The sequence below is a fragment of the Stegodyphus dumicola genome, chromosome 11, assembly GCF_044657685.1.
Source record: "Stegodyphus dumicola isolate Sdum_Otavi_A_Nest chromosome 11, ASM4465768v1".
NCBI lineage: Eukaryota > Metazoa > Arthropoda > Arachnida > Araneae > Eresidae > Stegodyphus > Stegodyphus dumicola.
Window position 1 is genome coordinate 46,757,841 of NC_140778.1, and position 72,089 is coordinate 46,829,929.

The 72,089-nt window shown below is 33.6% G+C and overlaps 1 protein-coding gene and 1 long non-coding RNA gene across 3 annotated transcripts; both read right to left on the bottom strand.

Annotated features, from left to right (window-relative positions):
• Nucleotides 1–23,509: 23,509 nt before the first annotated feature.
• LOC146993932 (uncharacterized) lies at nt 23,510–44,354 on the bottom strand. 2 transcript variants are annotated; one of them, XM_085826647.1, is made up of 2 exons: nt 41,146–44,354; nt 23,510–23,711 (listed from the first exon to the last, which is right to left on the bottom strand). In XM_085826647.1, exon 1 carries the CDS (start codon nt 43,281–43,283, stop codon nt 41,217–41,219), a length of 2,067 nt encoding a protein of 688 aa, XP_085682773.1. In that variant the 5' UTR covers nt 43,284–44,354; the 3' UTR covers nt 23,510–23,711; nt 41,146–41,216. The 2 variants fall into 2 exon arrangements, with proteins under 2 accessions (XP_085682773.1, XP_085682772.1); XM_085826646.1 differs by having other exon boundaries at nt 40,700–44,353.
• Nucleotides 44,355–63,663: 19,309 nt separating this feature from the next.
• On the bottom strand, nt 63,664–69,441 carry LOC146993933 (uncharacterized). Its single transcript, XR_015043830.1, has 4 exons — nt 69,312–69,441; nt 68,106–68,216; nt 65,980–66,022; nt 63,664–63,872 (listed from the first exon to the last, which is right to left on the bottom strand). It is a non-coding gene; the product is annotated as an uncharacterized LOC146993933 (long non-coding RNA).
• Nucleotides 69,442–72,089: the final 2,648 nt, after the last annotated feature.

A 72,089-nucleotide genomic window follows, 5' to 3' on the forward strand; every position in this document is an offset into this window, starting at 1 on the left:
GTACGTAATTTTTCGCGGCGTCTGTACGAACGTACCTACAACATGGACCTTAAAAGAAATAGACTAACGCAAACGGGTTTTCTCCCTCGTCTGAGGCGTTGTCGGCTGTCACCTTGATCACATCCGGAGGAGTAGGGACGACTTGCAGAAATTTAATATTGATTGCCTATTGCAGCGTGTATAGTTATCGAGAAAAAGCTGTATGTAGCGCATCATTTCACAAATTAGAATTTCTATATATTTTTATTTTTTAAATTGAGATTGATTTTTAAAACTTTAGCATATTTATCAAGCATAATTAACGTTTCAAATAATTATAAATCTATTGCATGCTTTCAGGGCTGGATATTTTTTTAGCTTTTCCTATGCTGTAAGGAAATTGTAACTACTTCTTTTAGAAAATAATATTTTAAATCTGAACTAATAGAAAATTTCAAACAAGCAATTTTTCTCTTGCAATTTTTATGCTTTTTATTGGTGTAAATAAGTGAAAAATACTAAAATATTTAAAAACGAATTTTTGAAAGTTTTGTTTAAAATTCTAAATTGTGCTGCTTTTTAAAATTATAGATGAGTATTATAGCACAATTTCTATAAAGGAATTTTATTTCAATTATCTTTCATAATACATCATAGTGATAAACACTTTTGATGCCTTAAAATTTTTATACATTTAATCCTAATATTAAAATTGTATTTAACCGTAATAATTAATTTTGCTTGTATTTTATAGTGACTATTTTTTTAAATTTATTTTTAGCTCGGCATAAGATTTTTTTATTTACTGTTAATTTAATTTATTAACCCAAAGCGGCGGTCGCCTAGAAAGGCTGTTAGTTTCGAAGCTGCATTTTGCGTTGTTTTACAATAAGTGTCCGTGTCTCCTTGCAAATTGTTGTTACCAAATATTATCGCCCTGTATTATATGTAAAGAAATTAAATAATGAAGAAATCTGCATGAATACACGTATTTTTCTTGCACTGTGACAGAAACGACAGATCTAGAGCCATCAAATTTTGAATAATGTAATTCTCCAACCGAACACAGGGCATCTGGACGGCCGAATTTCGAATTCATTTTAATCTATTTCATATTTTGTAAAACTTTAACGAATTTTTGATTAACAAACTCAACGAGTTCAGAGCGAGCACTGTACTGAAAATAACAGTTGTATCTCCAGTGCGGAAATTCTAAAGATATGCTGTTTTCAAATGTATTTGGTTTACGGAAGAAGAACATGATATTCAATAAATATAGGTAACACACAAAACTTTAAAAAATGGTTCCTTTTGGGCGTAATATAAAATTTGAGTTCTTCTAGATTTTAGTTTATCTTTTTTTTTTCTCTTTATTACGCTTCGCAAAGTTTATGCTCCGAATTTTATGAATTATTAAAATAACTAAGCCACTTTAATGTTAATAATTTAACAATCCTATAATCAAATAAATATGATCGTTTTGTAATGTTATTATTGTTTGGAAAATCACTGCCTGAAAATTTTCATTAATTATTTTTAAAAAAATTATCAGATCTTGTTTAATTTTACTTATTTATTTCAAAGCATCACGTATTATCAATCTTATTTAATTTTACTTTATTTTTACGCAAAATTAAGTTCATAAGTTTTGTGCTTAGAGTTTTTACTGTTTTACCAAAGTAAAGATGTTTGTACAAGAATTACGCGTGAAAAAAATGCGCGAAATGCTGTAAAAAGTGCTTTAATGAGATATATTAAATCCTATTTGGAAAAAAACTGTGGCTTTCATAATCTCATCACTATACAGCGTATCACATTTAATAATTAAAAAGAGTTTTGTGATACAAACGCCATAGGTTTCAATGTTAAAGTAAACCATATCGTCCCTACTCTTTCTTGCCGACATGTCGATGACGCAGGCCCCGCCCACTGGGTTAGTCTATTTCTTATAAGGTCCATGACCTACAAACGTTCGTACAGACGCCACGAAATATTCTCTTCAGAATTAATTTTAAAGCAGTTTTATATTTTTTTGGAGGAAAGGTGTCTTTTATTCTGTCCTTACGCACAGATATCACGCAAAAACATCGTTAAATGGCATTCGGTAGCGGTGAAAATGGATATTTTCGTTGAAATATGCTGCCTGAAACTCTTCGCAATTACAATACTTCCTTTTTACTTTTTACTTTTTATTTTGTACAAGGAAGTAAAAATGAGCATAAAACTTTTAATAAAAACATTGTGCATGATTTTTTTAACACATGTGAGCTTCTTGTTTGAAAAATATGATAATGATGTAAATGGTATTTACAAGATATGTGCTTGAAATTTTGCTCATTTTATATTTTAATTGCATCATATAATAAAATTTTTACTCAAATGCACCTAATTTCAGCTTGCAATAAAAAACTGTCATTTTTTCTGTAATTTCTGATTTATGTATTTGTTGGATTTGCGAAGTCAGAGAATAGAAACTGTCTACTTTTTTTTGTAACTTTATTGAATTGGCAAGGAAACTATTTAAAATTAGGTAAAAAAAATAGGAGCCTAGATTTTGGATAAAACTAAATTGATTTTGAAACGAGGAAACACAAATCCCAGTTTGCCTGGAGGAAAGATATTCAGTTTCTAATTGTGTTGATATTATTATAAACTGTTATATGAGAATCAGATATTTATCCACAAGTATGAATAGTGGCATGACAAATATCTGTTATTATGCAAGCATCATAAATCCAATAAAATACACAGATGTTTTAGTAGCAACTATATAAATTTTATTCACAAGTTTGCCCATGATGATGAATGATGTGACAGGAGAAAAAAATAGCAAGTATATGGAAATGCAATTGATTGGCATTTTAAAAACTTAGAATCTATTTTTAAGATCTGATTACAAAATAACAGATAACCCTGTTTATTTATATTTTTTTTTATTCAAACACAGTTCCATTGTATATAAAATTATTAATCTTAGTGTGAGGTTACCATAATCCCAGTTTTATTGTGAATATTCTTTGAAAGTCAAATTTATAGACTAAATTTGGCTAAGTTTGGCTTAATCAGTGAACTTGACAAAGCAATCGTATCATGTAAAAATAAGATTAAAAATATCTGATACTAGAATATCTTACTGAAGATTTTTTTTACGTGCATTACATTTTCTATATAAGACCAATCAAAAAAATTATCACTATTTATTCTTTCGCTTTCTTATACGAAGAAACACAACCAAGATAGTATAATGATCGAAATCGTTCAAACATGCTGTTGCGTCCGTACGGGTTCGTTATGAAATGAATGCACAAGTCCGATGAAAAAAAATGAACAAAAATTTATTATTATCACAACAAAAATGCTTAAATTTTCTCAAATTATCATGCAATATTATAATATCTCACAGTAGTTATCTTTTAACTACTCAAATATCCAATAGAACGTAATTCAAAACAGCTAAAGAACGCTAATTCGCGAATTCACTATAATGACAAGAGCAGTTTTCTAAACAACAACAAACTAAGCAACTACTACGAACTGAGATGTTTTCCTCCTTTTATAAGATTTTAATATCACGCGCTAGAATTTTCTAGTACTTTCTCGAAATTAAAAAAAAGATATTTATTTATTTAATGCACGCGGTCTTGTATTTTCAATTTTCCGGCTTAGCTTTCTTTTAATATTCGTCACGTGCTGCACTGCGCGAGAAATAAAACCATTTAATTTATAATTGAACTAACATTAGCTTTTTACATACCAAACTCGTAACAATATATATTCACAAAGACTTATTTCAGATTTCCGAATCAAAGTTGCGAACCATGTTTACATCGACCGAAGTTGTTGTTGATGCTGGGAGGACCTTCGCTGTGACGTCGGCTTACGCGTGAAGTGACGATCACGTGACCTCTCTGCGCGTTCGGGGATTTAGCGCCGACATCGAAGGAAAGGTATATAGAAAGGGGGTCAATTTCGTATTTCAGAGGAGAATAAAAAAGAACTTGGTATATTTTTATACGAGCTCGAAAGGCCAGGAAGGAAAGATGGTACAAAATAAAATTAAAAAATAAATGGCCCAAAAGTAATCGAGAGGGAAAAAATTAAATAAATAAAACATTAAAAAAAAGGAAGGGCCTATAGAAAGAAAAGAAGTAAGAGAAGTTTCTTAAAAAAAAGATTGTGGCCATGAGTTAAGTCGAAAGGGGTGGATGCTCTTGTCAATCACATTAAATAGTGTCTTCCTAGATTCTAGGTGTGTGTTGTGAGTGTGTTTGGTAAAGTTGAATAGATGTGAAGATGGGGGAAAATTAAATATAAAATTATAAATTTTTGGGGGTGTGGTGGTCAGGTCACTTAACAGTTAAGTCTAATTTAGAAGCTAACTCTTGCTATGAGGGGATAATAAAATATAAAAAAATATAAAGTAATTTTTTTAACATGGTAAACAAGGCTGTATGTTTGCCTCTACCTTGAGACACAGCAACGAAAGACACGTAACATTAGACAAAATTATATATTAACTAAAGTAACATCATCCATTGCGGTATTCAACATATTAATGCATTTTAACAGTATCAGACCAAACCATAAATTCTTACAGTGCGAGACATGTAAGCAAAAATAAATAAGAAAATAAACTACAGAGTTTATTTCAATTTTAATATTAATTAATATTTTTTAATTAAACATTTTATATATTTATTAATTTAACTGTCCCAAATCGCCTTTTTTCTCCTCTCTAGAAACTCCTCAGAGGGGCCCCGATAGGTAGTGCTAATAGGCGACGCTACTGATAAGGATAGCGGCCCTAGTTACCAAAAAAGGAGCCACATGATTTAAAGCAATTACTAAGTATTTAATACCAGAATATAATAAATTGAGCATAATAATAATGAACATAATAAATAAATGAATTTAAATGTACTTTAGTGACAGATATTTGATTTAGTTTAAAGAAAAGAAGTTCTACGTATCTGAATGTTCCGTCTTTGTGTTTCCTGGAAGGATATGAGGCAAAATTCCTGTGTCAATCCGTGGAACAGGGTAAAATTAAGCCAAGTGCAATGTAACACGTCGGTTGCGGTATTTATATTGTCGTGGCATTCTGAAACACACTCGCTGTTACATGACAGAGGGCATGAAACGGAGTTTTCACACAAAGCCGGAACTTCTTGGCATTCGATTAATAAGTTCGAAAACGTAACTTAATTTCTTCAGTCGGTTCTAGCCACTGCTCATAAAGTAAAGTGACTGGCGTTCGTAGGTTTTTGCCATGAACCAGTTCTGCTGGTGTAAAACCAGTGCTTTTGTGTGTGACTGTTCTGAGAGCAAAAATAACTGATGGTAGATAGTTCTCCCAAACAGAAGTCGCTCCTATACATACTACTCTTTAACACCCTTTTTAGCGTTCTACGGAATCGTTCAACGGGATTATTCTGCGGATGATACACAGAGCTTCTTACATGTTTAATGCTGAAACACGCTCCAAAAATTCCACTGTCAAAGCACTGACGAAAGAAGTCCCCCGATTTGTTTGGATGACTTTTGGGAAACCCATACGACTGAAAATCCGTAAGAAAGCATCAATCACAGATGGCGAAGAAATGTATGTCACCGTAACAGCATACGACATACACAGAGCTGTCTGTAATAATACATTTTTCCAGTCTTTGAAATAGGTAGCAGACCAACAGCATCGACATATAGTTTAGTGAATATTTCGGAAATGACTGGTACTAACGTCATTGGAGCCTTCTCTTTTTCATATCGTTTTCCAGCGCGCTCGCAAGTATCACAGGTTTTTACAAAATCTTCGGTTTCTTTGTGACACCTCGTCCAATAAAAATATCTAGCAAGTCTGTGTCTTTGGTCTTTTCGACACCCAAATGACCAGAAGTTCCTTCGTGACACATATTTATAATTGACGGCTTGAATTTTTCAGGTATAACTACAAGCTGTCTTTCAAAGTCCATTTTATCCGTCCTTTTTTTAACCAAAAGCTCTTTTCTTGTCAAAATATAGTTTTCATTTTTGCATGTACCTTCTTTAACTTCTTGGGTGATTTTAGACAGTTCCTTATCAGTAAGCTGAAGTTGTGCAACTTCTTTTGAGTCAATGTTTACCCATTTAATGAGAATTTCATCTTCCGTATTTAGTTCCGGTAATTTAACTTCTTCTTCAAAGACATCTCTGGATGCTTTATTTTCTTCCTTCATCGGTTCCAAGATCTTCTCTTCAGCTATTTCTATTTTTCTTTGAGCTCTAGTAGGGACAGCATTAACCTGGTTAGGACAACTATCAGGCTCCTTTCCTTGTTTATTCAACAGTGCAAACGTTCGATTGCCTAATAAATATCTTCTTTGTCGAGTTCATTTCTAATAATGGTAGCCTTAGTTATTACTCGCCAAAGAGCTCAATTTAGTTCTATCTTAGCCGATGGTAAACAGGTTGGATTCAAATCTAATGGTTGTTGCACCCACACATTTTCATCTGTCAGCATTTCCGGCGTGGCGTGATGTATTTGCAACAAACTATATCAATACTAGCACCTGAATACCCTCAATATAGGAATTTTATGACCATTTACGTAACCCAAACTAGTATAAGATAATAGAAATTTATCCTCTGTTTTTTCACTAATTCTGTTAAGATTAGCAGGAGATTCAGTATTCTTCTTCTTAAGTTTTGGACATTGGGGTCTTAATTTTGGATAGGATCCACACTGATAACATTGTAGCGTCTTTCGTGTTTCATATTTATCATCTGGACGTGGACTTCTAGATCTATGGAACCAGCTCTGCGAATTAAACCCTGATGACAATTTTTTTTTCAGTTTTATTTTTATTATCTGAACTCACTTTACTTTGAGTTAGTACATTATATCTTTCTTTCTGTCGATTCACTACAGGCCTTTTTTGAAAGTTTCTGCGAACGTTTTCATAGGCATCAAGTTTTTCAGCTAACTTTTTAGATGAAATCATCTTTACCCACTCATCAAGAAAATGATCTCGAATTTCAGGAGGAACTCGACGTTTAAGTTGGTCAAGCACCATCAAATCTAGCAACTGATCAAAAGCCGCAACTCCTAGACCAGTTACCCATTCTTTGCAATAATTTTCTATTTCACAGTTGAAATCCACCCATGTGGATTCGATACTCTTTTGATGTTTAATAAATTTCTGCCTAAACTTTTCCGGGCTTAGCTTAAACCGTATTAACAATAAATTCTTCACGTGTTCATAGTCATTAGCTTTATCGGAGGGTTCTCTAGCTATTAACTGTGTTACTTCTTAAGGAAGTAGTCCTAATAAATGAGCTAAAAATTCTTCTTTATCAATTTGAGCCCATTCTGCTTGCCTTTCAAACAATAGCAAATATAGACTGATATCTCCTTTCTTGTCATCGAATTTCTGCATAAGGTGAAGCAGTTCCGTTTTCGGCCGGCACTGTCCGACGGTTTGAGACCTTTATCTCTACTTCAAGTCTTAATCTCTCTAATTCATACTGTTATTTCCTTCTTCGATCTTCTTCTTCTTCCTGTCTCCTCCGTTCTTCTATTATTATGTCTAAGACTCCTTTGACAAATATTTCATCATAATCTCTGCTTTCAACAATTTTCTGATTTAAATCGACTATTTTCAAATCTGCAGTGACATAAACTCCCAGTTCAGCCGCAAGATTTTGAAAATCTTCCTTATGAACTCTTCCTAAATAAGACATTATTTCAAAGTTTAAAATTAATGAACACTGTGTTCTTTATACTTCTTCAAAAAAAGCTCAAATCAAATACTTTAATTAATTTAGACAACTAAAATGAATATTAAAAGTAATATCCAATACGGTAATAAAATAAGACAATTCATTATCAACAGAAAGTAATAATCTGGTATCACTAATTTTAGAAACAGATAGCTCATTGATGAACTAATAACATAAGGCAATTCAATATTAACAAGAAGTAACAATCCGGTATCACTAATATTATGCTCAGTGATGAACTAATAAAATAAAAATACGCACGATTATTCGATCTCGGCCGGGGGCTCCAAAATAATTAAGGCTGTGATACTTCTTTATAACAATTTGAAGTAAAGTCCAATGATGGAACACAGCAATAACTTTTATTTTTTACTCAAGAAAGAAAAAAAAAAGGCGACATACAAACAAGAAAAAGAAAAAGTATATCAACGTATTAAAAAAATAATTATATGCTTCGTGCGAGAATGCATGCGGCTCTCGAACCTGCGTTTCAATACTGCCAGTAACCTGTACATTATTTATTATTCATCTATTTCAAATGCACGAGAGATTAATAACGATATTAAAGTAGTTACAGTGTAAGTATTTAACATAAATAGCCAATAGGTTGTGCAAATGGCAAAATATATATCTTTTTAATATTTCTATTGAGAAATTGAATAATAATTGCTGTAATATGTAGTGGAGGTACTAAAAGTTTTTTAATTTTTGTTTAGGTGGTACCCGTTAGTTAAATGGATGAAAACCTCTGATCTAATTTACATATTCCTAAAAAAAAAAAAAAAAAAAAAAAAAAAAAAAACCACTTTAGGGGACTTACGGGAATGAAAAACTTAAGGCAGAAAAATGCCTAAAGGAAGCACCAAACATTAAATTTAAAAACCTCACAGAATTTTACTCTGCAGAATAACTTTATCAAATAATAATAATAATAATAATAATGAAAATGCATTACACATAAAATATTGTTGCGTGCGTACGGATTCGTTACTAAATGAATGCACAAGTCCGATGAAAAATGAACAAAAATTTATTATTATCACTACAAAAATGCTTAAATTTTCTCAAATTATCATGCAGTATTACAATATCTCACAGTAGTTATCTTTTAACTACTCAAATGTCCATTAGAACGTAATTCAAAACAGCTAAAGAACGCTAATCCGCGAATTCGCTACAATCAACAAAAGCAGTTTTCTAAACAACAATAAATTAAGCAACTACTACAAACTGAGATGTTTTCCTCCTTTTATAAGATTTTAAAATCACGCGCTAGAATTTTCCAGCACTTTCTCGAAATCAAAAAGAGATATTTATTTATTTAACGCACGCGCTCTTGTATTTTTAATTTTTCCGGCTTAGCTTTCTTTTAATATTCGTCACGCGCTGCACTGCGCGAGAAATAAAACCATTTAATTTCTAATTGAACTAACATTAGCTTTTTAAATACCAAATTCGTAACACTGCCCCCTTCCCAAGGACTGCACGTCCCGGGCAGTACAATCCCTGGACAGGAAGCTAAACTTACAACTGTGGCATAAACATTACATTACAATATCAAACAATATAAACAATAAATGCAATAACTAACTTAAACAAATCAAATGCTATCAAATACTAAATACAAAACAAATACTAAATACAAATCAAATACTAAATGCAAATCAAATACTAAATACAAATCAAATACTAAATGCAAATCAAACACTAAATACAAATCAAATCAAATACACATTTATAAACAAAAAGGACCATGGTCTGATACTATTTACAATTATTTACATTACGTACTATGGCCATAGTAATGAGCTAACCTGTCGTAATGAACGACTTTAGGTTTAGAGTTCGAAGACTTACGAATCTGAACCACGACGTAATTTAGCATTTTTAGGACTGTATACGGGCCATCCCAAGGTGACTGTAATTTCGGACAAAGTAATTTCCGTCGAGTCGGATTCCACAACCACACCTTGTCTCCTTCGTGGAACTGATGTTCAGTAGCTCTTGTTTGGTAGCAGGTCTTCATCTTCTCCATCGCCAAGTTGACTCGCTCTCGTGCAAAGTTGTGCATCACTTCAAACCGGGCCTTGAGATCTTGAATATATCCCTCAGACGATGAAGGAGCATCCGGAGGGCGGCCAAACAATAGATCACAAGGCAGACGAAGGTCACGACTGAAGAGCATCTGTGATGGAGAATAGCCGGTAGTCTCGTGGCCAGCACTGCGGTAAGCCAGTAAAAAGAGTGGTAATTTTATGTCCCAGTCCTGTTGGTTTCTGGAAACCACTAATGAGAGGTTATTAAGGATGGTTCGATTGAACCTCTCTACCATGCCGTCCGACTGGGGATGTAATGGCGTCGTTTGAGTTTTGTCAATGCCGAGTAGTTTGCATAGTTCTTTGATTACTGCCGAGGCAAAATTCCTTCCCTGATCGGAATGTAACTGAAGAGGCACTCCGAACCTGGAAATCCAGTGCTGTATCATTACCTCAGTTACTGTGACAGCCTCTTGATCAGGAATAGGATAAGCTTCAGGCCACTTGGTGAAGTAATCAACGACAACGAGTATGTATTTGTTGCCATCAGCAGTTCGCGGCAGAGGTCCCAGGATGTCAAAAGCGATACGTTCAAAAGGCGCCCCTACGTTGTAACGTTGTAGCTTGCCTCGGCTGCGTTTTCTCGGTCCTTTACGACCTGTACAGGCACCACTTTTGCACGTCATCCTTTGCATTATTCCAGGAAAAGCGCTCACGAACTCTCTGTAAGGTCTTCATAATTCCAAAGTGACCTCCTGTAGGGCTGTTATGTAGTTCTTTAAGGACATCAGGAATCCGGGATCTTGGAAGTATAAGTTGCCATCGGAAAGTCTTCCCATCATCCGATTTGAATTTCCGGTATAAGACGCCGTTTCGAATGTGAAGTGAATCCCAGAGTGCCCAATATTGTTTGGTTGTAGGACTACAGATAGAAATGTCCTGCCAGGTAGGTTTTCTGTTTGATGACTCCATTAAATCAATTATGGGTTTAATGTCGCGGTCTTCCAGCTGGTCTTTCCTGACTTCATCATCACTCCACGGTTCTCGATCAGCCGATGTTGATGTTGTAATTTGTCTTGCGACCGGAGTCAGCAGCTCGTATTTCGCTTCCACCCTGGAACAATATCGGCAGCTTTCTTGGCAAGGTCTTCTAGACAGGGCGTCGGCGTTTCCGTGTGATGATCCCTTACGATGACGGATAGTGATGTCATATTCTTGGAGTCTCTGTATCCACCTGGCTATTTGACCCTCAGGATTCTTGAAATTTAAAAGCCAGGTCAATGATGCATGATCGGTGCCGAGCAGGAATTTTCTGCCGTATAGATAGAGTGATGGAACTGTTCTACAGCTTTGACTATGGCGAGCAATTCTTTCCTGGTGACACAATAATTCCTCTCCGGGTTAGACAGGCACTTGCTCCAGTATGCCACTACACGTTCTTGGCCGTCTATTTCTTGGGACAAAACAGCACCAACACTTTCATTACTCGCGTCGGTGTCGAGAATAAATGGTCGGTCAAGCTGAGGATACGTCAGGATTGGAGCAGATGTGAAAGCCTCCTTTAACTTGTTAAATGCATCCTCGCATTCTTTTGTCCACAAGAACTTTTGGTTGCTCTCTGTCAGCTTGTGTAGGGGTGTGGCGATGGAAGAAAAGTCCTTCACGAATTTCCTATAGTAGGTGCAAAGCCCTAGGAAGCTTCTCAGCTGATGGACATTTTCGGGACGTTTCCAGGATTTAACGGCTGATACCTTTTCAGGATCCGTGCGGACACCTTCTGCAGAGATGACATGTCCCAGGTAAGTCACTTCCTTTCGGAACAATTTGCATTTAGCGGGACTCAGCTTCAGATTGGCTTCTTTCAGTTTCTGAAGCACCTTCCTAAGATTTTCTAAATGTTCTTCAAAATTCTTTCCGACGATTATGATGTCGTCCAGGTATATGAGGCAGGCTTCGTAGGAAAGGCCATTCAAAGCAGTTTCCATAAGACGTTCGAATGTTGCCGGCGCATTACACAATCCAAACGGCATCACCTTGAAATGCCAAAGTACTTGTCCCGTAGTAAATGCCGTCTTTTCTCGGTCTTCAGGCTGTATTTCTACCTGCCAATACCCACTCTTTAAATCAAGTGTTGAGAACCACTTGCTGCCAGAAAGAGTGTCTAAAATGTCGTCAATTCTAGGAAGAGGTGTCTTTCTTCGTAACCTCATTCAACCGGCGATAGTCGACGCAAAATCTTGTTGAGCCGTCTTTCTTTCTGACTAGGACGATGGAAGATGCCCATGGACTTACTGAAAGCTCGATGACATCGCTTTCTTCCATATCTTTTAACAGTGTTCGCACCTCTTCCTGTTTAGCAAACGGTAGACGTCTTGGATGTTGCTTGATCGGGGGATGATCGCCGGTATCTATTCTATGTTGTGTCAAACTAGTTCGACCCACGTCAGAAGACGAGCGGGAGAAAACAACTTGAAGATCTTTAATGACGCGATCGGCAGCATTCCTCTCTTTATCGTTTAATTGCGCATTCTGCAATAACTCCCATGTAATTCTCTCTGAGGACACGGATTCTTGGATGTTACTCTTTCTTTCAACGGTGGTTACTGGAGTACATGCTGCAACCACTTCACCTTTCTTAATAATTCTCCCCTTCTCAGTTACATTGGCGACTCTCACCGGGATAACCGTTCTGGATAGGTCGACGAGTGTTGAGGCTACTAGTACTCCTTTTGGGCTATTACAGTTACTGGGATATTCTATGATGCCGTATCGGAAATTTCTGTTTTCGGCTATGGATCCAGGAAGTAAAATTTCTGTTCTTGCCGGTATTGTGATATTGTCTTGTGCTATGATTTTATGGACAGATTTAACTTCATCATTGACTCCAAATAACGCTATGTCCTCAGATGCAAAATGCAATTCGTTATTTTTAAAGTCCAAGGAAAAATTGTATTTTCTTAGAAAGTCCAATCCGAGTATGCAAGAGTCAGTGATCTCTGCTACATATGCCGTGTGATGGTAAGCGGCACTTCCAAACGTGATGTTAGCATTTACTTTTCCATCGATGTTGATCTTCTCACCGGACACAGTCTGTAGGGTAACGCAGGGCGGCGTCCAGATAAGTTTGCTTCCCAGTTGTTGAGCCAAATCTTTTCGGATGATGGTAACGTTGGCTCCTGTATCTATCGCCATATTGCAGGGAACTCCATTAATATGTCCTATTATGAAAAGTCCATTACTGCCGCCTCTCACTGCAGAAATCTGAAGCGCTTTAAACTGGGGCTTTTCATGATTTGGCAAACTCTGCCCCGCGAGATGGCCACTAATTAGTTTCCCTGCTGTTTGTTAGGAGCGGTCTTAGCATCCGTGTCCTGGGGTGTTCTGCAGTTTCGTCGGATGTGTCCTTCAGCACCGCAGTTCCAGCACTTTACGGTCGGTTTCTTGTCACCAATATTCTGTCTCAAGGCGTTCAGTTGTCTAGTTAAATCGTCTAGACGAACAGTGACTTGATCCCCTGGCTCCTGGACTTGAGCAGCTCTGACTGGATGGCGGTCTCGACGGGTGGCTTGCTGGGCTGCCTCAAATTTCATGGCATACACTAAAGCGCTTTTCAGATCTTTAACATCCGCCATTCGCAGTGCTTTCTGTATTTCAGGGTCCCAGATGCCATCGATGAAATATTGCAGGGACAGGATTTCTCTTGTTTCTGTCGGGCACTCCTAAAAGGCGTGATGTGACAGCCTTTCAACATCCGTGGCGAGCTCCTGAAGCGTTTCGGTGAGCTTCTGTTGACGAGATTTTAATTGGAGCCTGCTGTAGTCTTTTAAACATTTCTCGCCGAAGCGCAGCTCCAAAGCGCCGGATAGAGCTTCGAAATCTAGCCTTTGATTTTCGGGAAGCGTCTGCAGGATATCCGCTGCGTCTGCTCTCGGGGAAGCAGCGAGATGACAGGCCTTAGCTTGGGAATCCCATCCATTCGTATCCGCAACGATAGAAAATTGTGTCCTATACACCTGCCAGGAGGTCTTCCAATCATATGTAGATAGTTTCAAAACGGAACGAGCAGGCATCGATAAAAATTTGAAACCTTCAGAATTGTTTCCTACCGTCGCTATGCACTTCTTTAGGCTGTCAACTTCTTTGGCGACGGCAGGAGAAACCCTATCATCAATTTGTTGTTCGACGGCAGAAACTCTCTCTTCTATATGTTCTTTTACAGAAGAAATTCTTTCTTCTACTTGTTTTTTACCGAAGAAACTCTTTCTTCTATTTGTCCAACTTTAGTTTCAACCGCGTCTATTCTGCCTTCCATAGCCTCAAATTTATTTTCTATTACGCAGGTAATTTCTCTTTTCATTTCGTCCTGACCTGCTTTCATCTCATTTTTAAGAGATTTCATCTCTTCCTTAACGGATTCCTGGCCCAATTTCATTTCTTCCTTAACGGAGTTGACGGCCCCTTCCATCTTTCCTTCGCTTGATTTCATCTCTGCTTTAAACGAGGCAAAGGCTGTTATCAATTGCCTTAACTGCTCTTCCATCGATCTTGTTATTGGCATTCAAATCCCACTTCTGACACCAAAAATTGTTGCGTGCGTACGGATTCGTTACTAAATAAATGCACAAGTACGATCAAAAATGAACAAAAATTTATTATTATCACAACAAAAATGCTTAAATTTTCTCAAATTATCATGCAGTATTACAATATCTCACAGTAGTTATCTTTTAACTACTCAAATGTCCATTAGAACGTAATTCAAAACAGCTAAAGAACGCTAATCCGCGAATTCGCTACAATCAACAAAAGCAGTTTTCTAAACAACAATAAATTAAGCAACTACTACAAATTGAGATGTTTTCCTCCTTTTATAAGATTTTAAAATCACGCGCTAGAATTTTCCAGCACTTTCTCGAAATCAAAAAGAGATATTTATTTATTTAACGCACGCGCTCTTGTATTTTTAATTTTTCCGGCTTAGCTTTCTTTTAATATTCGTCACGCGCTGCTTTGCGCGAGAAATAAAACCATTTAATTTATAATTGAACTAACATTAGCTTTTTAAATACCAAATTCGTAACAATATGATAATGAAATAAGCAATAGCCGTTTACACAAATATTGATTATCCTAATAAATAAATTAACCAAGTTTCCGTCGCCTTCTCTCGGCAAATGCCTAACATCCAAGAGAAACATTAAATTTAAAACTGCACAGAATTACCGCTCTTATTTTTCCGAGTAGCAACAGTGCTGATATCAGTAACAATGACTGCATACCATTGATGCCAATATAATGAGAGAGATTTATCGATTTGACAGAATTTCATCAAAAAACATAAAATAAAATAAAAAAAGATCATTCGAATTTTGAAGAAATCACTTAATCAAAATGATTTGTGCAAAGGTGTCTGCTAATTCAAGCTGAATTACCCAGGGAAGGCGGCAAGGACGCCCCTTTGTTTACTACCCCACGGGGTTTTCCCCTTCTACTTGCTTAATTGCTTAAAGTAGAGTGCAATGAAGGAAACCACTGGCGGTATATTTTCGCCACCACTAGCTCAATAAATAAAGGTGATTTAAATAATAAAATGTTAATTCACATGTCAAAGATCTCTTTGTTCGCAACATTTCTTGTGTAGATCTTTCCATCATTTTTAAGCGCGCCTTACAGAGAGCCATCTACTATTTTTAATTTTACGTCCGTTCTTTCACGAACTCTTGGACAGGCAACATAAAGTTGACCGTGTCCAAATGCAAGCTCAGGTGAAAAAATGCCAACACGCTTAAGCGGAGACTTATCGATGGTCATAGCAAAGGCAAGTTTTACAGGAAATTATCTACGTCTCAATTGAAACGGCAACCCTGTGCCATGGCAACTTCACCCCATTGGCCAGTACAGTTCCGCAAGCAACCAATAAATTATCGTCGACAAATACTTAAGCCGCATATATAATAATACAAAGTAAATCACATTTTCAATTTTCAGATCATAGACTTTACTATGACTCCTTGTTAGAAAATTCTCCAGATATTAAGAAACTACGGACTATACAGGACATTGACAATGCTATAAGACGCCATCAATAATAGTATTCTTAGCGCCTATAATAGGGCAACTCACAAAGTTCCCATGGATAGGAACTTGGATAGACTTTCACTCACTATCTGAGAAATGATCAAGCAATGAAATAGATTACGCAAACGCTGGAACGTCTCCTGAGACCCTAGAATTAAAAAAGAAATGAACAAACTTAACAGAAAAATTAAAGAGAGTATTAAAAATCATAAAGAGGAATGTTGGAACGACAAAATTCCTAGTTTTAGTGAACCTAATAATGAGTTCTGGTCTTACTACCGAAACAGGGCAAGTCATCTTACTACCGAAACAGGGCAAAGATGTTACAAAATATGATGGCTGCAGGCCAATAAGCCTCCTCCAAGATTGTGAAAAATATTTGAAAAGGTTATTTTGAATAGGATCGAGCCTTAAATGAGTAAACTATAGCCGAAACAGTTTGACTTTAGGAAAAATTTCTCCACGACTAGACAGCTGGTCATGCTGTGAGTTTTATAATAATCAAACTGTCGCCTAACTCATGCTAGACGGGGCAAAAGCTTTTGACCGCGTCTGGCATGAGGGGCTAATACAAAAGCTCATTAATCTCGACGTTGACAGGGACCTGATTCTTTAAATATACTCTTTTATAAAAGACAGAAAATTCTTCGTCAACATTAGTAATGGTAATTCTGATTCTAGACGCCTAAATGCAGGAGTTGCACAGGGTTCGATTTTTAGGGCTAATACTTTACCTTTTTTACGTGTCGGACTTCCCCAAGGTTTGCGCTGTTCATCTTGGATGCTATGCCGATGACAAGGTTCTGGCTGTAAAGGCCATCAACCGAGGGTTTGCAATTAAACAGTTACAAGACATGATACCTATTATAGAACAGTGGTGTACCCAATGGAGGATTTCCATTAACGGACAGAAGTCGCAGCTCATTGTGATGAAAAAGAAACAGTCAACAACCCCACTTAATATGACTATAAAAATATTCAACGATGACGATCCAATTGTCAGAAAGGCTACCTATTTGGGGGTCACACTCAACACAAGATTCACCTGGAGCGATCATTTTAATAATACAAGAAGAAAAGCTTTTACGGCAATTAATTGTCTTGTTCCTTTAATAGGCAAAACTTTAAAGCTGAATTTAACTCGGAAAGGGCACATCTACACGGCAATAGTACGCCCGATATTCACGTACGCTTCCCCTGCTTGGGCTACTTTGACAAAAAAGGATTTAAAGAGACTGCTGGTCATCGAGAACAAGTTATTGCGACTTATTACCAACGCGCACTATTATGTGTCGAATGACACACTGCATAGGGATTTAAAGATTGAAAATGTGGAGGAGTTCCTTCACAAGACAAACAGTTACTTCTATGATAAGGCTCTAAACTGATCTCACCTCCAAATATTCAAGGTGTTTGATTATTTAATTCTTCCTGAGGATTACAAGCTCCGACCATTCGCGGCCCACCTCACCCGTGACTCAAATTTCTTTACGTAATTTTGCACATTTCCTAGGCAACATCGCTGTACATATGTAAATAGTTTGCTTACTTCCGTATTTATCTCATGTTTTGTATTGTAATGATGTATTCTTATGTACCTTATCCAGATCAAATAAACATGTCATGTGCGTACTGTGATTTTTCCACCACTCATCATGATCACACATGCACCTCTCTCGTAACGCCTCTCCTGCTCTTTGAGCTAATCTGAGTTTATCCCTGCTTGTGATGTCTGGAATTCGACCCTTCTTTTTTTAAGTCCGAATCGCCTCCTACCACGTCTTGTACAAGCACTCTTATGCGCCCCTGCGGCATAACTGTCATTGAGTTGAGTTGAATCACATTTTCCATATAATTATACATACATAAGATAACACCATTTTTGCTACATTTGTATTTTCACAACCATCTTATTAGACGTCACAAATTATAAGAATGTGCCAAATTCTGGCAATCGTGTTGAGCAACGTCAGTTGAAACCAATTACGTTAAGATTACATCGAAATCTTTGAAACATTTGCTATACAAAGACACATTTCATTTATTACAAACAGTTATCATTTGACTATCATGGCGTTTGCATTTTTTCTTCTGGTTGTTTAATTTGCCTTTTATAACGTGATTTGTAGGGTTCTTGTTTTGCTTCAGGCTCAATTGTGAAAGAAAAGTGGTCAGCAAACACAATGAGCATATGAAGTTGAAGGCTGTTGACTTTCAGAATATTCTTTCCTAGTTTCCACCAATGCCAGAGCAACACTTCTTTCGAAATCTGAGAAGTTTTAAGGTCTATGGCAATTTTATCAAGTTTCCAAGCATTTAATTTAATTATGTGAATATGTTAAACTACTCCACCACCATTCCTTACCTTTTGCTTGAGCTTTATACATTGTTGTCAAGCGCATCTCAATTTTCCATAAGCCCAAAGACAACCATATATTTCTTGTAGTTTGCTTTAAAAGGCACTTTTCTTCCTCTGAATATCTCTTAGCCACTGAAAGCAGATCAATTGTATCAAAGTCAGTTGGCGTAGTTACTGCACAACTGCCGTTCTGTCAAACAACTGGAAATGCCATGCTCCATATCACATATGGCGTTATATGTCCCATGTTCTTTTATCATTTTGCTTACAGGCACAACGAGACAATTTCCTAACTTGTTCTCATGAATTATTTGAATGGCATAAAATCCATCCATTTCCAACAATAACGTCTGTAACATAAAATAGTTGTTGAAATATACATAATGATTCGAAGGAACTTTCACCACATTTAAAAGATGTGATCAGCATCTCCGTCCGCAATCAATCGGATTCTTCACAGATTTTCCTGAGTAAATAGGTATATGAAAATGAAATATGTAATTTTCTATAGAACACAAGCACCAAATTTCCCAACTGATCGAAGGGGTTTTCTTTTAAAAAAACAGTTTGCACTAATGTCTACCAAAATAAAGTATCATTTGCTTGTCGATAAAAAGATGCGTTGAAAAAAATCTCGTGCTGCATGAAAGTGACATATAAATATTTAAATAAGGACGAGTATTTGAAGAATTTTTCAGTTTTATCTAATGCATTATTTTCAGCTGAATTCAAATTCCGTTTGATATTAGTTATGCAGAATTTGTCATTGGTGCACATACTAATGGACAGCAGATAGCTTCATCTAGTGACTAGTTAGGTCTTTCTTAATGAAAACCTACATTGCCACTGTAAAGTAGAAACTCAGTACAAGGCTTCAACATGGGAACAGAAATGTAACAATTTTGCCGATTTTTCTGGTTAATACATTTTATACTTTCTTAGACAATATGTTCCAAAAGCTTCTAATAAAACAGTTGGAAAAATCCTTCTACCGCCTCCAAATGATTTATTTTTTCTAAAATTATTTCCATTTTCTATTTTTTTTTGACAAGCAGTGTTGCTGGAAAACAATTACTCCAAGCAATTTCTTTTCTTAAGATGGTTCAGAAATTTTTGTAAAACCTTTTTTTTTTTTTTTTTTAATGAATTCAATACATTTTGCCATTTGTTAGCTAAAAATAACCATGATTTATTATTATGCATCTTTTGGTATTGTCAAACTATAAACTAACATGACATTATGAATGGATTCCTGATCACGCACGACTGGGTTTCATGGAACCATTACTATACCTGTTTTATTTTGATGACTGTTTCCTAATACGAAGGATCAAAAACATCATTTTCATCTAACTCGTTCATATATTCTAATTTATATTACATTCAATGTTTAAAACCACTGTCTTGAAAATTCGTTAACTATTATTTTGTGAAATCTCTTACAGAAAATACTACTTTCTATGAAAATCTCTATATGTTCATAAAAACACTGCTTTGGCAGACATGATTTCATGAAATTTTAAAAACTGCATATTTACAACAACAAAGACAAAATAATAACCTTACCTTTCGACGCCATTTTACTAACTGTTGTTGCTAGAATATTTGGCTGTCTTTGTAATATCATTTGATTCCTTGCACTTTCAATCGGATCAACTCAAACTTAAAACAAGAAGAACAAATGAGAATAACTTGAGAGAACAAATTTTGCAAAAATAGCACTCGTACATTTACCTATTTTTATGAAAATTTTTAATGTCAGAGAAACTACTCCCCCCCCCCTCAGTAAAATTGAAGCTTTACTTAGAATTTACAAAAACGTTAAAGAAAAAATACTTTACAGAAGAAACAAAGTTTCAAAACTGCAGTGCCAGTCATTAAAGCATTAAGAGTAAAAACATTCATTTCCCCAGGTTTACACTAACTCATTCAAATTCCCATTCAGCTTATATTAATAGAGCCCTCAAATTCATACCTATTTCTTGGCTTCAGAAATTTGCTAATGCAAACAAGCAGTTTGTATAAGTTAAATGTTTTACGGTAAGATAAACAACTGCTGTTGAAAGAATAGCATTAAAAATTCATTCTAATGCATTATATGTATAATTTCCTAGCTGTATAAAATTTGTAGCTAATATTTCTTGGAGTATAAATATTGATAAATAATTATACATGATTAGGTATTATAACTGTGATACCATATACATAATTTAAATTAAGATAAACTGAATATGTTTATGTATAAGGCAAACCAAAATAAGCATGAGATTTCAAAACAATTTGTTTATTTTTCTTGTCGGATGTGGAACTTTTAAATAGATATCCATTTCCTAGAGAGTATATATTTAAAGCAATGACACTTCATTTATAATTAGAAATGAAGACTATATTCATTAAACAACTATTAAAGTAATGAAAAAAGATATAATTTTTTCTAAAATTCTGGAGTATTTTATAAACATGAGGGGAAATTTTCAGTTACTCAAACCTGTGTTAACTTACTTATAGTTCAGTTAAAGCTTTCCCTTTTAAAAGTCAAAGAATGCTGGATAAATGATTGCGGTTTTGTGGGTGCTAATTTAACATTTAAATTAGCTTTCAATGGGCATTTACTTACTTGATGGAGTTTTAATTACTACTCGTATATTAAAGAAGTAACATTCAAATTAAGCCATTATTAGTATCACAGCTCTAATTTGCATACAAAGTGGCCAGTTTATTATGATACATTGTCAATAATACCACCCACAATTTAGATTTTCTGAGAGCAGTTCTTCTGAATTTCTAGGTCATAACCCTATATTAGGCCACTAAGCAAAACCTTGAGGTTGTGAATATTTATTTCAAATACATGAATCACAATTGCAATCCTTTCAATATATTACATATTCTCAGCTGTATAACTATAAAATTGTAATACTGTATAACGTATAAGATGAGCAGTATATTAATGTTACATATTGAAAAATACCACGTTAGGGCATAATAATACCACATTATAGCTTTAACACAAAGTCATTCCAGAAAAAAATCTGCTACACACATACAGTATATTGCATTTTGTGCCACACAGGCATGCCAAGGTGGACGGTATGAAATCATCAAAATTGAAAACGGACCTTGAATGCAAGCATCACTCATAGCTCAATAAACAAAAGCATATTTCAAACAACTCTTAAAATCTTCGAAGAAAGAAACAATACTTTGAAAACATTGATTGTTAGGAAAAAAAAAAAAAAAATATTTACTTGCATCAAAGAATGTCTTATATCTGTGTGCTAAAAATAATATGTCACAGACCACTAGAAGGCAAGGTTATTTTGAATATAGCAAAGGTACGAGATCTATCTGCCTTTGTGAAGGTCGAGAGAAAATGGCTTGTTTTCGTGTTACACATGGCAGAAACCCCGAAAAAAAAAAACATGCAGCAAGCTCGTTTCCTTGGGATCAAACATAAACCAGGTTCAGAAGTTTATTACTAAAAGAAAGCCCAAATTTGCAATTAATCTGGAAGAAACTTCTGATACTTCAAAAATAGTTCAGCTGATATTATATGTAAGACATATTTGCACAGAACAGTTCAATGAAGAATTGTTATTTTCTAGTTCTTACGAAAAACACACAAACGAGGAAGACATATATAGCAAAGTTGATGATTTTTTTTAAATTAAAGGTTTAGCATGGAAAAGTTGCTCTCAAAAATGCACAAATTAGGCAAAAGTGATGAAGGGCATAAGCAATGGCTTTAAAAACATGTTAAAGCTGCTGTTAATATACATGAAACTTTTACACATCACCTGATCTATCGTGAGACACAACATTATCAACTTTATTAAGCAGTGCCCTTAACAACTGTTCCTATTCAAATCTATGTAAAGACATTCAAATATAACTTAAAATTATTGTAATAATAATCTGATCTTGCTCCTGTTTTTAAAAATGAATTACCACTATAAAACTTATGCATTTTGTCAGATAATTTTTGATAACACATGATTTTAACTTGCTCTTTAAGGAAAAGTTAGCGATATATTTAAATTGAATGATAAATTTTAAGGTTTTATTAAATTGATCAATATTTGGAAAAACAGTATGGAAAATGATTCATTTATATTTTTTTAAACAGTTGACAATTTTATTACCAAAAAAAAGTAATTGCAAAAATTATTGCAGATCACTTAAAAACACTAGGAACACAAATTTGCAAATATTTTTGATCAAATTTTAATTTCAAACTGATACCTTGTATTAAAAAAGAATATTTTGACCAACATTAATAAAATTAAACATTTCCAATATAAGAAGACCAAAAGGAACTTACTGAGTTCTTTAGTGATTAGAATTTAAAACATGAGTGTCCGCAAAAATCCATGACGATATTCGGGATTAGAGCTAGAACTGAACTTTTTATGATTTCTGAATGATCTGCAATTCAGCACCACATTCTTATGAGGAATAATTTTTCAGCTTTAATGCATACTAAACGCAAATATTATTAAATACTAAAAAATGCTGTAGATCCTTCATGTCCAGCAGTATCAAATACAGCACCAGGACTTTATTTGTAATGCAGGATCTGGCTAAGACACGATTTTCTTTCACATATTTTTGTATATTTGAAGCAAATCCTAAAACTGCTTCATTTTGTATATTGTTTCGCAAAGAAATAAACATTTAATGAAAACGTATTAATGTTTATACCTTTATTTTATATTTAATACCTGGATACCGAAAAAGGGTCATACTAGTTTAAAAAGTGCCATTTGAGAGCATTGCACCAATCCTAGAAGCTGTTCTAAATTCTTTTAGAAGAATGAGATTTTTAATTGATCTTTTTTAGTAGGGCCATATTTTCTGAATAATTTTCTACAGAAAGAAATATTCATGGCTCAAGGATATATAAGGTTAAAGCATATTAAGTAAGGTTCCTTACTTGTTTTAAGAAAGTTCATATTTTCAATGAAAAAATTTCAATAAAAGGATTTTAAAGTAGGCCATACTGCTAATTTTTTGTTTACTGAAATAACTGGGTACATTTCTTTCTGAGGCTTCTTATTATAAAACAACAGATGTTATAGTTTTCTACAGAAATATGCATAAGAAAATGTTGGCTATTGGCTACTGGTTTTTTTTTTTTTTTTTTTTTCCTTTTTACAAAAGACAACAGATTTTGTTTTTTCAGAGTAAATACCATTAATAAAATTTTGCAGCCTCTCATTTTATTTCATTCTTTCTGTACTGGAGGAAATAAACTCAAGGATATAGTTCTTACATTTTAGAAAGTTTTATAAGACAAAATAAGCTGATGACAAAATATATTTATTTCATTGGAAGCATAGGTTTGATACATATATCTTTGGAAAGAAAATTGGTCATGCAGTGGAAAAGATAGTACTTTTTTCTTCTTAGTGAAAGTTCACCAGCAGCCAAGCAGAAGGATCCTGAAGTTGGGTTGTCCAGTATAATTTGTCAAATATTTGATCATGTGTAAGCAACTATCAAGACTGAAAAAAATTGGAATTTGTTATTGAGTAGGTAATTTTAATTTAGAAGCAATTCAGTGTTTATGCAAGCTTCTAATTCTCTTGTACATGTTAAAGCCTGTTGTTTGTCAGAGAGAAAAATTTTCATATATACCAGACAAAAAATAAATAAAAATTTTATGTAATGCAATATGTAATATAAACGAAGAGAACATGAAAACATTTCTACATGCATGCATCATTGCAATAAATACCTTGAAATCTGAAAATATTCATATCAAAATTTTATTTTAATTATATACATTTTAAAGTTTTAAAAAAATCTTACTGCATAACCATAAAAATATCAATGTGGTCACTACATTTACTAGAATTTGTAACTGAGTTGAACTACAGGTATTCAGTGATATTACATTTATGGCCAATAAAGTGCAAAATTTCCTACAAAAAGACACTGCTTGAGTGAGAAACAACCGACTGATACGAATTTTCATTCCTTACCGATTATGCAATAACAGTAACAATAAGTGCAGAGGATGTTGTACGAAATTACCACTTTCTTAAGTCCCTATCCCATATGCTTCCACTACGTGAGACGGGACTTCAAAAGAGACATTTCTCAGAACCCGCATTTCACGATACCTACATAGTTAGGTTATCATTTTCACTTACCAAACAGACTTGAATGTCCGATTATTGCTCAGATTAGGATCATGTGATCCTTCAGAAGCAGAACTTTCGTCTGATTGGTTGATCTTTAAGCGGAACAGAGCTGCACACGGAACATTTTCAGAGAAATTTCAAAACATCCCACGCAGCCAGGACTTCAGTTCCAGCGAAGTTGCTTCTTCCAGGAAAGCTCCCAAATAAATGCTACTAGAATCTCGTTTCTCAGAAAACTCCCGTCTAGTGGGGACCGTCTCTAGATGTGATAACCACTTTACTTGTAACAAAGGCAGTGCAAACCTGTTGTGTAGAGTCAGAAAGGTGCTTGCTAGGCGATCATCAAAACAAGCAGTCCGTCTCGCTGCCTGTCTGAACAGGAAAATTTTTGTCTTATTTGAACTTGTTTTTGTGTTGTCTTATTGATACTCAAGGCATCAAAAAGGAACATATGAACTTTTAACTCTCTTAAATACACTACATACTTTTAACTCTCTAAATACAACATTAAAATTGCAACACCATGAAGTAAAGCAAATATAAAAAAGATATTTATTGCATGTAAACAGAATGGCATGAAGACAAATTGATTAAATTTGTATGCATTTTGGAGGTTTACAGGGGTGTGAAATTAGTAGAAACATGTGCCACCCCTGGCAGGTAAAACGGCCCTTACCCCATCAGGCATAAAATGAAACTGTCATTGGATGACAGAAATGGGCAACTCATTCCATGCTACTTCAAGTCTATGCCACAATTCATCAACCCTATTAGCTGGACAGAGGTGGCGGGCTAGTCTCTCAATGACCCATGACCAGATGTTTTCAATTGGTGAGAGAACTGGACACCGTGCAGGCCAGGGCAGGGCAGCGATCGAATACCCTGCATACCTAGGAAGGTCAAAACACGACGTGCAACATGTAGTGTTGCATTATCTTGTTGGGACATGGCTTTGGGGAGTGTTGAAGATAAGGCACAACCATTGGATGTAACATGTCAGAAATGTACCCATCTGCATTCAAATTACTGTCGATCCGAACTAGAGACGTGTATGTCATGTACCCAATGGCTGCCCAAACCATCACACCATGTGCAGGGCTCCTATGCAGATATCGAATGTAAGCAGGCGACGTGCAGTCTCCTACGACACTCCACACACGTATATGGCCATCAAAATATGCATGTAGAACAAGGACTCATTTGAAAAGGCGACATTGTACCATTCCTGTACCCAGCTTTGTCGTCTGGCGCATCAGAGTCACCGTCTCTCTCTATGCTGCATTGTCAAGGGAAGCTGAAGTAATGGTCACCCTGCTGCAAACGTCGACGCACCTTGTGAGCTGATACTGGGCATGCTGCAAGCATGCCCACTTCCTGACTAATGCTCTGTGATGTGGTCATACAGTTTTGTAGGGCTGACATCACTATATGTCTGTCCTCTCTCGCTTTAGTCATGGGAGGGCGTTGAGATCCTGCATGCCATTCAGTATGACCCTCAGCAATCCATTGATTCCATATTTGCATGACAATGGTTGGATGCCGACCAGTGCGACTGGCGATATCACAGAACGATAATCTACACTTTTGATTAGCAACGACCCTGCCTCTATTGAATTTCGGAACTTCCTGGTAAGCATTTGCTCTTCTTATTTGAGGCATAACACAATATTATGAGCAAACTTCAACCTTGCAAAGCACCTTCCAAATGAGAAATCCACTACGTAATTTTTCTTTTATGCAGTACTACAGATGTCGTTCCTCCCTCCTGTGTCATCTAAATGCTCTGAAATACTAATTACTGTAATTTCCGGAAGAAAGGCCGCACTCGAGAAAAATGGCGGGAAAAAAAATTAAAATTACACAGAAACGCCGCAATAGATTAAATTGCGCGTGACATCGTCGTGGGCCGTATAGATGCAAAAACTCAACCTAAGTCCTGATATATGACATACCAGTTAAGAAAAATGCATGAAATGAAACCATAACTCAAAAATAAATTAAAGGTAAGAAACGTATAGCTTCTGTGCCATTTAGAGACATTTTCAAAAATTTTTCCGCTCCCTTCTTACTTAAAAACTATCCAACAAGTACTTGTACTCAAACTGATGGGATCTGTATTTGGCAGAATGCCAAGAAAAATCCATTCATGCTGAAGGGGAAATACGTCAGAGTTCGTTATTGCGAGGCAGGTGGAGTCGTGTCCGCCTTTGAAAAAAATTGCAGAAAAGGCAGGGGTGGGGAGAGGATGGGTCCTGGAAGATTCATCGAATGGCAGAGGAGAGAGACTATTCAAACTGATGAGAATGTTGATTTGAAAGGGGGAAGAATGTTATTGTTCTGAGATCTCGTTTAGGGTGAATAAGGCATGTAGGTCCGCTCAAGGGAAAGAATGTAAACAAAATAACGTTCGCAAAAATCAACTGAGTGGTCTTTTGTGTGGGAACAGCACCAGTCTATGCACAATGACAAGGCCATCCAAACTATGTACAATGATCATCATAGGAAATATTTTATTTTTAGTGCACCTAAACGCCGCATGGGTAGAAACGGCACACCCGCTGAAAATTTAAGTTTTAAACACATAAACGCCGTGGCGTTTCTTCCGGAAATTACGGTATTTGCATATGCCAACCTCTTCTTCCTTTCATGTGACTTTGACGTTCATCAGATCATTCCTTCCTGGTGTTGCAATTTTAATGGCCAGCACTGTATCTCAATAAACTCCTAAGAACTCTAATTCCAATGTATTAATTGAGCTTATGTACTTAATATCTTTATGAATTCAAATTCCTATGAACTGTTAATAAACACTTATGAACTCAAAAAATTCATCTCTGCAGCTAGTATTACATTAATTTTCACGTATATATATATATATATATATATATATATATCAAAATTTTCTAACTTTATTTAATGTATATATTTATGCATAATATTTTAATGTATATATCCAAATTTAATATATTGTACAGATTATGAAATTTAAATAAACATGGTCCCACTGAGTGAGAAATAAAGCTGAAAGTTTTCATGATGGCACAGCTGCTCACCCAGTGGTCACCTGCCTCCTGTCTTATTTGAATGCCCTTCCGGGGGGGGGTTGACTCAGGTAAAACTTGAGAAGCTATTGATTAGGATCTGTACCTAGGCAGTCACGGCCACAGGTGTTTAAAATCAGTCTCCACAGGACTGGTGTCATCGCTGGCAATGGCTGTTTCAGGCTTAGCAGGGACCATATGGTATTGTTTTGTCCGTTCCGTTGGTTGTCATGGAGCTGTATTGTCAGATATTGATGGTTGCCGGGGTGAAACATCCCCTTTGGTGGAGTTGACAAATTCAGCGTGTCTTTAAACTGAGGTTTCCAGTGAGCGCTTGGAGCCTCAAAACTATATATATATTCATTTCCTTCCTTGGTCTCTCCCTGGGGGCGTCTAAAGCTGACATCTTTATACCATGATGTAGTGTTAGCAGGCTGGATTGGTGGTCTGGTCTGCCTGACAGTGTTTAAATGACTTTGTTCTGCTGTCTGGGGTTGGGGCTTCTGTTGATAGCAGATGTTTTACCATCCTTTCAGGTCGGGGACATGGAATGTGAGTTGCTCAGTATTTCTGTCAACTCAGCTTGTCTCTTAGCTTGTCGGCTCGACCGATAGGTTAGTGGCCTTTTGAATTGCCTTTAGGGGTTGGAGTGTTTAACTGTGTTAAGTCAGCCTTGAGCCTGCCAGGTCTGAGTGCCCCTTCCTCTTAGCACGCTGTCTTATTTGACCGCAAGTTATAACCAGAGCAGGAGTTCATCTCTGGTGGTCTCTTCTGTCTTATTTGAATGTGAAAATATGTGATGCCGATGAGTGTGTAAGTGTAGATGCATTTGACAAATGGCTTAATCCTTATTTTGTGTTTACTGGGTCAATCGTAGTAATTTGTTAAATATTTATCTTTTTTGTGATTGCCTATTGTTATTCTACATAAAAAAAAGTTACATATTATGTTAAATTTAGGTTAACTTTTTTAATTGGAAAACAACGATTTGAGTATAATTACTCGAAAACTGTTTACCTCCCATGTTTGGACCATTGTCGTATTCCTGGCCTCATTAATTACTAATATCTAAACCATTTCCCTCTCAAGTCCTTCATCAGTCATATCTGTCTTAACACAAAACACTAAAAACCTTTCTTCAGTACTCATGTCTGTATTTTCTAAATTAAAATTTCTCCTACAAATTGATATCTGCTCTTGATAGCTGGCATCAGGGGTACAATCAAGTAAATTCGAAAAATACTTTGCCTGTTTAACCTTATTTAAAATAATTTGCTTTATATTATCCCCTGATAAGCTAATTGTTTCATTTTGAATTTTATCTCCAAGGTAATGAGGCATATTTTTCAAGTTTTATTAATATGTAGACATGATAGAGTCAGATTTTTTGATCATTTCTATATAATTTAAAAATTATCATTTCTTTCGAATAATTTGTTACTGGAACCAAGGAAGGCTAAGTTTTGTTTGGCTACTTAAAATTGGCTAAAAACTGAATGGTATAGATAATTCTTTCAATAACATCGTGCCAATGCTTAATCTCTTTTCTTAATACACTCTTAAATTTCGAATTAACAGGCTTATTCTTTCTTAATTGTTCTAAGAAATCTGACCAAAGATGCAGATTCCGGAAATGCGTTTTATTTTTTTCATTAAATTTTAAGTGCTCATTTAAGTGGTTCCAGTTATTAAATTCAGAAGTACACAATTTTACGTTGCTGAAACTGTTAGAAATTTTGCAACAAAAACAATAAATAGAATTTTTTTCAGCAGAATTTAGGAACCAATCCTTTTTAACTATTCTGTTGTTTACCAAGATTAAAAAAATATACGTCTAAAAAAATTATGTCGATTTTTGTATTTTGGGAAACTGAAACTGGAAACCAGGTTTTCATAATATCCAGGACCATTTTCTAATAAGGCTTGAACTTGGCATTTCAATAATGGACTTGGAGATAATCCGGAATCATCAGGCACAGGCTGATGCATATCTGTTGCAGACATTGTAGAGTTTACTAGTATTTCTTCTGTTTTTTCGGACGGCTGCATTGAAGTTAAAGGTAATTTCTTGGGTGAAAACACTTTCTAATTCCTTCTGATTATTAGATTCTTCTGGTAATTTCAGTGGAAACTGACACGTTGATGGACAACTAGTGCTAGTAGCATTAACTTGGATATTCTCTGGGTTTTTCAAAAACTGAGTAATTTTTAAGTTCTGGTTCATTAAGTCTTCCTCACATTTTCTTTTTCTTTATTAAATTCTGATAGCCAGACAATTTTTTCTGACATCTGGGGAAAAATGAAAACAGAAAAAGTGGAAGTAAAAATAAAAGTAGAAAATAAGTATTGCATAAAACACTTCTTCAAAACACTCAGAAAGACACCGTTTGACATATCTTACCTTATTTCTGAAAAACTGAGTATATCTTAAACCATTTTTTGGAAAATATATGATATATTAGATCAATACCAAATAATTCAAGGAAGTGGTGGTAATCTTTTGTTTGTTAAAGTAAACAAATCAAATTTAAAGTATCTATTTAGGACTTAATGAAATACCAAAACTTTTTCCTTCGGGTTTCCGTATCACTAAAAATCGTAAAGTGCCAATTTTTGATTTTAGAATAACTTGTATATTTTTACTTCACTTTAAATCTCAAATAGGTATATTTAAAATTCAGTGGTACTCCATAAATATGCCAATCCTTTCTTCTTGAAAGATAATAACTTTTAGTTAATAAACAAACAGTTCATGTATAAAATGTTATTTTTCAAATAATCATGCTCAAATTGTCATTTTTCTGAATTAAAAAGCAAACCTAAATTTAACATAATATGTAACTGCACTTGCATTTTTTTCTATGTAGCAATTCAAGCAATCATGGGAAAAAAAAAAAAAAAAGATAAATGGTGCACAAATTACTGCGATTGCAATAGTAGACACAAAATAAGAACTAAGCAATTTGTCGAACATGTCTATGGCACAGGCCCTCTAGCCTTACATATGCACTGGCATCGCGTATTTTGTTCACATACATTTACAAGATCCCCTCAACTTATATCAAAAACTGCTATTAACTGATAAAAATCAAACCGATAATAAATTGCCGGTTGAAACTCTAAGCTACACCACTGTCAACAAAATAGCGGTGTGCAGAAAATAATTTTGGATGTATCCCTAGATACCAGCCCTACAGCATCTTTTGTGCCCTGTCGTAATCACAGTTTGAACTTTGTCTCAAACTGCGCTGCAAACAATTTATTTAGTGCAAACTTATTAGATATGTAAATTAATTTGTTTTTAATTTTAAGGTAATAAATCGGTTTCAGCAATAAATTTGGTATCCAATGCACTTAGTATATGATTTCGCTTCGCTTGCAGCATTACTTTTGTGTAACATGTTGTTGTTGAGCTTGTCTGAGCTACAGATTTAGCTCGGTTTCACCCTCAATTTTGAGGAGAGCACCACGGGGGCAGGAGACGTGTTCGAGCATCTCGTACCCCTCTTCCCCTTCCATCAACCCCTCGAGAGGACTTTCGGCTCACTGCATATTTAGAGTGCCTCTGTGTCGCATAGACACTATAAATTCACAAACATCCTTGCCTTGTCCAGGATTTGAACCCGGGCTCTTTGGAACAGCAGGCTGCAACGATAACCATTATACCCCTTAGTCAGCTTTTTATAACTTAATTATATGTATAATTGTTCAATACATATGTTTCATTGTGGGTTTTAACAAAGCACAAAATGTTTGCATAATTAGATAAATTAAAAGATAAAATGTAATTTTTGGGGTATTTAATATTAGTATGTTAATGATGCTTCATTTTAAGTGTTAACCATAAGCAATTTGCCTTTAATATTGTCACTGCATAAAGATGCTCGCTAGACATTTGCACAACGGCGCCAATTAAGCTTGGCACGGGCCTGCTAAAAGCAGTAATGTTTAAGACAAAATTATCATAAGTTTCTGAAAACATTACCATTAATTTAAATTTTTTATATCAATAAATGATTGCAAAATAACAGTTGACATAATCTGAGAGTGTATGATTGTTATTGAACTACTGGAGACTTTGGGAGGGAAGACAAAGTGTCAGTCAATTTTCAGCAGCCAAATTCCGTGCACCAAGAATATTAACAGTTAACCCTTTAACGCTTGGTGTTCGCTCCCTGAAACCACCAATTTTCGAATTTTTTTTCTGCTCTTCTTTCCTAAATTTTTGAGTGAAAATCAATTGATTACTGATCTTTTACCTCTAAATAACACAAAATGACTGCAGAATCACACGTTTTAGGTCTTAGTACTTCAAATCGGATGCCTTTTAAAATTTGTTTTCAATGAGACAAAATATCTTCCTTTTATTAATATAAAAATTTTTAAATTTCAAAAGTTATTTATTGTACATCATGATTTCTATCATAAACTATAAAAAATAGCAATAATTAAACTGCATATATAAAAAAAATACCTCTATATGTATGGCATTTGCATTGTGGTTTCAGAGCACGACCATTGCGCCACTTCGGTGATCGCACTTTGAAACTACTGCTCTCCACAATGGCGTTTTTGCTTGCTTCTCAAATAGGAATGTTTATTTTTACCCGGATATAGATAAGGGATTTTGGGTACTATTTGGTTTTGAGGGCCGTAAAAAATTGCAGCGAAAATGTATGCGCAGAAGCGGCAAATCTAGCAATCGCATCCATTTAACAGCGCACCAAATCTAGCATACACGCTGATTTCAGATTGCATAAGTTTATATAGTTCTATATTTCTTAAGATGCCATTGAAATACTAGTTTAATTTTTAAATCCTTTTTTTTTATCCTATGGATTTAACAATTTGGGAATTGCCCACGATGAAAAGTCGGCAATAGAATTTTGAGTAAAGTGCAGAATCACACACTGCTTGACGCGTTTTTAAGAATTGCACATACTCGGTATCCATGTGCACATCGACCTATTTTCACTTAAAAAAAAAAATCCTAGAATTGCACAAAAATGGCACTGTGCACCCCCTTGATTTTACCTAAGTGCATATCGACCTATTTTCACTTAAAAAGTAAAAGAAAATTGACAAAAATCCAATTGTTTTTACCCTTGTAAAAAGTGGCAAACAAATGCATGAGCGATTCATTACCGAGAATATTTTCAAAGGAAAGGCATCATTCATTATAGAAAATTACATTTGAACAACCAACGAGATGAAATTATGATTTACCGATAAGTTGGTAGCGAAATAGCGATGCAGGCATCCATTCAGTTACGTTTAGCAATTTTTATATAAATTATAATAATGATCTGAAATAGTTATTTACTCTTATGCTTCCACTCAGTCATGTTTAGCCTTTTTCATATAAATTATAATAATAAAAAAGTATTATATGAAATTAACTTCCATCTAAATTGAAACATCAGCCTACAAATTAAATCTACAATCAAAACATCAATAGTTATTTTACTATTATACTTCCTTTCTTGCGGCAATTATTTTTGGCAGCATTGGCGATTTTTTACGGCCCTCGAAACCAAATAGTATCGGATTTTGAAACCACAGTTATTTTATTACTAAACAATACATACACCTGCCCAGTAAAAAGGTCTTTCTTTTCCAGAGACTTTTCTCTGACCTCAGCGCACTTGCTCCCCAAGCTAGTATTATGATTTTATAAATTACTTCCTGTGACTTAAATTTAATGTAAGTATACTTTGCTATAATTAAAAATAGAAATCGCAAAGTTTTATTTAAATTAAAAATATTTTCTGAATATTTTGGGACAAAATATGAATAAAATAAGTATGAATGAGAAATGAATGATCCGTACCAAAGCCAAAAAGACCAAGCTCCCCCCCACATTAACATAAAAAAACATAAATTTCATGTGCTAGATGAAAGGAAACTAAATAAGGCTGGACATATACCAGTGAAATTTAGATTCAGGCAGTGTACATTTTGTAGCACAAGGAAGAAACCCCATAGAAGATACATGTGCGAAATGTGCAATGTGGGTCTATGCGTGTACCAAAAAGACAAAACATGCTTTGAACACAGTCACAAAAAAAATTCGTTCTTTGAAATTTTTTTTATTCCTTTTTAATCTTTATTTTACTGAGTTTTTTTTTATCCACTTAGACAAACACTCTTAATATGTAGGCACTTATATTTTTACTGCTTTAGAAAAATTACATAAAAGTTAAAATTTTTTTTGATGATTTGTAAAATTATGTAAAAAACATTATATATAATGCAATTGTTACATTACTTTTTGTTTAAATTCGTAAATTTTGTCATTTATTGGAACGCGCACGGAGAAAGGTAAGTTTTTTTTTTATCCTACTACCTCAGTAAGTTTCAAAGTCCTAGACACGCAGTGGTTTCACAGTGCAACCACTACCCACAGAACAATGGGCAAGAGTAGATTTTTTTAAATTCATATATTATTTGTCTCTAGGATCATAATATTGAATTTCTAGAGTTCTTAGTTAAAAAAATTATATGAAAATAATACAGCACGTGGCCTTAGGAGTGCCAGCACACTTGCAAAGCATAAATATGTCAGCCTATTATCATCAGAGATGATTATGCTGGTGTAAGGGGTATATTTGTCATGGAAAGCAACCACAGTCATATCCTCTGAAGAAATTTAGCTTTACAGTGAACAGCAACCACGGGCAGCAAGTAAAGCGGAGAGACAGAGGAATGCATTATTATCACTTATTATAATTTATTTTAGAATTTAATAAAGCACCGAGCAAGAAAATTTTTTAATTTAGGGCAGGCGCTGGACAACAGAATTTAGAGGGTGCCAAAAATTTTACATGTTGGGGAAACACTGGGCAGCAGAATTTTTCACCCATCTGAGTTGTGTTAGATAGCAAACTGCCTCGAGTCGACACTCTGTATGGTGCATTGAGACATTTTAAAAGACATATCTTAATCTTATCTTTATCAACAGCAAAATTCTTTTGTACAGATAACTGTCCATAATCAGATTAGAGCCATTTTCACAATATCCCATGCTTGTACCCAAGGAAAAGAAGAGAATATAAAGCAAAGATAAGTATGTTATGAGAACCACTTTGAGAATCAAAAGTAGAAAATTGGGTAAAGTGCAGAATCGCCCACTTATTTGTTTGGTGCTGCTGAGAAGAATTGGATTTTTGTCAATTTTCTTTGACTTTTTAAGTGAAAAAAGTCACAGGAGTGCGCAATGCCATTTTTGTGGATTTCTGGGATGTTTTTTAAGTGAAAATAGGGCGATATGTAGAAGGTCACCGAGTATGTGCAGTTCTTAAAAACGTGTCCAGCAGTGGGTGATTCTGCACTTTTCCCGAAAATTTAAGTAATTTTGTTTTCAATGTTTTTTGAAACATTCTCCAAAAAATGAGATAGTCAGCACAGATTTCCTCCAAGATATGTCCATTATATAATACTATGAAGAAATTTTAATTTTGTCACGTTTTTATGGAATGGTATGTCTATAAATAATGCCTTCAAATCCTTCTAAGGATTCAAGTTGGGTTTTCATCCGCAAAGAACCCGTTGGCGCCGTTGCAGTTCGCCAAGTTCACCAACGGTTGATCAACGGCGAGGATGATCGGGGAACGATTATGAGATATTTAAACGGATGAAAGTAAGCCGCGTAAACGTGGTAGAATAAGTAACAAATTCAAGTTAGCTGAGCAAACAATATTAACATAAGTGAAAATTCAAAATTAACCGGTTAAACGCGATACATGAAAATGAATTTGTATTGAATTAAAGTTAGCACAGAAAACAAAATATAAAGCCTAATGGAAGTAAAATAATCATGTAATAATGACCCTTTTTCTTGGCAAAGTTATCTATTTAATGGAAAAAAATAGTAAAATTCAGATCTATCTTTGAATATCTTTCTGTATTATAAAATTCCAAAATTCCAGTTTTTAACAGTGCAGTTTCTAAAGCAATTGTGAAAGTATAAAATCAAAAAACAAAAGAGAAAACAGCTTTAGTATTGGTCCTTTCGGCGATTTTTTGATTTGGCGACAAACTTCGGTCGCCAAGGTAGACCCGGCTTTGAAAATCGAAAAAAAATGGCGGATTGTCAACAAAACCCGAACTAGACTAAATAACAATCTTAAAAAATGAGCTCTTGATTAGAATAAGCAGTCTTTCTCTAATTTTCAACATTTCTAGTACTGCTATGATAAATTCTTGAAACACTACCGTAAATGGATTTATGGCAGTGATTATGTTATGAGTAATGAAAAAGGTTAATATTTTAAATTACTAAATATTCATTTTAATGAATTAGTTAATATTTATATTATATTATATTAGTATTTAGCTAATATTGTAAATTTACAAAAGGTTAATTTTTATGTTATGAATAATGAAATTTACAAAAGGTTAATAAATGCATTTCAAACTTGTATATGTTACTTTAGTTTCTTAGATTCTGTTATTAAAAGAAAGTAAAAAAAAAAAATATTTCAAAGTGAAGGAAATCAAATTAAATTATAACAAGTAAATTTTGTACCAGTGTTAAAAATACTTTTTATGATTAAATATTGTAAATGGTAAAAATATTAAGAAGTGTGTATTAAGAAATGCACAAAAATGGCATTGGGCACACTCTTGACTATATCCATGTACACTGCTAAAGTCCTAGCTAGTAACCTTTATCGCCTTACCAAAATGTCGCCAAACTCCCTGTTACCATATTTCAAAGATTAGCGAAAAAGCATTCCTACAACCTCTGTGTGAGCCAAAAAAAAAAAGAAAATTTTTAAATTTTAAAAAGGAAAAAAAAAAAAAAAAAAAAAAAACCCAGAAAAGTGTACACTGAATTTTACAGAGAAACCAGATACACATTTAAATACTCAGAAATAATTACCTGGGATAAAGCACTTACCATGAAAAAATATTAAAGAAGAGAGATGAAGGTGCTACTTTGATAAACAGTTGCACGGACTTTTGGCGATTTACATTGGTGCAATTGTTGGCGCGGTTTTTACAGTCGTCAGCCATCTTGAAAAATGCTGTTTTTACGTATTTTACGCATGTAGTAAAGTATTCGAAACTTAAAAAAAAAATAAAGGTACAATTCAGTTTCGGGAACCGTAAAAAATTGCAGCGAAAATGCATGTGCAAAAGCGTCAAATCTAGCAAACTCGCCCATTATACAGCACGCCAAATCTTGCGAACGCGCTGATTTCAAATTGCATAAGTTTTAGATAGTTCTATATTTGTAAGTCGCCATTGAAATACTAGTTTAATTTTTTAATTCTCTTTTTGATAAAGCTATGGATTTTACAATTTGGGAATTGCTGAGTGAAGAAAAGTCTGCAATAGAATTTTTTCAAAAAAAAGGCATCATTCATGATAGAAAATTATGTTTGAACAATCATGAGATGAAATTATGCGTTATCGATAACTCGGTAGCAAAATGGCGGTGCAGGAAAGAAAACTGTAATGAGAAGAAAGGATTGAGAATTCAAAATTGGTATGAAGGATCGAAAATTCCCTTCCTTACAGCCGTTAGGTTCATCTATTTTTGGTGTCAGGAAATGACATCTGTTGAATTTTGTGAACTTCAGCTCAAGATGAACCACAGTACAGTTGTAGACTGGAACAGTTACATGCATGAGGTGTGTGCTTCAGCTTTAATTGCTCGGCCCAAGTCTAAAATTAGCGGATGTGGCAAAATTATTGAAGTAGACGAAAGCCTTTTCAGTAAAAGAAAGAACAATGTTGGACGTGTTCTTCCGCCACAATGAGTTTTTGGCGGATTATGCAGAGAATCAAATGAATGTTTCTTAGTCACTGTTCCAGATTGATCGGCGAAAACCTTATTGAGCATCATGAAGGATAATATCGCAGAAGGAAGCGTTATTTATACTGACTGCTGGAAATCATACAAGTCAGATGAACTGCAAGATGCCAGTTTTGAACACTTTACTGTCAACCACAACTACAATTTTGTGGACCCGGAAAGTGGGTGTCATACACAAACAGTAGAATGGCTGTGGGGCAGTGCTAAATGGTGTAATAAACGCCATCGGGGCACTGCTCGACAGCATTTTGATTCTTACTTGTCCGAGTTTATGTACAGACGTTTGCACAAAAAAACTGAAATTTTTTCTGCTATGTTGGAAGACATAAAAAATTTTATGCCACCCGTTTAATTGCAAGTATATTTAGCCTTTTTTTCATAAAAGTAATACAAAATTGTATTATATGAAATTAATGTCTCATCTAAATTAAAATAAAAATCTGAAATAGGTATTTACTATTATGTTTCCATTCAGTTATTTTAGCCTTTTTTATATAAATAATAATAATAAAAATTTTATGATGTGAAATTAACCTTTCATCTAAATTAAAATAATAATCTGAAACAGTTATTTACTTGTATGCTTCCATGCAGTCATGTTTAGCTTTTTGATATAAATTATAATAATAAAAAGTACTATATGAAATTAACCTTTCATCTAAATTAAGACATCAATCTTACATAGCTATTTACTATTATACTTCCTTTCTTGCGTTAGGGTTGCCACAATTATTTTTGGCAGCACTGGAAACAAACAACAGTTTGGCGATTTTTTACGGTCCTCAAAACCGAATAGTACCAAAATAAATATCGTTAAAAATAATGGATTAATTTTTGTTGAAAATGTTTTTTAAGATGGCGGAACAGCTTTAGTACTATTGGTCCTTCTGGCGATTTTTTGATTTGGCGACAAACTTCGGTCGCCAATGTATACCGGCTTTCAAGATCGGAAAAAAATGGCGGATTGTCAACAAAATCCGATCTAGACTAAATACTAACTGTACATCTAAACATTATAAGAGAATAAAAGTATATCTTAACTTAATATGAATATATCTAAACTTTATAATAATAACATTTAAAGACATTGAAATCAGTACCTAAGTGCTTGCCATATAGTCAAATTTTTATATATAAATTGTACTCTTACTTTTATTATAGAGTTTTTATTACAAAAAATTCAGATTTCTGTTAGATAAAATGTTTAAGTAATGTAGAAAATTGGCATAAAATTTAAAATAAAAAGTCGACTGTTATGTCAACATACTATTAATAAAAGTAATAATACTCAGTGAAGGTTATTCATACACAGCTACTATTAGGTTGTAAGATTTGCAAAATTTTAGAACTGTAAATTATAAGCAATATATTCCATAATCTAAGCAACATTATATTTTTTATAGTCAGTCAAATTATAAAAATGTTATAAAAGCAATAATTTTGGTCCTTATTTGAACCTATGAATTCATGCAATTACACATCCTTATAGTTCCAATATGAGGCAAAAAAGTATTTTTAGACCATGGTAATTTTGATCTCCTTAGCAAAGGAAACACAAAGAGTTTACCTTATGCTACTTAAAATGTGTTTTTTTTTTTCCCTTGGGGAATGGAGTTTATAATAATATGCAGAGTTGACATATGAAAAAATGTCAAGACTCATGTGATGTAATATTAAAAGCATCAGTTTTAACTATCAAATTTTAGCTTTTTTAAAAATATTTTAAATGTTGTGCTTTCCTAACACAAACGTAACTTTAAGAAAAACATGCAATTTATCCCTCCTGCCATCAAAGCTCTGATACCTACCAAATTCAATAAAGTTACGTGGACAGAAATGGCGGCATGTTTTTGAGCTCAGTATTTAGGGTTACCAAGGTTATCATAATTTTACGTATATTGCTCCAAAATGTCGCCAAACAAATTTCTCGCCAAAAAGGACTAATACTAAAGCTGTGCCAAGATGGCTGGCAAATGTAAATAAATACATTTACCAAGACTATAAAATGCTAAAGTAAGGTTAAATTATTACTTTCATATAATAGAATAAAAACACCGCTATAAAAACATTGCGCAACATTTAATTGGATTAAAATATCACTTAAATTGAACATCGAATTAAAAACATCATACCGACGTTTAAAAGAATTAAAATATTACTTAAATACTTTAAAATAAGTTTTTTAGGATTTAATTATTTAACATTAAAACATATGCGGCAATAAATATCTCAGGAATTTTTGAAAACATTGTATTAATTTTTTAATAAAAATTGAAGTATACAATTATGAAGTAAAAGAAAATTATGTACTTACATTTTTTAACCTGTTGTATATTAATAAGTACCACACAAAAAAAAAAAAAAAAAAGAAAAAAACGGTCCACTAATGATCTTTACCTGTGTGATCTACATCTCTCACACTTCATTGAAGAAGCAATTAGCCAGGTTTTCTCCAAAAATTTAAAATAAATTTCCTCTGATGCTGTTAACAATTTATAAATAAATCTTTGATTAGGAAAGCAAGGTTGGCCAAAATAAGGTCTCAAACAGCAATTTTTTTATTCCGATACTAATAATTCTTTGGAATTACCTATAACAACATTCATATTCGAAATGGACATATCCATTCGCCTTGAAATGTGAGGAATTCGAAGAGATGAATAATAAAATTTTAAATTGCGCGGTAATGCACAAATATTCAATAACCAATCAGGGAGCTGATTACATCACACATTGAATTAAAATTATTTGAATAATCATTCATAATAAAATCATATTTAAAAAAATGCAAAATTAAATTGTATTTTAATATTTAACAGCCATAAATAATGTTTAAAACATTAGATTAAATTTATAGATATTAAAACCAATTACTTTTAAAATATTTTGTGAAATCATTCACAACATAAAATTCCATAAAATATAATAAACAATGAAAATTTTATTTCAAATAAAAATGCAAAATTAAATTCATTTTTATTATTTGGAAGTCATAGATAATATTTAAAACACGTAATTTATGCATAATAAAACGCATTATTTTAAAAATAAAATGGCAACAAAGTATCGGTTACCATAAACAAATTGCCTAGCAATGGGTTTACCATAAGTCATATCACTCGCCAATATCCCTGCAACCATCTACCAAAGTAACACCGTAATGAAATTAATTCAAAAAGAAATACAGTAACTTTTTTGCTTTTGCTCAGCACTTCTGGAACATCCATAGCACCCAAACAAAAATGCTACGAATTAATGCTTTTATTATCTGGTTTATCTTTCAGAACATCTGCTTTAAAGCATTTATTATTTTATTTTATGGAACAAAAATATTCCCAAGTTGCCAAAATGGAAAATAACTTCACCTTAAGATATGAAAGCGGAAAATAAAAATTTATTATTTTAGTTTTCTTTCACTATTACATCAAGAAAAAACATAAAAACAGTTTTTAAATAAATATTCAATATAATGGATTTCTTACCCGCACAGAATTAATGTTTCCTTCTTTTGTATATGCATTACATACATAGGAATGCTCTACTTTGTATGCTCAAGATTTAACTGAAAATACTTGAATCATAATTTCACCATTTTAACATTGCTGTGGAACCCTGCACTGGATTTGTGAATGTTTATATACTCATACATTTGATATTGGAGCCAGATCGGCATGGGGGGTAAGTACTTGTTCACCATGAGTGGAAATACATGATACATTTTTCATGACAGGAGTAAGAAAAGCATTTCTGTCAGTAATGCAGAATTGTAATTCACATCTGCATTAAATTCAGAAACAGACAAGTTTAACATAAAACACATATAATTAATTCAAAGTATGCACAGATGCTAAAAAGAGAGGTTTTTCTTGTGTGTAAATAAAGCAATATTTCTTAAAACTCTTCATTGTGGAAATGACAAGTTACTTACATAACTCATAACATTTGCCTTTTGTTATATCCATACTTAAATCCTCTTTATGAAGATGAATAAATCAATTTTTATGCACCTTTCACAAAAGTTTTCTTTCCAGTGTGAATGAGCATATGCTGGTTTAAATCAGCCTTATCAGTAAACATCTTCTTACATACTTCACACATATAAGGTTTCTCTCCTGTGTGAATGCGCAGATGCTTGATAAAATTACGCCTATCGCTAAATGTCTTCTTACATACTTCACACATATGAGGTTTCTCTCCTGTGTGAATAAGCATATGGTTGATTAAAATACTCTTTTGAGTAAATCTCTTCTTACATACTTCACACATATGAGGTTTCTCTCCTGTGTGAATAAGCATATGGTTGATTAGAGTACTCTTTTGAGTAAATCTCTTCTTACATACTTCACACATATGAGGTTTCTTTCCTGTGTGAATCAGCATATGCATGTTTAAAGCACACTTTTGAGTAAACATTTTCTTACATACTTCACATGTATGAGGTTTCTCTCCTGTGTGAATACGAATATGATTCATTAAACTACTCTTTTCACTAAATGTTTTCTTACATATTTCACACATATGAGGTTTCTCTCCTGTGTGAATACGAATATGATTCATTAAACTACTCTTTTCACTAAATGTTTTCTTACATATTTCACACATATGAGGTTTCTCTCCTGTGTGAATAAGCATATGGTTGGTTACAGTACTCTTTTCAGTAAATCTCTTCTTACATACTTCACACATATGAGGTTTCTCTCCTGTGTGAATACGAATATGTTTCATTAAACTACTCTTTTCACTAAATGTTTTCTTACATATTTCACACATATGAGGTTTCTCTCCTGTGTGAATAAGCATATGGCTGGTTAAAGTACTTTTTTCAGTAAATGTCTTCTCACATACTTCACACTTATGAGGTTTCTCTCCTGTGTGAATACGCATGTGCCTGTTTAAATAACCCTTATCAATAAATGCCTTCTTACATACTTCACACATATGAGGTCTCTCTCCTGTGTGAATACGCATATGCATGTTTAAAGTACACTTTTGAGTAAAAATCTTCTTACATACTTCACATGTATGAGGTTTCTCTGCTGTGTGAATACGCATGTGCTTGTTTAAACAATCCTTTCCACTAAATGCTTTCTTACATACTTCACACACATGCGGCTCCTCTCTCATGTGAATATGCTTAATATGGATGTTTAATTTTTGCTTTCGATTAAATGATTTCTTACATACTTTACACATATGAGGCTTCTCTCCTGTGTGAATATGCATATGGCTATTTAATTGATCCTTTACTTTAAATGATTTCTTACATACTTCACACACATGAGGCTTCTCTCCCGTGTGATCACGCAAATGAATCCTTAAATTACCTTTTTGATTAAACGATTTCTTACATAATTCACACATATAAGGCTTCTCTCCTGTGTGAATACGCATATGCCTGTTTAAATTACTCTTTCCAGTAAACATCTGATTACATATTTCACAAATATGAGCTTTCTGTCCTGTGTGAATAACATTATGGTTGTTTAAATCAGCCTTCTGAGTAAACATCTTCTTACATACTTTACACATATAAGGCTTTGCTCCTGTGTGAATACACACATGCATGTTTAATCTACTCTTTCGAGTAAACATCCTCTGACATACTTCACACATATGAGGTTTCTTTGCTGCATGAATAAGCATATGGCTGTTTAAAATAGCCTTTAAACTAAACGTCTTCTTACATACTTCACACACATATGGCTTCTCTCTAATGTGAATACTCATAATATGTATATTTAAATTACGTTTGCGATTAAATGATTTTTGACATACTTCACACACATAAGGCTTCTCTCCCGTGTGAACACGCAAATGCATCTTTAAATTACCTTTTTGACTAAACGATTTCTTACATACTTCACACATATAAGGCTTCTCTCCTGTGTGAATAAGCATATGCATGTTTAAATTACCCTTTGAAGTAAACATCTTATTACATACTTCACAAATGTGAGCTTTCTGTCCTGTGTGAATAACATTATGGTTGTTTAAATCAGCCTTCTGAGTAAACATCTTCTTACGTACTTCACATATATGACATTTCTCTCCTGTGTGAAAAAGCATATGCTAATTTATATGACCCTTCTGAACAAACACCTTTTTACATCCTTCACACGTATGAGGTTTCTTTCCTGCACAAATATGCATCAGCATCTTTAAATCAGCTTTTCTCAAACGATTTCTTACATACTTCACACACGAGACAAGGATATACTTCTTTAAACTGGACTTTTGTCTGAATGACCGAACTGTAAGCTTTGATTTCATACAATGTGCTACACAGATCATGAAGATTTTAAGCTCTGCATGGATGTAAAATGGGATGGGTAACTGAATTTTGTCCAAAACTTCTCACTATTCTCCACTAGTGCTCAATGTCACATGTAATTATGTTGATAAAATTGGGACATGGGACATATCTACTGTATTGGGTAAAATCCGTACTGCATTAGCTCCATCTGACTAACAGGAATGCTTCAGAAAAAAATCAATTTATTACATTTCACAGAAATACGATTTCTTCTTCAACGACATTTACATACTTAGTGAATTTAAGGGATAGATATCATATACCCTTTATTATTAAGATATAAAGTTTCGATTCTTATAGATCTGTTAGTTAGTGTTTAACAGTTGTTTATTCAAAAGTGCTTTACAGAAACAAACTTCATTTCAATGTGCTTCTCAATTTCGCACACACAACATTTATCACGATCAAACAAAACACTCAGTTTCTTCCCTCATTACGCAATTCAATTCAAGAACAAACACAAACAACACCCCCTTAATTATGCCGTCAGAGGTTGTTAGCTATATGGAGAAGAGGAAAAACAGAAAAAGCTCTGGATTTGACAATGTCAGCAATAAGATGATTAAGGCGACGGATCCTGTTTGAAATTAATCAATTTCTTGACTAACTTCGGAGGAATGGTAATATAATTCGCAGATAAAACCTTTTTAATTAACAAAGAACTTAACTCATTTAGCATTCTAAACATATCAGAAAGGTTACATTCCGCGCGTTATCACACTCAAAGCAATATATAAAAAAAATCACTGTTGCCATAAAAAATCTACACTATAACGAACATATTAAATTATTGTGTATTAACTGAGTTCGTGCACGTTCCTGAAGGTCGGCGCTAAATCCCCAAACGCGCAGGGAGGTCACGTGACATCCGGACTACGTGTAACATGATGTCACATCAAAGATACGCCCCAAAACGCTCAGTAAATTTCTGCGTTCATTCCGAGGTGGGACAGCATTCGAGATAAACGTCTTATCGCTTCGCTCTCCGTTTCCTTGCGTTGCTACCACCCCCGCTACTGTACCGAGTTCATCGACCTCGCCTCACGGGCTCTAGGTTGTTTCTTCGGCTTTCGCCTCGCAAAAGCGTCGCCTTTACTCCACTGCTGCACCCTTCGCTGGATAAAACAGGTCGTATTTTATTCTTTCTTCTGATTTTCTTTATTTACCGTGCTGATAAGGGTACCTTCGGGTACGGCCTCTAGTTAGGCCTTTTTCCAACTTATTTACCTCACATGATTAATCAATATGACACAACAAACATAACTGTAACTAATAATAACATAAACATGGATAACTCACCTCCAAACTCAGAAGATCCTCACATGAGACATCTCGATGAACCCAACCCTCTCCAAATATTAAGTCACAAAATTACTTTATCCAATGACGTCGAAACTACCAGATCCTTGGTGGAAGATATCCGTAACGACACAAATGTGATTTTGTCCGCTAGTGATCAAAAAGAACTAAATTTTCTCCTTGCTAAAGCCATTAATCAACTGCGTATGCAGGAAAACGAGATGGCCAATGCAAAAATAAACGAATTACAAACCTCTAACGAAAAGCTCGCTAAGCAGTTTGAAGAGATTAAAAACTTCTGCGACATACTTCAATCCACTAGTGGTTTCAAAGAACAAAGAAAAAGAAAATTGCGCCATAGACAAACGGATTGTGACTCCGATGAGGAGCCTTCCCTCAAAACCAGCAATCGATATAAACAATTAGAGAACCAAATAGACGACATGCATTTGGACAACGAAGATGAATCAGCCACTCAGCTCACTACCACCCCATAAGACCAACCAAACAAAAGTGACACCATTCCCGCAAATAGAAAACCAAACTCCAGCGCCAAAACAAGCAGAATTGATAAAGTGCCAATTATTGTCGTAGATGGCGTATCAAAAGCGGATGAATTCTTAAAAAATTTAAACAAGCAAACGGAAAAGAGATAACTGGCACCTTAAAAGGACGCCGTCTTGAAATACAGCCTGCAGACTCTGACTCACATCGATTCATTCGCAAAATAGTCGAAGAAACTAAGCTTAAAGCCCACACCTACTTACTGCCCGAAGATAAAGTTTTAAAAGTCATAATAAGAAGCTTACCCATCACCACAGATCCCCAAAACATAACTCAAGAACTTCATGACAAAGGATTTAAGGTTAACTATATAACACTATTAAGAAACAGAAAAGAAAACAAACCAATGCTGCTTTTCTTAGTACATATACCAAAATCAGAAGAAAATAAGGAAGTATTCAAAATCAAACGCATAGGTTATATGAACGTAACAATAGAATCATTACGCAAGAAACCTGGCCCTCCACAATGCTATAGATGCTAGGGATTTTCTCACAGTTCCCTGCTCTGCACCGGAGACTGGGTTTGCGTCCGTTGCGGAGGCAATCACAAACCTATAGAATGCATCCGTAGTCGCGACCAGCCAGCCATATGTTATCACTGCAAAGGTCCTCACCCAGCCAACTTTTCAAATTGCCCAGCCAGACCAAAAAACAAACAAGTTCAGTTCCAACCCAGTCCTCCACCAGCAACCAATCCCTGGACTAACAGAAAACAAAACTTTCCTCCGCTGACATCAAACAGTAACGAAAATATCGCTCAAACCTCCATTCAAAACGAAATTCTAACCCTCTTGATAAAATAATCGCAGTAGTCGAAATCATTGAAAAAATAGGAAATCATCTTTAATGCTAATAAATCCAAGAACAGATGCAACATAAAAATCCTCTCTTGGAACGCTAGCGGTCTTTACCATAAAAAAGATGAATTATCGAACCTCATTATTGAAATTGAACCTGACGTAATACTCATACAAGAGACTCACCTTAAACCAGCACTCAAAGTACTTTATGCTAATTATAACACCTACCGTACTGATCGTGAGACAGGAAGAGGCGGTGGCATCATCACATTTGTTAAAAGGAGCATAAAACACGCTCAAATTCCTAATTCCAGTACCACTTTCGAAAGTAGCACAATAGAAATTGTAATAGAACATAAAAAATTCAAAATTTCGCATATATATATCTCACCAAATAATAATCCCAGCGCACAAGAATTGATTCACCTCCTTAATTCTAATACTTTTACCATTGTCGGAGGGGACTTCAACGCCAAACATCCCTGTTGGAACCGAGGACTTGCTAACAAAAAAGGAAATGACATATCTAAGCTCATTCAATCAAATAATTATAACATTCATGCTCCAGACTAGCCCACCCATTACGGGTACAATAGCGCCACCACAATTGACTTCTTCGTCTCAAATAACATTACTAACAGATGCAATATCTCTGTAATTTCAGCCCTGTCTTCCGACCACAACCCCATTGTATTTGAAATCCCCATTAATAAATACCTCCCCTCACTTGACAGAAGTATAGGAGTTACAAATTGGATCAAATACTCTGAAATTCTGAATAACTCCATACGAGGTAACCCATGCATCAACAACACAGAAGATTTAGAACACGAAGTCTCAAAATTTACCAACAGCATCAATTCTGCTTTAAAGGAAGCCACCAATACTTTTCATCTGAACAAGCCTTTCCTTCCCTTGCCTGCCGATATAAGAAATAGGAGAAAAACCGGATCCGCAAAAGATGGCAAACCACCAGGGATCCACAACTCAAACACGAACTAAACTCTATGCAAAAAGAAATCAACAGACGAATCAAGAACTTCAAAAACCAAAAATGGACCAATTTCCTAAATTACGTTGCTATAGAGGATAATTCCCTATTTGACATTTCCCGCAAATTCGAGAAACCTTATAAACCTATTCCACCTATCCATGGATCTAGTGGAACTTCATATACAGAAGAAGATAAAGCTAAATCTTTTGCGGACTATATGGAAAATACATTCACTCTTAATCCCACTCCGTACGACAATAACCATATTGAACGGCTCAACCAGGTGGTCAATAACTTCCTTAACACCCCTGCTCCGTACAACTTCACTTTCCTGACTATCCCAACCATCGTTGCCAACACCATCAGCGCCTTACAAACGAAGAAAGCCCCAGGGCACGATGGCATCTCGACCAAAGCACTGAAGCATCTTCCGATCAACTCTCTTACCTGCCTAACTAAAATTATCAACAACATTATCAAATTCGCTCATTTTCCTAACTCATGGAAGCAAGCTATAATAATTGTTTTTGCTAAACCGCAACAAAATCCAACTCTCCCACAGAACTATCGCCCTATCAGTTTACTTAGCCACCTGTCTAAAGTTACTGAGAAAATCCTACTTTTCCACATCCAAAAAATTCACCCTTCCATGAATTTTCTCTCAGAAGAACAATTCGGTTTTCGTAATCATCATAGCACTTGCCACCAACTTCTTAGAGTTATCAACATTATCACTGAAGGCTACAACTGCAAGCTTCCGACCGGTGCTATATTTCTCGATATCGCGAAAGCTTTTGACAGGGTATGGCATCGAGGACTTATTTACAAACTAATCACTCTCAATTTTCCAGATCATTTTATTCGCTTAATAGCCTCTTTTCTCAGCAACAGAACATTCAGAATCAAAATCGGTACTGCATACTCTACCACCAGAGTAATCAATGCTGGTGTCCCACGGGGGTCGGCACTTTCGCCGTACCTTTTTAATATTTATACACAAGATATCCCTAAAGACCCTTCTGTTCATCTTGCACTCTTTGCCGATGACACTGCCATACTTACTAAAGCCTGCACTGTTATCGCCGTAAGAAACCAACTCCAAAGCTATCTCATAAAACTGGAAAAATGGCTTAACCTTTGGAGGATTAAAATTAACACTGATAAAACTAAGGCGATAATTTTCTGTAAAGGAAACATGAAATACTATCCTCCACCCCCTGAAATATTTGACGATGAAATTGACTGGATTAATGAAACCAAATACCTTGGAGTCACCCTTGACCAAAAACTTACCTTCAGAACCCATTTCCGGTCCGTAGTACAAAAATTTAAAATCACCACAGCTACTATGCGACTTCTTGGTAGAAAAAGCAACTTATCTACTACAAACAAATTAATTCTTTATCGCTCCATACTGCGCCCAGCTCTTCTTTATGCAGCACCGATCTGGGGACATGCAGCTAAAACCAATATTAAACAGTTACAAATTCTACAAAATAAAATTTTACGAGAAATTATCAATGCTGCTTGGTATATTCCCAACATCTACATCCACAGAGACCTTCGAATGGAACTTATTCAAGAGTATATTAAACGATTAGCGGTCAACTTCTTTTATTCAGTACAAACCCACAGTAATAGCCTTATTGGCACTCTCAGACAGTCCCCGCGTCCCAGAGAAAAACATCGCTACCCTTGTCATATCCTCCCCACATAGGATTCACAACCTTAATTGACTCATTCACGTAAAACTGACTCTGCGGTTTTACCACCCGCGACTACATCTTATAACGACACTGAACTTGACACCTCCGCTTTCTTCGCCGCCGCTAGTGCGGACCTCACTCTCTTTGCCTCCCACACTCCTTTCACCCTTCTCTTTCTCCCCCCTCCCGATCTTTATCAGAAGTCGAGTAAAAAGATGTTTCTACATCTTGACACTCGAGAATAAAATACGATCTGTGTTTCTGCGCATAAACTGAAACATACTTGTGCAATATGAGTTTCAGAAGTAGAAAAATTTTTCTGAAAATACTATAGATGCTAACTAAATACATACCAAATATTAACATTTTAACATCTTAGCTTTCCAATATACTCTTGTGTTTATTTTAAATTACTGAGAAATATATGAGATTTGAGTTTTAAATTAATTTTGTTAATATTTGCAATACATTTCATCTAATAATTAATGTTTTGACTTTAATTTCATCATTGTATTAGAAAAAAATTAATATTTGTTTCTCTATTTATTATTTAAATGAATTATTAACGAATTTAAAATTATGAACATTTTGTAATAAATGTGACAACTTGTATTATATTATTATATATCTGAAAGGAATCTGGTTTAAATACAAATTATTTACATAATCTTTGGATGGAAAAACTATCATGTAGTAAAATTAAACAAAAGATCCACTGGAAGATTTTTTTTTATAGTTTTTGCATGTTCAGAATTTTTAATGTGTATATAACTTTGTTCTGAATAGTTCTGAAAAATATATTGCACCCACACTAAATTTAAATAACAAATTTTTATCCTGTGAAATACAAATTTTAATATGAATGAGGCTTTGTGAAGTTGCTAAGGTATTTTCATAGAAAGCTAATATCAATTTAAGGCTTAAAAATGAATTCAAAAATGGATTCCAGGCTTTTCTAGTGTAGATACGAGTCAGTTTACCCCAGAGAGTCCTTCACAAAGGCATCCATCATTTTATGTCGATAGCCCTTACGTGCTATAATCAAATAAATTAAACAAGCTTTGTAAGGATGTGATATTGTTTCTTTCTTATTAATATAGACCCTCTTTTTTAAAGGTGTCAAGATTTTTGATAAATAGCCAATGTAACTATTCTGAAATATCTGGCAGCCCCAAAAATGATGATTTACAGTTTGCTTGTAATGAGAAGAGCTTCGAGAAAACCATGTTATCATATTTCTTACCATGCTAATGCTAATAATAAATCAATCAAAATTCTCTCATCACAAGAAGAACTCTCAGTATTCTAACATGTTAACCCTCCAGCACGCGTGCTTGGCAATTTTATATGAGCATGAGCGTGTTGTATTTTTTACGACATCCATTATTTTACCATTTTGGGCTCGGAAAGCGACAGAAATGAGTGAATATTGATAATAAATTTGTTAAGAAAGAAAATATTAATTTTATTATTGCAAAATACGAGTACAAATGATATCACATTCAAATATAAGTAAAATTTCTTATGTTAGTGAGATGAAAATGCATTGCAAAACTGAATTTGCCGTAAATTTTGCGCATACGCGTGTGCCGGAAGGTTAATGAATTTTATTTATGTTTTAAACTTAAAATTCTTAATTTACTGAGAAGTAAGGAACATGCTTGCTATATCTTTCTTTCAAGAAATGCACGTATTTTACATCACATTCGAATACACAAAAATGGACATTAAATAAAATTTCACATCAGTGAAAGCATTTAGAGGTGCAGCTTGAAAATTTACAAATAAAAGAAAAGTATATGTTTTAATAACCAGTTTAGTGGTTTTAGAATATTGTTTGTATCAGCATAAAATGAAAGATATACTACAAAAATTTGACCACTGAAACATTTTTACGAGAGAGCTGTATTCTCTGCATATGATGCACCAACCAAATATGTGAACAGGTGGCCCTGAAAAAATTTTGAACATAGTGGAAAATCTGTTCATACAACAAAAAACCAAAACTGGCATGATTCTTCTACAATACTGTATATATATGACAAGTTATGCCAAAAACCTGGAAAATTCTTTCTCGCTCAGTTTCTAAATAGAGAGCCATCCACACTCATGCCAAATGTTGTCGACCGTCTACAAGTGGGAGTGACAATTTATTCAAACTTCTGGTGAGAATATAAAAGACAGGAACTGGTAAATACCATCTTAACAGACATTTTTCTGTGGAACATAAATTTTATTTTCTTGACCTAACAACAGCTGATCATAAATAATATATAGAAAGCCTGTGGAGCTCCGCTAAGTGGTGCAATAAAAGTCGAAGCACGTTTCACTATCATCATGAATCTTACGAATGTATGTGTATACACATACACATATATGCATATACATGCCTAACAATGCATTAATTTGTTAATCCGGTCCTAATAAAATAGAACAGTACCTAATATTTTGCCAGTTGATTTTTTTTGGTACACCTCCACCGATAAGCCATGAGAATATATTGATGAAGCAAAGCACCATGTCGCCAAAAGCATTTACGTGGCACCCCATGATGTCACCAAAAAAATTTATTGTTTTACCCAGGCATTTGTATAGCATTCTCACAGATGGGTTTTCAGTAGCATGACTGCAGATTATGATTCCTCCAATGGGAATTTTAGTGTTTTAGCCTAGTGGTGGACAGCATAGTGCAGTTTTGATTGTTTTCGGCAAAATCTCATATTTAGCCTTCTGCATGCATAGATTGTAATGTGGCTTGCTTTTCAACACAATATGCACCTCTTTCTTCTTTTTGTTTTTAAAATTTTAGTAGCAAGTTTATAATATTCTCAGATGTTTCCTTACCTGAAAACAGGTGACTGTATATAGGGTGAGAACAAAAGCACAAAAACTTGACTGAATGACTGACTGATAACTTATAGCCAGAATACCACTGAGATCAGTAGTTTATCTGGCTCAATCAAATTTATGCCGGATGGGCACAATAACATAGAACTATCTTCATATAATGTCCGCAGTAAGGAGGAGAAAGACGGTTAAAGAATAGGAAGACCAGCAACGCAAGAGCTCACTAGCAAGTAACCGGCCCGGTAAAGGCGTGACTAAGTGGGAGTCATAAAATGAGTGTAGAATGTGAATAAAACTAGTGAATTTAAGAAATACACAGTACAATAAATGAGTAAGATTCAAAATTAAGAATGCTAATAAACACATTGGGTACATTATTTACAGGTGGGCACTAGGTGGGAAAGTTCGGGTCCCTGATAAGGTGGGGCATTTTCAAAAACTTAGAATCTATTTTAACAGATAATACTGTGTATTTATATTTTTTTATTCAAACACAGTCCATTGGGAATTAAATTATTAATGTTATTGTGAGGTTACCATAATCTCAGTTTTATTCTGAATATTCTTTGAAAGAGAAATTTATAGACTAAGTTTGGCTTAATCAGTGAACTTGACAAAACAATCGTATCATGTAAAAATATCTGATAGTAGAATATCTTATTGAAGATTTTTTAACGTGCACTACATTTCCTATATAAGACCAATCTAAAAAATTATCACTATTTATTCTTTCGCTTTCTTGTACGGAGAAACATAACCAAGCCATTCAGTTGTATAATGCTCGAAATAGTAGTTCAAACATATATATTCACAGATATCCAAAGAAGACTTATTTCAGATTTCCGAATCAAAGTTGCGAACTATGTTTACATCGATCGAAGTTGTTGTTGGTGCTGGGCGGAGCCAAAGCTGACAGCTTTAGGCGGAGCTTCGTTGTGACGTCGCCTAACGCATGAACACAGCCAACTCTATAATGCCCTTGAAGTGCAAAAATCACGTGATCTAGATGGTCGATATGCTTTTGTGGTAGTGTGTGATTGCGAACCCGTGGTCGTGAATTTTTTGGATATATATTATGCTAATAGTGTTATGTACGTGGATTATTTTGCTATTCTAAGTGATTTTAAATAACTTAAACTTTATGAAATGGTAAATAATAGTTTTATCTATATTTCGGTTTATATGTTTTTAATTTTTACATTTGTTTCGTAAAATTTGTAGCTGTTCTCAAGTCTGTTCAAGTGTTTCGTTTTAGCATCGAATACATTTACTCTAATTTGAACATTTTGCGTGGTATTGTTTGGAATATTTGTTTGGTATACTACTTTAGAAATTCTTTGATTACGTATTTATAATAACATATTTGAATACAGAATGCCTCGACACTTCAATATATTTAGTTGCAAATCCAATTACGACAAAAACGAGAATGTCACTACTTACTCTTTACCTAAATCACCCAAAAGAAGAGCTGGATGGTTAAGGAAAATTCCGGACATTTAAGTAAATTAAAAAACCGCGTAATTTGTATGAAGCATTTTGATGAATCACAGATAATTATTAGAAAGTGAGAAGAAGCTCCGTTTTAAAAGCAATATTATAATTTGAGCATCAAATATCAATGTCCCTTTAACGTTTCTTTTACCAGATTACGATAGGGATTCCATTTTTGCCTTTGTTAATATTTATGTTTATTCAAATTTACTAATTAATGATTTTTCTATAGAAAATGTTCCTTCTGATATTTTACCAGTGCTAGTTTATGTTTCAGGTTATGTTTCCATGAATGAAAGACTTAAGGGTGGTAAAATGCAGTATTTGCCAAGACTGGTTGCAAAGTGTTCATTCGGTAGATATAGCAGATATATTTTTGGTTTTCTTAAAGAATTAGATAGGGGGAAATTAACTTTACAATCCGAAGTTGCTTTACTAACATCTTCAATTGCACATTTCTTATTTGGTGAAATTCTTAAAAACATGGAAGATACATTTCTCATATCAGGAAAGCAATTGGGTATTTTATATAAGTTATTTTGCATATAATTAGGTCAAATTAACTTTAACTTAAAAGATTCTTGCACTTGTGGAATGATTTTGCAAATCCGGTTAGAAAATATCTGTTTGATAACTTGTAAAAACTTGTTAAATAATTATACAAAATATAAAAATGACAAAATTACTGTAAAATGTTCATATAAAAAAGTTAAAAAAAATTACCAATTAATTTCAGTTAACAAGTCACAACTGTTTATTTTTCTGTATGCTTCTGCATAAATTATGTACAATATGTAGGACGCGAGTATATGGTACAGCTTCAAGTTTTATGAATCTATTTTTGATAGTGGAATAGGCCTGTAATTTGGGAATACTGCTTTAAAAAAACGAGCCTAATCACTTACCTCTTAGGTGGTTTGGAAAAAGTAATACAACCTAAAATTGGAGCTGGCACAAATAGAATTTAATTTTATGAATGTAATTAGTATTTAACTTTTCGAAATTTTCTTGAAAGATTTATTTATAGTATAACATGAATGTAAGTTTATCTTCATACACAAATATTCTAGCATTTAAGGAATTTTTAATTCATTTCCCTGTTTTGACAAAATTGTGATATCCAAGTTTTTATTAGTGAATGAAGTGATGAGAGATGACTATGGATTATTTGTCTTCTAAAAATTTATATAGCTGATACGATGGTAGGGGCATGGAGTTTTACAAAATATTCTGCCCTTAATATTTATTTTAGTATTAAGAAAATCTAAATAAATTTTACATCCATAAATCTATTGAATTTTTCTCCTTTTATGGATTTTATATTATTTTGGGAACAAATTTGATTTAGATTGCATAAATGGATTCCATTTTTATTAAAATTGAAGAAATAAAGTTTGTATATGGTGATTCTCAATGATATTTTTAATTATATAAACAAAGTACAATTGTTTTAAAAATTATTGAAGCTATGCATTTTACCGCCTGTGAAAATATTACACTATGAAAAATTTAATGCAAGTCATGCTACCTACTCACGTTTATTAATTTTACTTATATTTACTTTAAGAGAAAACTATTATTTTCGGCAAGATAAACTTCGCGATTATAGTGAAGGGAAAAAGGTCGACTATTTTGATCACATGACCTTCCGAAACTGATTTCGCTTCAAGGCCAGCATAGAGTCGGCCATGACGCATGAAGTAAGTAAGTGAGATAAAATTTCGTGCAAGTGCGTCGTTTAAGTCTTCAGATACAGCATGCGTTGAGGCGTCTCCTAAAGATGTCCGACCGTCAAAGCTGTATGTAAGTAACCGCGATTCCAGCGCTCTGATACACCATCTAGTGGCGAAAAGGTGGAAACATTAAAAATCTGTATTTACGTTTAACAATACTACGTAGTTTGTGAAGCGTGTTGTGATTGAAAGTAATTAAACGTTTATTTATTTATTTTTTGCTTGGGCATTACGTGTTCAGTCGTTTTAACCACTTGTAGGACAAATCTAAAGAAAATGCTTGTAATATCATGTAATCAAAAGTTAACTACATGTTATATGACAGGATTGCTTTCTCAAGTACTGAGGGGTAGGTAATACTTAATCTGCTGCTTTTTTTTTTTTTTTTGAAATGGTTGGTCATGTTATTATTCATTGCGTGTATTTTCTATAATACATATAGAATACTAAAATTTCTATTACAAGTTCTTTTTACATTTTTAAGTGCTTTGCTTGTTGATATTCTCAGAATTGCATCTGATAATTAAGGCTATTATGTATACAATAGACGAATATAATAGATCAATATATTTTTAGTATATAAAGATTCAATATCATTTTTATGGAAAAAAAAAAGACATTTTGGTCTGCACAGATTTTCTGGAAATCCCAAGTTAAACACATATGAAATCATTTGTTTACAATCAGTGAACGTTAAAATCAGCTACCTGTCGCAATACTATAAAACAGTGACACAGTTTCCTACAACAGCCAGCAGTTCCTTCTTTACACGAACAAAAATATTTAAAAAAAAATTACTTTTCCTTTTTAACAATGAAATGTCCTTCGACTTCATGCGATCAAGACGCTATACAACTTAATCTTAAATAGGAAGCCAAAGTTTGTAAATAGGATTTTTCAAGTAAAATTCCTTGCATTACCAAATAATCGGCTTTGCTTCAGTAACACAGCGAGAGTTTACGCCTCCTTGAACAAAATCAAATATTTCGGAAAAGCTAAGCAACTCCAATTTTGAATGTACGAAGACAGATCACAAGTCAAAGTACGGGTTTTTATCCGCCACATTAATGTGTGAAAACGCCACCTAAATGCGAATTGAATCGCGGAAAGCGTCGACGCTTCAATGGGAGAACTGCGTTTCGAAGCGACTGCAGCGCTTATAGCGGTGGCGATGTGGAAACACAATCAGTAAAACTGCGCATGCTCCTTTTCTTTTCAGTCATTGGTTGTTTTCTATTCCAGATATTCTACAGGTTTGTTTGATTCGACCCAAATCTTGGCAGTTGCTAACGTACATTGGTTGTATTAATTATAACTTATTAATTTTGTACTTTTTAATTACAAAAGGCTCTTTCAGAACCAATTTTATTAATTTTTTTTCTAACGGCGTATCGATACTGCCGATTTAAGGATTGCAAGAGTGAGATTTCGTCAAAATCTGATTGAATACATTTCTACACGTTTCCTCGAGACGAACAAAGTTTAGTACTCAATTATATTTCACTTTTACTATTTGTAAGGGGATTTGAGTGAGTGAGTGAGTGAGTGAGTGATTATGGCGCAAAAACCAGAGATGATTATAACGCGCCAAACACTAGATGGGATGATTACAATTGATGACATTAAAATTCAATAAATAAAAACAAGTAGATAAATGTACCAAATCCAGAGGAAGAAGTCATATAAACACAAGTTAAAAGCACACATTAAAATTCAAGACACAGTCTTCAAAACAAATTACACTAGGTAATAAAAGCCAGTCTTTTTTAAATAATAAAATAAATTACAATTGACCTCGCTTCCGATTAAACGGTCGAGAGGTAAGTCACAGCTATTAAAATATTTCTGGCGAAGATTGTTAACACATAGACACTCAATTAAAATATGACGAATAGATAAACAAACATTACAATTAAAACAAACAGGCTCATTTTCAGATTTGAGAAGATAGTTATGTGTGACTCTAGTGTGACCAATTCTGAGGCGAGTCAAAAGAACGTCCTCCTTACGATTTCCAGCAAAATCCCAATGCTCTATTCTAGGCTTGACGTTTCTTCCAGCATGTCCAGGAACCCAGCAGTACAGGACTTCATATCCTCGAATCGTTAAATTTATATGAATTTTGAGAACATCCACTACCACAGGATTCTGAGTGTTGGGAAAAGCTTCCAAGGATTTAAGAGCACTATACGAGTCTGTATAACTATGAACGTTTTGTGGCAGAGCTTTGAGATGTACAAAAGACCATAATATATTGCAGTTAGTTCAGATGTTAGGACTGAGCAAGCATGGTGCAGGCATCTGCTCTCAATGTAATCTTCAAATACAAAAGCCATCCCGACATGATCATTTGACTTTGATCCATCTGTGCATATCGGATGATAACTGCTATATTTGTGCCTGTGCTCAGCGAAGAGTTGTCTGTAAACGATCTCGTTAGTACTCGCCTTTACGTGATGTTTCAAAACATCAAGAAGCTGGATCCGTGAATTTTCCCAAGGTGGAATTTCAGAATTCTGTACTGCTTGGGGGGCATATCAGAGAGGGAGAGTTCCTCAATGACAGGGCGAACTCTTAAAGGGAAAGTAGGAACACAGGATGGACGTGTTTCAAATAATGTGTTATACTCATTATCAAGTAAGCACAGGTTATTGGGATGTTCAGGTTGGGATAGAATATTAAAATATTGCAAAAGGGACAATTGCTCACGCCTCAGATAAAGTGATGGTTCGTTAGAGTCAACATATAGGCTCTGTACAGGAGAAGTCCTGAAAGCTCCTGAACAAATCCGCAAACCTTGATGGTGAACAGGATCCAGTTTTAACAAAACAGATGACCGAGGGGATCCATAAACAACTGAGCCATAGTCCAGTCTAGAGCGGATAAGCGCTCTGTAAATGCGAAGCATGGAGCAACGCTCTGCACTCCAGGAGGTGTTCGCTGACACTTTTAAAATATTTAGTGTTTATAGACACTTCTTTCTCAGGTTTAAAACATGAGACAGGAAAGTCAATTTTCGGTCGAACGTCACTCCTAAAAATATTACTTCAGGCGCAACTGGAATAATTTTACCATTCAGATATAACTCAGGTTCAGGATGAAGACCGCGCTTCCTACAAAAGTGCACGCACACAGTTTTCATTTTCGAAAATGTAAATCCCTGTTTGTCTGACCATTTTTCGATCTTATTCAGAGCCATCTTCAGTTGCCTCTCCACGTATCTCATGTCTGCCCTCGTCAGCTAATCTGCAGATCATCAACATATAGAGATCCCAAGATGGTGGGAGGCAGTTCTTTTAACACAGAGTTTATTTTTAAACTAAACAGGGTTACACTAAGCACACAGACTTGAGGCACACCCTCTTCCTGTTCAAAAACATCTGACAAAACAGAGCCAATTCTTACTTGAAAAGTTCTAGCGTTCAAGAAATTCTGAATGAAAATCGTAAGGGGATTTGAAATACGATTATTTTATATTTAAACTTGAGAATAATTTTGTCGTGCATGGTTCATAAAATATTGTGTGTCCATAACAATCTATTGGTTAACATTGGGAAAACAATTATGTGATTTACAGTAAGCATTTTACCAGCAACGTTTAGGACATTTTAGTAATGTTTAGGTTATTTAAAATTTATGTAGTAAAATGTTTAATAATAAATAGAGTGAGTGAGTGATTATGGCGCAAAAACCAGAGATGATTATGACGCGCCAAACACAAGGTGGGATGATTACAATTGATGCCATTAAAATTCAATAAAAAAAAAGTAGATAAATGTACCAAATCCAGAGGATGAAGTCATATAAACACAAGTTAAAAGCACATATTAAAATTCAAGACACATTCTTCAAAATAAATTACATTAGGTAATAAAAGCCAATCTCTTTTAAATAATAAAATAAATTACAATTGACCTCTCTTCCGATTAAACGGTCGAGAGGTAAGTCACAGCTATTAAAATATTTCTGGCGAAGACTATTAAAACATGGACACTCAACTAAAATATGACGAACAGATAAACAAACATTACAATTAGAACAGACAGGCTCATTTTCAGCTTTGAGAAGATAGTTATGTGACTCTAGTGTGACCAATTCTGAGACGAGTCAAAAGAACGTCCTCCTTACGATTTCCAGCAAAATCCCAATGTTCAATTCTAGGCTTGACGTTTCTCAACTTGTGATGCTGAACATCCCAAATTTGCTGCCATTTTTCCGCATCTTCCCCTTGATTACACAGCAGATGTCTCTAAAAGGAATAAGGCGAGAGGACGGTTCAACAGCATATTTGGCTGCGATGTCTGCAAGCTCATTTCCCTTTATAATTGCATGTCGAGGGACCCAGCAGTACAGGACTTCATATCGTCGAATTGTTAAATTTCTATGAATTTTGACCACAGGATTCTGCGTGTTGGGGAAAGCTTCCAAGGATTTAAGAGCACTATGCGAGTCTGTATAAACTATGAACGTTTTGTGGCAGAGCTTTGAGATGTACAAAAGACCGTAATATATTGCAGTTAGTTCAGATGTTAGGGCTGAGAAAGCATGGTGCAGGCATTGGCCCTCAATGTAATCTTGAAATACAAAAGCCATCCCGACATGATCATTTGACTTTGATCCATCTGTGTATATCGGATGATAACTGCTATATTTGTGCCTGTGCTCAGCGAAGAGTTGTCTGTAAACGATCTCGTTAGTGCTCGCCTTTACGTGATGTTTCAATACATCAAGAAGCTGGATCCATGAATTTTCCCAAGGTGGAATTTCAGAATTCTGTACTGCTTGGGGGCACATATCAGAGAGGGAAAGTTCCTCAATGACAGGGCGAACTCTTAAAGGAAAAGTAGGAACACAGGATGGACGTGTTTCATATAATGTGTTACACTCATTATCGAGTAAGCACAGCTTATTGGGATGTTCAGGTTGGGATAGAATATTAAAATATTGCAAAAGGGACAAATGCTCACGCCTCAGACAAAGTGATGGTTCGTTAGAGTCAACATATAGGCTCTGTACAGGAGAAGTCCTGAAAGCTCCTGAACAAATCCGCAGACCTTGATGGTGAACAGGATCCAGTTTTAACAAAACAGATGACCGAGCGGATCCATAAACAACTGAGCCATAGTCCAGTCTAGAGCGGATAAGCGCTCTGTAAATGCGAAGCATAGAGCAACGCTCTGCACCCCAGGAGGTGTTCGCCAACACTTTAAAAATATTCAGTGTTTTTAGACACTTCTTTCTCAGGTTTAAAACATGAGAAAGGAAAGTCAATTTTCGGTCGAACGTCACTCCTAAAAATTTTACTTCCGGCGCAACTGGAATAATTGTACCATTCAGATATAACTCAGGTTCAGGTTGGAGACCACGCTTCCTACAGAAGTGCACGCACACAGTTTTCTGTTCTGAAAAAGCAAATCCCTGTTTCTCTGACCATTCTTGGATCTTATTCAGATCTATCTGCATTTGCCTCTCTACATATCTCATGTCTGCCCCTCGACAGCTAATCTGCAGTTCATCAACATACAGAGATCTCGAGATGGTGGATGGAAGTTCTTTTAGTACAGAGTTTATTTTTAAATAAACAGGGTTACACTGAGCACACAGCCTTGAGGCACACCCTCTTGTTGTTCCGAAACTTTGGACAAAACAGAGCCAATTCTTACTTGAAAAGTTCTAGTGTTCAGGAAATTCTGAATGAAATTTGGTAGGTTGCCGCGCAAGTCACTCTCGTGAAGATCGCGAAGTATACCGTATCTCCATGCCTTATCATAAGCTTTCTCAATGTCAAAGAATATTGAGACAAGGTGACTTCTTTTGACAAAAGCTTTACGAATACATGTCTCTAACAGGAGCATATTATCTACGGTCGTTCTTCCCTTTCGAAAACCGCTTTGATAAGGCGATATAATATTATTCTTTTCCAAGAAGTAGACTATGCGGCTGTTTACCATCTTTTCAAACAGTTTGCATACACAACTGGCAAGGGCAATTGGCCGATAGTTGGCAGGATTCCTTGGATCTTTCCCTGGCTTCGCAATAGGAATTACTACAGCTCTCCTCTATGCACTGGGAAAATTGCGCTCCTTCCACACTCTATTGTAGAGAGTGAGAAGGGCAGTCAGTGACTTATAGGACAGATGCTTTAGCATTTCGTAATTTCCCAGGCAGCATGCATTCGTAAATTGCACGAGAAAAATATGTTCAATTTACGAATGGCCTTTCGTATAAAAAACGTTCAAGTTGAACGTAAAAATATCATAAAAAGTGTCCAGTGGCAATTACTAAATATTTACGCGAGAGACTACTGTTTATTCGCAACTTTTACGTATAATATACGTAAATTTCAGGGATTTACGTATATTTTTAGTAAAAATTTACGTATATTTATCGCATATACGTAAATCTCAATTTTTTGCTTCCCGTATGCGTATATGTTTAGTAAAAATTTACGTAAATTTCCCCGATTTTTTACTGTATATAAACGTATATATTAGGTAAAAATTAAGGTACATATTCCCCGTATTTTACGGTACAAAAACGTATATATTTGATAGTAATTGACCTAAATCTTCCCTATGTTTTCTTTGCATATGCGAATGACTGGTAAAAATTTAATCCGATGTATTCTCTACTGTGTATAAATGCACATTTTTTGGTAAAAAATTTGCATAAATCTCCAACTACCTTTTCACTGCATTTTTCATAAAATGTACTTATTTTAATCTCATATTTTTTATATAAATCTATGCGCAAAACTTTCTGTATGCTATGATTAAAAGGTAAAATAATTTTTATATCAAATTCTTACATATCTGCCTTTTAGTTATGTACAGTAATATGGAATATATATAACTGGAAAATTTAAATGCACTAGTAAATTTAAAAAAAAAAAAAAAAAAAATTCTATTAAAAAATTACGTAACACTTAAAGGCTAAAAATGACTTTTAACATTTCATTTCAAAGTGACTACAAAATATGCAATAAATTTCATAAACATCAATTCTGTGTTTTAAATCAATTAATGATATCGTCCATTTGCATTTTTGTTTACTAAATTCATTTCATAAATTTAAATTTAGTAAAAAACTGTAGCAAACAGTTGTTTACTAAATAACACTTTAAATAAATTATTTGCTTTTCCGAAGGACATTTTCTTATGCCATGTAAATGAACGAAAGCATTAATTGATTTAAAACATAGAACTCAGGTTTACAAAATTTATTGCATATTTTGTAGTCACTTTGAAATGAAATATTAAAAGTGATTTTCAGCCTTTTAGTGTTATGTAATTTTTGAATAGAAATTAATTTTTTTGCATTTAAATTTTCCAGTTATATATATTCCATATTGCTGTACATACCTAACAGGTGGATATGTAAAAATTTGATATTAAATTAATTTTAACTTTTAATCATAATATGCAGAACATTTTTGCATAATTTATATAAAAAAATAAGAGATTAAAATAAGCACATTTTACGAAAAATGCAGTAAATAGGTAATTGGAGATTTATGCAAATTTTTTACCAAAAATGTGCACTTATACACAGTAAAGAGGAGAAGACATCAGACTAAATTTTTACCAAAGTCATTCGTATATGCAAAGAAAACATAGAAAAGATTTAGGTCAGTTATTATCAAATATATAAGTTTTTGTACCGTAAAATACAGGGAATATCTACGTTAATTTCTATCTAAAGTACAATATAGTTAATTAACAAATTCAGTAAACAGATGTAGGACAAAAGAAAACATCATTCGTTTAGATTATTTGAATGAGTGTGCTAAAATTTAAAATTGTTAAATATAGACCAGAAAATTGTAGAAAACTTACCTTTTCCAATAGTTTACCAAGTTGACTTTATTTTCCTTGAAGATGAATGTTTAATGTCATAAATATTTCATTCATATCTTCAGATAATACACAAATATATACATATTTATTTATTAAAATTCAGTTTATCCCAAACATGTTAAAGAAAATATTAATTTGCATGCAAGTTAATCGAGTAACTTCTGTTTTAATTACACACATAATTATGATATGTAAAAATTTTACATTTATCAGTCAATCTTGCAATGTATTGTAATCTATTATTGTTGTCTTTCTCAGTTTAAAATCTTATAAATATATTAGATCAGTACTAAAAGTTCACCTCTACAAAAGAAATGCTTTATTGAGGTATTTTTAAAAAGTTCCCTTTTACAATGTAACTGTTAATTTCATAAATAAGTTCATAAAATTATGCAAATTCAAAATTACCTAAATATGTTCTTTATTTTATCTTATATACCAGATAAAATTTTAAAAAGTTAATTTGTTTAGGAATATTGAAGTTTTTAAATATTTATCTCATGTGACTTTTTCTATAACATCATTATAAATGTACATGTTGATGTGGACATACCAATTATTTTTTTTTCATCAAATAGCTTTACGGTATTAAATGACTTAAAAAGAGACCACTGGACAAAAGAAAGCAATTAGAAGTTGGCTAATTTTTTATTAATTTGTTGTCAAATGCTGTGCATTTTAGATCATGCTCATATGATGACAATGAGTTATTTAAATTATAAAATTATTATGAACATATCCCACATAAATTAACAAGTATAAAATTTCAAGTTGTTTGAAGTATTATGAACTGTAATACTTGCAAAAGAAATACACAAGAAATTAATTTAAAAATTAGGTTTATTTTACAGGTATTCGAAAACTGCAATTACTGTTAAACAATAAAAACTAACATTAAATCTGAAGAGCATATTTTTTTCAATAATAAAATTCAACATAGACTTCATGCAGCTTCGCCATATTTGTTCTATAGTTCGCTGTCTTTAATATCCTGCTCGATTTTTGTAAAAGTGAATTCTTTGTCACCCAATGTTTTGAGAACAGCTCCTAAACAAGAAAAAGAAAAATTTGTAATAATTTCACACTTCAGATATTTTCAGTTTTTAATTATAGTTGAAGTATTAAAAGATGCATATAAAATGCACTGAGTATTTCATATTTAAAAATTTACATTTCAGTAATTAAAAATTTAATTTCATACTATCACACAGTAAGCTTTAATTATATACCTTACACAATGCCTATAATTTCAAGTAAAAATACTTAAGATTTGTTTAGAACTGCAAGGTTAAGAAAGTCTTTAATGGCTATGTTTGTATTTAAGTACATGAGAAAAAACGTAATTTTGTATTAATTATATTGCATTAGCCTTTTCAATTTTACTCTTACATATAGTAAAGAATATTCGCTTACTTACAGATAACTTTTTCTTAAATAAAGAGTAAGCAGAAAACTAATCACAACACTATATACATATAACAGAATACTTCATAAACATATACATGTCATTAACATACATATATGCATTAACAGGCTATTTTACACATTTCAATAAACCAGAAACCAATACACAATCAAAAGTATTATCCGTAAATTCCTCCAAAATCAGAGCAAAAATCTTTAATTATGATAACAATGGCATCTCAGTTTGCAATATAAAATATTTCAAGTCTACATTCATGTGCATTCTAAGCAAACAGAAAGCTGAATAACAATAAAATTATAAATACCATAAAAAAGTTAAGAGCCACGTAGAATGATAGCAAGACTAAATGAAGTCTTCCTTCAAAAATCAATTTAAACTCAAAAATTTGCCTTCCTATTTAACATCTCAAAACAGGGTACTGCTTTCACTAACTAAATTTCCTGTCTTGGCAAAATAAAAATTGTCACTTCTGTTGCAGGAAATATTTGCTGCAAACTTTGTATGCAAATAATCCAGTGAAAAAATTTTAATTGTGGCTTGAATATTTTCTTTATTAAATAAATGAAAAATTGCCATATAATATTAATTTATGATCCACATGAAGCTTTTTACCTCTACCATATCATGCAGCTATTTTAAAATATATACTCTCATATAAAAGCCACAGAATTTTTTTACCAATATTAATATAGTATAAATCATTAATAAATCTTCTAAAAACAGCCCCAAAATTTCTGAATTTGATACCCAAAACATAATTCTATGTAACTGTTAATGTATGCATTTGCTTGCACATACTTAAAATGAATTATACATACAAAAATTTAACATATTTACTTTAATAAATTCTCAATTAGCAGGATGACTCAATTAAGGCAAAATATGAAAGAAATCTATCTGATGGAATAGTTGTAAAAGATATATTTAAAAAAAAGCTAATATTGTTTACCTTACACATGGCAGAAATTGAGTAAACTGTATGCAGCTGGATTATTTATTAAGAATAGAAGTTAGATCAAAGTCACACTAGGGCTTTAACCATTTGGGTGCAAAGAAGCACCTCAATTTAAAAAAGCTAATAGAATTTTATAGCTTTTACAATCTAGTACAAATATTAGACACATAAACAACACTAAATGCCATTATTTACTTGCATATTTTCCTTCTTTGTGTACTTTTAATTTTTTAGGATATGATTTAGAAACAAAGTTATGGTAAAAATGTATACTGGTAAAAAAAATATTGCTGAAACTGATAAGTCCTTTTAATTATATACTATAGTGCAAAGAGGGATGAAATATGTGACTAAATATGATAAATCAGATTACAACAACATTAAACAAATAACATGAAAAACTGAAAAAAGAAATTTTATTTGAAATTATTTTTTAACTCGTGGAAAGACAGACAGTATTTCCAACTTATTAAATTCAATTATATTTTACCTTCGTCAAACCAATATTGTTAAGAGAGTTGTATTTAAAATCGGTGCTAAGCTAAAGCTGCTTTCTTGCCTAATTTTATACTATTGAAAATACCGGTAATTGTCAAAGTTATTCGTACTCAATATGTGCAAGATTATTAATGAGCTGCCAAACAGCAGTTAACCATCTAATATACTACATTCAACATTATTATTTTTCTTTTTGAATGTCAGGTTTTCATTATTTCTGCCAATATATCTGTAACAGGACATAAAGATTGAGTTAATGTAGAATAGAAAATTACCTTGCAAGTTAGCACCTTTACCTTAGTGGCAGTACTTCATTCTCTAGAAAAAACTTTTTAAATTATTATACTTAAACAAAAAATTCATATTTGTTACAGCAAAACATCATTAACACAATAAACCAGAGTTGAATGCAAATCTAGTTTAACTCCATTCTTGAAAACTAGTTTATTACTTTCAATTTAATTTAAAAATAATAAAATATAAGGTACGTATTATGATGACTACCTAGATATCTCGCCTAAACTGGCAATCCTTGTAGGTTATACAGGTTAACCCTAACATAGGTTGTAGAGGGTACTAAGATAGAGAGTATTAATCCCACACTAGGGACTCTAACATTTAGTAGGAACAGTTTGAAAAGTGAAACAGATATTTATAGTGAACCAATGCAAAACAAAAACAATAGTTCTTTAGGGACAAAGCCCCTTTGGACTAATAAATACGAGTAAATTAACAGCTTTTAGCTATTTTTTTCTCTTTGTAAAAAATAGACATACAGAATATTTTTAGAAAATAACAGTACTTTAAGCATACATTTTCCACATATTTAACACGATAATTCATTCTAGCTCTGTTGCAATACTGGCAAAGGTACTCCTCTGTTATTAGGACGGGATTCAGAAATGTACAATGAAACCTCAAGATACGAGGAAAGTATGAGCAAAATATGAGCATTAATTCGAGTAACGAGCAATGAGCCAGGCTGTTGGTATGGGTGGTGCCATTTCCCTATCCGGCTCAACTCGGGGAATCCCATCGTCAGATCACTCAGTGTTCTTTTATATACGTGTTTGTGCACTTGTAAGTTAATTGTTTTGACATTTAACCAGAAAATGATTATTTCAAGATGCCTCGCAAGAAGATTGTTGCCTCAGATAGTGCTGCAAAGAAAAATTAGGAGGCCATGGCCGTCGATATCAGGAAAGAAATCGTAGATAAACATAAGCATGGTGACGGAATTGGCGAAGACTTGCGGCCTTTCAACATCGAAAATCTATACTATTCTGAAGAAGCAGGAAGAAATTAAGAAAACTGATGTAGCCAAAGGAATTATCGTTGCTTCCAAGCACCATAAAAGTACTCCTAGATGTTAAGAAGCTGTTGTTGGTGTGAATTAATGAGAAGGAGTTAAAATGTTGGTAACAAAGTTAAACTATTGTTATATTATTTACCAGTGTTATTTATTAGGAAAAACTGACTTGATATTAAAATGTTGATATTTTTTGGGGTGTGGAACGGGTTAACTGAATTTCCATTTATTTTCAATGGGGAAGCTTGTTTCTAGATACGAGAAATTCGCTATACCAGTTGAATGCTGGAACGAATTAAACTCGTATCTCGGGGTTCCACTGTAGATATGTAAGCATGTGTATATGCATGTATGCGCATATATGTGTAAAGTATACACATACATACATAAAGAATATACACATGCACACACGAGCACCTACATTTAAAAATGCATGCATATAAACACACATTTCTGAATCTGGTCCTGATAACAGAAGAATACCTACATGAATCATTGGATTTACATTAATCAGTTTTATTAGAATTCTTAAATGCAGAGGATTTACATTAATCAGTTTTATTAGAATTCTTAAATGAAATCTTCACTATCCGAAAATTCAGTTTCATTTCCAGCTGAAACTGTATCAGGACAATCTCATTTATATTATTTTCCTCTAACAACTGAACATTTTGAAAACCTTTCCTATTCCATGGAAAACTAATGCTACATTAAACATACATTTTCTAAATCTGAAAATTTTAAGTTAGCTTAGAAACTGTAATCATTCTTAAAAAAGTTTGACTTATGCAGATGTTAGATCAATAAAATTACTTTCCTGTGAAAAAGTAATATGGCATTGAACAACATGATTTTACACATCAAGATATACTGAGTGAAAATTCCTGAAATGTTTTATTTCTTGGTATCTCTGCAAGAATTGTAGAAATAAGACTACCTCCATTTTTTAAAAGAAAAATGTTTAGTAAATACTATGAAGAAAATTGGTTACATTATTTACAGTTCATAATTAATAGAAAATAAATCATTTCTTAGCTTATCAGAATTTATTTTTATCACATTCATAAACAGTACTAATTTAAACAAACATACCATTATGATTTCAATAACTATGAAATAGAAAATCCAAATCTGCATCTTTGATGGTCTAGTAGATTGGACGTCTTCGTTTACTACAATTCAGCAGGGTGCTGACTCCCCAGACTGTAATATATATATATATATATATATAATTAATTTACAAGGGAAAAAGCAACAAAAATATAAACAATTTCTTGGTTTTATATAAGCATTTCTGCGCATTTACAATTTTAATTTTTTTAACTAGCTAGTTATATCAAAATACATGATTTAGTAAAATATAATTCAAATAATTTAAGGTATTTTAGATCAAATACTAATTTTTCGATAAATTTTTTCATGCAAGTCTAATAATCAACATAACTATCAAGTTTTGACTTCAAAAATTATGTTTAGAGAAACTTGAAGCTGCAGTAAATAGTAATAAATTTATTCAAAACTGAAAGTAAAGCATTCTTACTTTAACTATGGCAGATCTTTTAAAACAATAAAATCAAACAAACAAAAAAGAAATGCATTCGTGAAAGGACTTAGGACTTACTTATTATTCATGAAAGGATATATTTCAGTAATTACAAGTGCATAAAAATTCAGTATATATATAAAAAAAAATGAACACAGATTTGGAACAAAGTACCATTGTTTCTATGGCATAAAATTTCCTTTTTTAATAGCACAATAACTTTGAGTTAAAGATTATATATTAAAGCAAATTTATAAAACTAAATTCAAAAATAAGAAATTAAATTATTTTTAGGGAAAACACTAAGCAAATAAAAAATTTTGAATTTCATAAATAAATGAAAGTTACATGCTTTATTTTTTGGCATAAGGTAGATAACATTTCCATAACAGATTTCTGAACAATTAGTCATGTTAATATTGCCTTTCTTTTTCCATTAAAAGCTATTTCCTGCTTAATTTCAGTATGCTTTAAGATAAATATTAAAACGTTTGAGTAAAAATAATATAACTATAAAAAGGTGTGACACATACGAACAGGAGTGACACAAACAGTAAGAAACAGACTAGTGCAAATTTTTTTCAATTTATTGTTTTGGTATTCTATGTCATTAACAGTACCAAATCCTGAAAATGAATCATTAGGCTCGTACACAAAAGAACAACACATTTTCTACACAGACGCTATTTATAAAATTTCATATAGGTGAAGAAAGTACGAGTATTAAACACTGAAAATATAAAATATTCACTTACTTTCTTCAAATAATTAGTAACTTCGATGGATTCAGTCACAAACGCCAATCCACGAACAAACAGTATTCTTTGCGACTTTACCATTCTTTTCCACCTCCATTGCTGAGGGCTGACTTCACAAATATCCCGCCACAACCGGAAGTAGAAAGTGTCTGCTTTGCCATTGGTCAGTGAACAAGAATTGCAATGTTTTTTTTTTCTTTATAATTAAACATATTAAGAAAGCCTCTAAATTAGCATATGAAATAAACTTACTCTTGCATTATATAAATTTATATTCACAGCATCTCTGTATTAAGGTAATAATTGAATTTTTCTACGAAAAATAGAAATGTCTGTGTATGCGCATGCTCAGTGTATAATCATAAATCCGGTTAATTTTTATAAGTTAGCGTAAAATTAACTATGCAAATTTTGAGTTCATTTAACTGGACCCTTGTACTTATTCTGTAGATCTCCATATTAAGAATGTCTTTAACTGTTTCAGGAAAAATATAAAATTATTTATTTACATTATTTATTAATTTTTTCCTCATATAAAAATTATTAAAATCGCTATATCATTTTTTCCGTACATTAAACAAAATTAAAAAAAGTTAGCCTCATATGATTTTTATAACAAAGATTAAAGGAACTGAAATATATGTAAAATATCAGGATTCAGCTTGCAATTTCGTAGAGTTATTATTATTATTATTAAATAAAAATATTAGTATATCTTTGATTATAATTAATGATCCTTTGGTCTAATTGTTCAAGAAGTTAAACGTTTTCGAGCATCTTTTGCTGTATTTATTCCTCGACATGAAAGATTTGCTAGTCTTATTCCAATTTAATTGCCCACATTCAGTAAGTACAAAAATTTAATATACAGCTTATTCCAGTTAAATGGGTAATAGGATTTTCATAAAAGAAATTAAATTGTGTAAATTAATGTAAGTGTTGATATGAATAAAAATAACAAATTTGATATAAGAAAATAAATAAGTTATTTTGAAGATGTTTGAATTAAGAAAATATAATTTTTTGCAAAAATGCACGTAAAGATTTAGCTCACATGCTAAAATTTATAGAAAAATTTTAGCCTCATATATGAATGCCCTTTTTTTCATGTTCGTAGACAAGGAAAACAAAGTGAAATGCCAGAAATACACTAAATATTTTGAAGTCTAAAAAGATTAAAAACTTCATTTTCAATCTTTTTAGACTTCGTATAATATTCGTAAAAGTGACGAATGAAATATACCATAAAGGCAGTAGTTTCTTTCAGAACATTCGGATTCGTATAATATGCGTAAAAGTAACGAATAAAATATACCATCATGGCGGTAGTTTTATCAGTACATTCGGATTCGTATAACTTTCGTAAAAATAACGTGTGGAAAATAATGATCAAGAGTCAACAGTAACTTCAGCCTTTTTCAATCGTATAAATTTCGTAAAAGTAACGTGCAAAAAATACCATACCCTTATTTCACCAAAATTATACGTATATTTTTGGAGACGTGCTGCCTGGGTTATACCATCAAAACCCGGAGAAGACTTATGTGTCAGCAACAAAGCTCTCTTTAATTCCAGCATAGTAAATTCTCTATAGTAAGGCTCAGATTTGGAAGAGTTGAATGCGATGGGATTTATTTCAGAGTGCTGCTTGATAGACAGAAATGCAGGTGAATAGTTTGTCTGGAAGAAACGGCAGCAAATGTTTCACCAATAGTATTCGCTATTTCTTCTATGGAGCTAATCACTCGGCCATCTTTTTCCAAAAAGGAAAGTGAGAAAGTGAGTGGTCTTTATAGATTCCGCATGCTTTTCGAACCAAGGCCAACTAGATATCTACAGGCCTGCTCCAATCTGATGATCACATGATCTGACGTCATAATCTTAGTCCTTCAATTTTGTAAGTTGGCATTGCTTCGCCGTAGGACTAGTGCTAGTGAGATAATTGTTTACATGTGTTTTTTCTTCTGAAAAATTTTGTATTTTACCGGAAAGTAAAATATTATATTGTGAATTCGAATTTATAAGAAAAAGTGTGTTTTAGAATGCCAAGAAAGTGTAGTGTACGTAAATGCCGATCAAATTACGATAGCAGTAATGAACATGTGTCGACTTTCAAATTTCCTTCGTATCCTGTACTCTCTCAGAAATGGATAAAAAATATTAATCGCAAAGATTTTGTAGCTGGCAAACACAGTAGTGTATGCATTAAGCATTTTGAAGAAAAAATTTGTCGTTCGAGAAGATAAAGCTGTTCGTGATGATGGAACGGCATTAGTAATGGTTTTGCAAGAAAAATAGATCTTCCCTCTTCATGGATATTCATAACCAAAGGTAAGATCTTTTGGCTATCGAAATTAGAATTTTTAAACTGTTCAAAAGTGCTTGTGCTTGTATCTTTAAAAATATTGGACGATTTAAATGTAAGAGTTTTTTTCAATGAAAATGAAATTCCCATTGAAAAGTTCAAATGGATATTTGGAGAAGAAAAACTATGTGATAAATGGTTTAAACTTGAGACAGTGATTAGCCATTTGGATGGTTTTTCTGCTTCTGATATTCATGATGACTGCAATTTAAATTTAGATAAAATATCAGAACTACTGTTGAAATGTGCAGGAGATGAACAGATTCAATTAATGCAAATGAAACAGCATTCGTATAGTGCAGAATTCTTTGCCTGGTCTTGTTATATATTTTATTGTAATTCAAACAGCTACAATATTATACGTAACAGTAAGTATTTTATATTGCCTCATCCGTCATACTTAAGGAAGT

Coding starts and splice junctions, on each gene's coding strand:
- LOC146993932 (XM_085826647.1), bottom strand. CDS start 43,283: ATGCTTTTTCACACAGGAGAGAAATGTCATATATGTGAAGTACGTAAG.